Below are 72,089 nucleotides of genomic sequence, written 5' to 3' on the forward strand. Positions count from 1 at the left end.
CTCTCTACCAAGATTAACACAAGAAAAGGGAAAGAATCCACAATTAATAAGTTATTCCAGAATGCAAAAGGAGACTAAAGTTATACAACCAGCAAAAATGAAAAATATAAAAAGTATAAATTTTTGCTACACATTTGGAAATAAAAACATGCCTAGAAGAATATTCTCAAAATACTTATGCGAGCCTTAGTTGTCTTTTTTTTTTTTTTTTAATGAGATGGAGTTTTGCTCTTGTTACCCAGCCTGGAGTGCAGTGGCACGAACTCAATTCACTGCAACCTTCGCCTCCCAGATTCAAGCGATTCTCCTGCCTCAGCCTCCCAAGCGGCTGGGATTACAGGTGCCTGCCAACTCACCTGGCTAATTTTATTTTTTGAATTTTTAGTAGCGACAAAGTTTCACCGCATTGGCCAGGCTGGTCTCGAACTCCTGACCTCAGGCGACCCTCTGCCTTGACCTCCCAAAGTGCTGTGATTAAAGGCGTGAAGCACCGTGCCCAACCTAGTTGTCCTTTTTTTTTTTTTTTTTTTGAGACGGATTCTCGCTCTGTCGTCAGGCTGGAGTGCAGTGGTGTGATCTAGGCTCATTGAAACCTCCACTTCAGGGGTTCAAGAGATTCTCCTGCCTCAGCCTCCTGAGTAGCTGGGATTACAGGGGCACAACACCATGCCCAGCTAATTTTTGTATTTTTAGTAAAGACGGGGTTTCAACATGTTGGCCAGGATGGTCTTGATCTCTTGACCTCGTGATCCGCCTGCCTCAGCCTCCCAAAGTGGTGGGATTACAGGCATGAGCCACCACGCCCAGCCTGATAACTGTTTTATTTATTTATTTTTATTTTTTTGGAGATATGGGGTCTGTGTTGCCCAGACTGATCTTGAACTCCCGGCCTCAAGGAATCCTTCTGACTGAGCTTCCCAATGTGCTGGTATTAAAAGTGTGAGCCACTATGACCAGCCAGAAGAGATAATTTTAACTTTTAAAAATATTTTGTAGTATTGGCCAGGCACAGTGGCTCGCACCTGTAATCCCAGTACTTTGGGAGTATGAGGCATGCAGATCACCTGAGGTCAGGAGTTTGAGACCAGCCTGGCCAACTTGATGAAACCGTCTCTACTAAAAATACAAAAATCAGCCAGGCAAGGTGGAGGCTGCCTGTAATCCCAGCTACTCAGGAGGCTGAGGCAGGAGAACCACTGGAACCCAGGAGGTGGAATTTGCAATAAGTTGAGATCACACCATTGCACTCCAGCCTGGGCAACGAGTGAAATACCAACTCAAAAACAAAGAAACAAGCCAAAAAAATGAAAATATCTTGTAGTATTTTTAAATAGAGATGTGGTCTCGCTATGTTGCCCAGGCTGGTTTGAACTCCTTGGCTCAAGGGATCTTTTTGCCTCAGCCTCCAAAAGTGCTGGGATTACAGGCCTGAGCCACTATTCCCAGCCTAGATGACTCTTATAGATTAAGAATTCAGAAATAGTAGGAACATGCCCCACTACAGTATATGACTGTCATTATATACAAATATCATTAAGGGACAACTTTTTAAAAATCACAATGTTATTCAAACATAGCTCCATAACATATTAGTAAAGGTAATGAAGTATTTTTAAGTGATCCATTATGTCACAGTCGAGCTTATCCAGGAATACAAGGTTGATGTAACATTGGAAAAGCAATAAATACAAATACCACATTTATTTAATTTAATTTATTTATTTTTGACAGAGTCGCACCCTGTCACCCAGCATGGAGTGCAGTGGTATAATCTTGGCTCAGTGCAACCTCCACCTCCCAGGTTCAAGTGATTCTCCTGCTTCAGCCTCCCAAGTAGCTGGGATTACAGGTGCACATCACCACACCCAGCTAATTTTTGTATTGTTAGTAGAGATGGGGTTTCACCATGTTGGCTGGGCTGGTGTCGAACTCTTGACCTCAAATGATCTGCCCACCCCCACCTCCCAAATTGCTGGGATTACAGGCATAAGCCCCCACACCCAGCCTGACCACATTTATTTTAGAAAAGTGCCTTTCCATGCATTCACTTCTTCAAGCTTTTTTTTTTTTTTTTTTTTTTTTGAGATGGGGTCTTGCTATGTTGCCTAAGCTGGTCTAGAACCCCTGGGCTCAGGCCACCCTCCCAAGTAGCTAAAACTATAGGCATGTATCACCACATCATTTCATTGAAGTATTTATTAGGTACCATCATGAGCTAGGTGCAGTTCTAGGTATTGAGTTTTATCAGTAAATAAAGATGATCATCACAGAGGACGTGAAGGAAGCATTTAATAAATTCAAGAGGAATTCAGCCTCATAAATTATGAAATATTGGGAAATAATTCATCATGTAAAAACTGGATATAAAGAAAAAACTTTTCCTGCAGGACATTGTTGCAGGAAGTCAGGGACCCCAAACGGGGGGACTGGCTGAAGCCATGGCAGAAAAACATGGATTGTGAAGGTTTCATGGACATTTATTAGTTCCCCAAATTAATACTTTTATAATTTCTTATGCCTGCCTTTACTGCAATCTCTAAACATAAATTGTAAAGATTTCATGGACACTTATCACTTCCCCAATCAATACGCTTGTGATTTCCTATGCCTGTCTTTACTTTAATCTCTCAATCCTGTCAGCTGAGGAGGATGTATATTACCTCAGGACCCTGTAATAATTGCATTAACTGCACAAATTATACAGCATGTGTGTTTGAGCAATATGAAATCTGGGCACCTTGAAAAAAGAACAGGATAACAGCAATGTTTAGGAAACAAGAGAAATAACCTTAAACTCTGACCGCTGATGAGCCGGGTGGAACAAAGCCACATTTCTCTTCTTTCACAAGCAAATGGGAGAAATATCACTGAATTCTTTTTCTCAGCAAGGAACATCCTTGAGAAAGAGAATGCACACCTGGGAGTGGGCCTCTGAATTGGCCCCCCTGGGCGTAGCCGTCTCTTATGGTCTGCAGGGATGAAATAGACCCCAGTCTCCCATAGCACTCCCAGGCTTATTAGGAAGAGGAAATTCCCACCTAATAAATTTTAGTCAGACCAGTTGATCTAAAAACCATCTCCTGATAAGATGTTATCAATGACAATGGTGCCCGAAACTTCATTAGCAATTTTAATTTCACCTCGGTCCTGTGATCTCGCCCTGCCTCCACTTGCCTTGTGATATTCTATTACCTTGAAAAGTACTTGATGTCTGTGACCCACACCTATTTGCACACTCCCTCCCCTTTTCAAAATCCCTAATAAAAACTTGCTGGTTTTTGTGGCTTGTGGGGCATCACGGAACCTACCGACATGTGATGTCTGCCCCGGACACCCAGCTTTAAAATTTCTCTCTTTTGTACTCTGTCCCTTTATTTCTCAAGTCAGCTGACACTTAGGGAAAATAGAAAAGAACCTATGTGAATATCGGGGCAGGTTCCCCGACAGGACATAACCTCTTCAAAAAATAAAAAAGAAATAAAAACCTACAGCCAAACCAACAAAATAGAGTGCATATCTCACCAGAACTGCAAAGACAAGTATGCTGGTATTACTACTTTTAGTTGGTGTTGTGCAGCGGGTTAAAATCAGTCCAGTAAAGCAAGAAAATATTTAGAGAGAGCTTCATCATCATATGAATTTTGGGGGTCATTGTTCAGTCCAAAGTACTTAGTATGATTCTTTTCTCTTTCCACATAGAGAATCAGATAATCTATAAATAATGACTCTTACTGTTCCACTTTAGGAGTTAGGTGTATATATATATATATGGACACAGTGACCCCCCAAATTTCATATGAAGCTCCAGACCTCAATGTGACTGTATGTGAAAAGAGAAGGGGGCAGGGAGGGGGGAGACCGACTGACCTATTTGTTGGTCTCCATCGTGTGAAGACATGAGGAAGTGGGCACTTACATGCCAGGAAGAGAGCTCTCACTAGAGGTTGACCATGCCAGCACTCTGATCTCAGACTTCCAGCCTCCAGATATGTGAGAATATAAATTTGTGTTTTGGGCCAGATACGGTGGCTCAGGCCTGTAATCCCAGCACTTTGGGAGGCCAAGGCAGGTGGATCACCTGAGGTCAGATCTGACCAACATGGAGATCAGCCTGACCAACGTGGAGAAACCCTGTCTCTACTAAAAATACAAACTTAGCTAAGGTTTGTAGTGCATGCCAATAATCCCAGCTACTGAGGGTGAGGCAGGAGAATCACTGGAACTTGGGAGGCGGAGGTTGCGGTGAGCCAAGATCATGCCATTGCACTCCAGCCTGGGCAACAAGAGCAAAACTCCATCTCAAAAAAATAAATAAATAAACAAAAATTCTGTGTTTTTAACCTCATTGATTTAAAATTAAATTAATTTCTAAGCCAATTGGTCTGCGGTATTCTGTTATGGTTGCCTGAGCTGACTAAGGCAGATATTGGTACTGAGAAGTGAGGTACTGCAATTAAAAACAAACAAAAAAACTAAAACTGTGAAGCAGCTTTGAAACTGACAAATGAGTAGAGGCTGGAAAAATTCTGATGTGCAAGCTGGAAATAAGGTTGGTAAGGGTTATTCTGGTGAGATGTCATTGGGGAATGAGGAACATGCTATTGGGAAATGAAGAAAAGACAACCCTTGATATAAAGTGAAGAACTTGGCAGAACTGTATTCTAGCATTTTATGGAAGGTAGAGCTTGAGAGAGATAAAATGGTATGTATCACTAAGATCTGTAATTAAAGTGTTAAAGGACACAGGAAGCTTCATTATTCCTGACTGCTTACAGGAAAATGTGCTGGGAACAGGCCCCCCAAATCTGGCCATAAACAGGCCATGAGAAACTGGCCATAAACAAAATCTCTGCAGCACTGTGACATGCACATGATGGCTATGATGCCCATGCTGGAGGTTGCTGGTTTACCGGAATGAGGGCAAGCAACACCTGGCCCACCCAGGGCAGAAAACTGGAAAACTGCTCAAGGCATTCCTAAACCACAAACAATAGCATGAGTGATTTGTGCCTTAAGGACATATTCCTGTTGCAGATAACAAGCCAGAGCCTGTCCCTTTCTTTCTCGTAAGGAATACTTTTAGCTGATCTATAATCTATAGAAATAATGCTTATCACAGGCTTACTGTCAATAAATATGTGGGTCAAATTCTGTTCAAGCTCAGCTCTGAAGGCTGTGAGCCCCGATTCCCACTCTGCACTCTATTTCTGTGTCTTTGTCTTAATTCCTCTAGAGCCACTGGGTTAGGGTCTCCACGACCCAGCTGGTCTCGGCAAAAATGCAAAAGGAGACCTGAATTGCAGAAGAAATTGTTAAGGAAAAAGGAACCAGAACTTGGAGATTTGGAAAATTCTCAGCCTATCCATACTGCAAAAATTAGAAAACTTGTACTGAAGAGAATCCTCAAAGTGTGGCTGAACAATCATTTGATAAAGAGATCATGAGTGGGATTCATGGACTATATCAGCCATCTTAACAGAAGTGAGAAGAGAGACTGGATTATACTAGAAGAGACACTGCCACTTACATTGTGCCACCTAAAATGGACAGAGAAAACAGAACAGGCAAGGCTGTCACACTTCTTATTTTACAAGAAGGGGACACAGAAATTATCAGCTGTGAAAGGGCACTGGTAGTTATGGATGGTTTCATTCCTGACATGCTCTGCAGGATCCATGGGAACAGAAGAGAACCTTGGAGGAGCATCTTTTTAACAATCCACCTGTGGGGCCTACATCATCTTGGCTTCTGGTAAATTTTGACATGAATGTGCCACACTGGCAGCCACTAACCAACAGGGGCTGAGATCAATCTGCATGATTTATCTCATACAGAACTTGTTAATGCTATGATCTTAGGAATCTAATCACCAAGGTGAGGCAGCCTACAGTACTGACCTCAGCATCCATGACCCTTCTTCACAGATGCCCAGACTCAGGGAACGATGAAGTTGTATTCAGAACCTGTAGGTTTAATTTCAGACCCTCGGGATGCATCTAAGGCCAATCCGTGAGCCATTACAACCTCCAAAAGGCATTTAGGACTAATCTGATGATCTTTGCATTGCCAACAATTAAAGATGGCAACCAACGGGCTAAATGGTAACAACACTCATATCCTTACATTCATAGGATTTCTCCCCAGTGTGAATTCTTTCATGCATACTTAGGCATGAGGAAAGAGCAAATGCTTTCCCAAATTCTTTACATACAAAAGGTTTCTCTCTGGTAGGAGTTCACAGGTGGGGTGAGGAATACAGAAATTCTTTCCCACATATCTTGCATTTACCTTTCTCCACTGTGAGTTTTCAAATGTTTACTACGATGGGAAGAAGTAATGAAGGTCTTCCCACATTCAACACATTCATAAGGCTTCTCTCCTGTGTGAATTCTTCTATGTTGAGTAAGCGTTGAAGATCTATTGAAGGCTTTCCCACATTCCTTACACTGATAGGGTTTCTCTCCAGTGTGATTTCGTATGTGTATAGCAAGGCCCGTGTACTGAGTGAAGGCTTGGCCACATTCCTTACATTCATAGGGTTTTATTCCAGTGTGAGTTCTTACATGTTGAGTAAGGTGAGTTGACCTAGTGAAGGCTTTCCCACATTCTGTACATTTGTGTGGTTTTATTCCAGTGTGAATTTGAATGTGAACATTAAAGGATGAGGAATTTCTAAAGGATCTTCCACATTCTTTACATTCAAAGGACTTCTCTCCTTTATGAGTTTTTGCATGTGCAGAAAGTTGAGAAAAATTAGTGAAGGATTTCCCACAGTTCTTAGTCTTTTCGGATTTCTTTCCAGTATGAACTGCTACACATTGCTTTAAGTGTGAGGAAGTTGTGATGGCTCTCTCACATTCCTGAAATTCACAGAGTTTCTCTCCAATGTGGATTCCCATGTGATTATCAAGGCTTGCAAAATACTTAAAGCCTTTTCCACATTCCTTACATTTGTAGGGTTGTCTTCCATTGAGAATTTCAAGATGCACAGCAAGGCCTGGAGTTAAGGTGAAGACTTTTCCACATGGATTAAATTTGGAAAGTTCCTGTCCAATAGAGGCTTCCTTGTGCACACTGAGGATGTCTTTTCCATAACAATTACCCTCAAAAGTGTTCCCTCCATTCTGAGCTCTCATGTGTGTCTTAAGGCAAAACTGTTCACTGAAGACCTCACCACAATTCTCACAGAGTTTCCATCCACTGTAGCTTCTTGTCTGCTGATGAGGGGATAAAGGATTTAAAATGTTTTCAGACATATTAAGAGATTTCACTCATCTGAACACAGAAACATTATTTTGATGACAATTATTTTACTTTTTAATGTTTAATTTTTTTTGGGGGGGGGGACAGAGTCTTGTTCTATCTCCCAGTCTACAGTGCAGTGGCACAATCTCTGCTAACTGCAACCTTCACCTCCCAGGCTCAAGTGATTCTCCTGCCTCAGCCTCCCGAGTAGCTGGAAATACAGGTGTGCATTACTGCACTGGGGAGTTTTTCTACTTTTTTTGTAGACACAGGTTTTGCCAAGTTGCCAAGGCTAGTCTCAAACTCCTGAGTTCAGGTGAACTGCCTGTCTTGGCCTCCCAAAGTGGTAAGATTACAGGCGTGACCCACCATGCGCAACATGTTTTACTTTTTTCAGAGCTGGGGTTTTGCTCCATTGCCTGGTCTATAGTGCACTGCAGTGATCATGGCTCACTGTAACCTCAAACGCCTGGCTGGGTTCAAGTGATCATCCTAGCTAAAAGCTGTGTAGCTAGGACTAGAGGCATGCATCATCCAATTTTTTGATTTATTTATTTATTTTATTTTATTTATTTTTGAGATGGAGTCTCACTTTGGCTGGAGTGCAGTGTCACGATTTTGGCTCACTGCAGCCTCCGCCTCCTGGGTTCAAGCGGTTCTTCTGCCTCAGCCTGCCGACTAGCATGTGCAACCAGACCCAGCTAATTTTTGTATTTTTCCTACAGATGGGACTTCATCATGTTAGCCAGGGTGTTCTCAAACTCCTGACCTTCCCATCCGCCCGCCTAGGCCTCCCAAAGTGCTGGAATTACAGGCATGAGGCACTGCACCCGGCCTCAATTTACTTTTATAGAGACAGGGTCTTGGTATGTAGCTTAGGCTGGTCTCAAACTCTTCAAGAAACCCCTGTCTCAGCCTCCCAAACTGCTGGGATTACAGCCATGAGCTACCAAGTCAGCCTACTTTGATAACCATAATTTTTACAATCTTTCTTCCATGGTTTCATTTCCTACCCTCTTGATTTCTTGCCAGAATTCTATGCCACTGGCTCTAATTGTTCAAAAAAAAACTGTCTTTTTTTTTATTGTTGGGGGTGGTTTGAGACAGGGTCTTACTCTGTCACCCAGGCTGGATACCATGGCACAATCACAGCTCACTGCAGCCTTAAACTCCCAGGCTCAAGCCATCATCCTGCCTCAGTCTCCTGAGGAGCCTGGATTACAGGTGCATGCCAACGTGCCCAGCTAATTTTTTATTTTTTTGTAGAGACAGAGTCTCCCTGTTGCCCAGGCTGGTCTTGATCTCCTAGACTCAAGCAATTCTCCTGCCTCAGCTTCCCAAAGTGCTGGGATTGCAGGTGTCAGCCATTGCACCCAGCCAAATTGTGCAGATTTTCATGAAACTTTAAATCCTCAATGTCTAGTTACATATGTGGGAATATGGACTTGTCGGTATTTTTCAGTGACAAGTTATACAGGTATGGAACATCAGAAAATTCATCACGTTCAGACTATCTCTCCAGAGACCCTGCTCCCTCAAGGGTGCAGGCTACTTCTCTCTCAAGTATCTCTCATTTGTGCTGTTTCTTTTTCATGCCAACTCCACCTCCCGTGTTTAAGCAATTCTGCCTCAGCCTCCCGTGTAACTGGGATTACAGGTGCCTGCCACCACACCTGGCTAATTTTGTATTTTTAGTAGAGATAGAGTTTCACCATGTTGGTCAGGCTGGTCTCAAAGTGCTAACCTCAAGTGATCCACACACCTCCACATCCCAAAGTGCTGGGATTACAGGACTCACTTTCTTTTCTTTCTTTCTTTTTTTTTTTTTTTTAGATGGAGTCTCACTTGGTCATCTAAGCTGGAATGCAGTGGTGCAGTGCTGGCTCACTCAGCAACCTCGGCCTCTGGGTAAGCGATTGTCCTGCCTCAGCCTCCCGAGTAACTAGGATAACAGGTGCCCACTACCACACACAGCTGATTTTGTATTTTTAGTAGAGACAGAGTTTTCACCATGTTGGCCAGGCCTGTCTCAAACTCCTGACCTCAAGTGATCCACCTATCTTTGCCTCCTAAAGTGTTGGGATTACAGGCATGAGCCACCACATCCAGCCTCTTTTTAAAATCAGAGATTGTATATTGCTATACTGCCTAGGCTGGTCTTGAATTCCTGGGCTCAAATGATGATCCCACCTCAGCCTCCTAAGTAGCTGGGATTACAGATGTAAACCACACCACTAACTGGGCTGATTTTTTAGAATGGAATTCTCAATCTTTTCTGAGAGAGGAAATTAAGAAATATCCCTCATGGCCTGACACAGTGGCTCAGGCCTGTAATCCCAGCACTTTGGGAGGTCGAGGCAGATGGATCACGAGGTCAGGAGATCAAGACCATCCTGGCTAACATAGTGAAACCCTGTCTCTACTATAAATACAATAAATTAGCCAGGCATGGTGATGGGTGCCTGTAGTCCCAGCTACTCGGGAGGCTGAGGCAAGAGAATCGCTTGAACCTGGGAGTTGGAAGTTGCGGTGAGCTGAGATGGTGCCACTGCACTTCAGCCTGGCAGAGCAAGACTCCATCTCAAAAAACAGAAGAAAAAAATAAATATCCTTCATGAATCTTACCATTTGTATCCCAGTGAATATTTGATTCTTCAAAAAACCCTGCTGAAGTGATGACCGTTTGGTTCTAGGTTGTATTTCCCATTCTGAAGTTAAGCAGAAAAAGAAATCTAAGGGTTTAGAGAAGAAATGTGTTAGTTTAAAATTAGTCATTTGTCCTTGTTTTCAAATTAAACCCAGTATGAAAATAAAAGCCACAGGCCAGGCACGGTGACTCAGGCCTGTAATCCCAGGACTTTGGGAGGCTGAGGTGGGTGGATCACGAGGTCAGGAGATCAAGACCATCCTGACCAAAATGGTGAAACCCTCTCTCTACTAAAATACAAAAAAATATATATATATATTAGCCGGGCGCGTTGGCATGTGCCTGTAGTCCCAGCTACTCAGGAGGCTGAGGCAGGGGAATCACTTGAACCCCAGAGGTGGCGGTTGCAGTAAGCTGAAATCACACCACTGCACTCCAGCCTGGGTGACAGAACGAGACTCCATCTCAAGAAAAAAAAAAAGAAAAAAATAAAACAAGAGAACCTTGAGGATTTTGGTATGTCAAAAATTTGGCTATAAGGATGTGGGGTTTATTACACAACTGATGTGTTTAGATAGTTTATAACAAACTGCTTCTGTGAAAATTACAACTGATGGGGAACAGGAAGAGAAAATTATCAGGAAAGGAAAGCAGGAAAGATCAGGATAAAGAGCATTTATCAAAATGATAAACTTAACAAAAAAACAGAACAGCTTCGGGAAGCTGAGGCAGGAGAATGGCAAGAACCCGGGAGGCAGAGCTTGCAGTGAGCAGAGATCCTGCCACTGCACCCCAGCCTGGGTGACAGAGTGAGACTCCCTCAAAAAAAAAAAAACAAAAACAAAACAAACAAACAAAAAAAAACAGAACTGGTAGTTTTGTTTGACTAGACGGAAAGTAAAAGTCAGAGATATCTGAAATTCTGAGAAAAATAGCTTAAATCTTCTCAGGCAAAGTGGATCTTTAAAAATCTTTTTTTTTTTTTTTTTTTTTGAGTCAAAGTCCCACTCTGTCACCAGGCTGGAGTGCAGTGGCACAATCTTGGCTCACTGCAACCTCCACCTCCTGGATTCAAGCAATTCTACTGCCTCAGCCTCCCGAGTAACTGGGACTACAGGCATGTGCCACCATGCCTGGCTAATTTTTTTGCATTTTTAGTAGAGACAGGGTTTCACCGTGTTAGCCAGGCTGGTCTTGATTTCTTGACCTTGTGATCTGCCTGCCTCAGCCTTCCAAAGTGCTGGGATTACAGGCGTGAACCTCCATGACCGGCCTAGTCTTTATTCTTAGGATTTATTTTTAGAGATGAGGTTTCACAATGTTGCCCATGCTAGTATCAAACTCCCAGGCTCCAGCGATTCTCCCACCTCAGCCTCCCAAGTATCTGGGACTACAGGTGCAGGCCACCATGCCAAGCAAAGTGATGTTACTCTTACCCACAGAGGCCAGGTTCATGTAGTTCTCCAGCATCACATCTCTGTAGAGGTATTTCTGAGTTGTGTCCAGTAAAGCCCACTCCTCTGGGGTGAACTCCACAGCCACATCATCAAACGTCACTGAATCCTAAGTCATCAAACACATGCTGGTTTGAGCCAATGAACACTTCCACCAATATTCACTGGAGAATGAGGAAAGGGGAACCTTATACTCACTTATACGTGGTTCTCAAGTCTCCCATGATCTACTCCAGGGTTTAATGTCTCAGGAGCTCTTGTGTCTAAACAATCAAGGTTGACCTCCTACAGGCATATGCCTTAAACAGCACTTTTTTTCTTTCTTTCTTTCTTTTTTTTTTGTGACAGTTTTTCTCTTTTTGCCCAGGCTGGAGTGCAATGGCACGATCTCGGCTCACTGCAACCTCCACCTCCTAAGTTCAAGTGATTCTCATGCCTCAGCCTCCCAAGTAGATGGGATTACAGGCATGCAACATCACGCCTGGCTAATTTTTGTATTTTTAGTAGAAATGGGGTTTCACCATGTTGGCCAGGATGGTCTCAAAGTTCTGACCTCATGTGATTGGCCCTCCTCAGCCTCCCAAGGTGCTGGGATTATAGGTGTGAGACACCACGCCCATCCGAACAGTACTTTTTAAAAAATTTTTTAAATCTTTTTTGTCTGATCTATTTATTTTTAATTTTTTAATATTTTTTTAATTTTAATTTTTGATTAGAACAGTACTTCCTAAACATTAATTTTTATCTATCTAGCATCTATCTATCTATCCAAACTTTTTATTTATTTATATATAAAGACAGGGTCCCACTGTGTCACCCAGGCACAATCGCTGCTTACTGCAGCTTCAATCTCCTGGGCTGAAGTGCTCCTCCCACCCCAGCCTCCTGAGTAGCTGGAATTACAGGCATGACCCACTGCACACTGCTTACATTATGTCAGCACAAACAGGCTAGGAGCTCTTCCTGTCCCATTGGTCTCTGGGCAACACACTCCTCAGCACACTGCAGATACCTGATAAATGCTGATGAGTGAATAAATTATTTGATAAAAGGACACTTTCATCTGCTTTATCATCTGTCACCGCACCCAGCAATGTAAGAAAGATGCAGTTGGCACCATGAAGGTCAAGCTTAATTAGTAATTACCGAGCTACTGGAATGATCTTCAAGTTAACACTTTATGTATAGAAGACTTCATTCCCTGGGGAAATTCACCCGGGGACTCAGTCCTTGAGTAAGGCTTCATTTGCTCTAAGAAAACTCTGGAGATGAGTCTGTCTAGAAAGAAATGTGTCTACCTATTGGATGTAAGTATGTCATTTTGTACAACGGTACATTTTCTGTTTACCTGGTAAGAATTTGACCGGTGGTCCTCTACCATCGTTCCTATCTTTGTCTTTTCTTCAAAAGGACAGATTGGTTCCCTGGAAAAAAACCCTAGTGGAAAAGTAAGAAGGCATGAGAAGCCAGAGCAGCCCACATTCTCATGCCCAGAAGTCATTCCATCCTAGCTTGAAATTCCCATATGCTCCTGCCACTCGAAAAAACTACACACACACAACACTTCCATGAAATGCCATAGTAGTCCTGTATCACCAAGACCCAGAAAAGCAGATATGGGCTGAGCTGCCTGTTGTGTAAAGGGTAACAGTTTCATTTTTCAAGGAAACTTACACCCTGAAAAATGTGACTATCTGCCCATAATAGTAACACTCATGAAGCTTATGTAGCATTTCCAAAGGCACACAAACCAGGGCTGAATTCTAAAACAGCATTCTGACTGGGCACAGTGGCTCATGCCTGTAATCCCAACATCTTGGGAGGCCAAGGCAGGCAAATCACTCGAGGTCAGGCATTCATGACCAGCCTGGCCAACATGGCAAAACCCCGTCTCTACTAAAAAAAAAAAAAAAAAAAAAAAAAAAAAAAAAAAAATTACAGGAGGCTGAGGCAGAGAATTGCTTGAACCTGGGAAGTGGAGGTTGCAATGAGTCGAGATCATGCAACTGCACTTCAGCCTGGGTGACACAGTGAGACTCCGTCTCAAAAAAAAAGAAAAAAAGAAAAATTAGCCAAACCTGGTGATGCATGCTTGTGATCCCAGCTACTTAAGAAGCTGAGGCAAGAGAATTGCTTGAACCCAGGAGGCAGAGGTTTCAGTGAGCCAAGATTACCCACTGCACTCAGCCTGGGTGACAGAGCAAGATTCAGTCTCAAAAAATAAATAAATAAAAATATGAATAAAATAAAACAGCATTCTGCGTCTTACTTGAATTCCTCCTAAAAGAACTAGCAGCAGCCAGGCACGGTGGCTCATGCCTGTAATTCCAACACTTTGGGAGGCCGAGGCAGGCAAATCACCTGAGGTCGGGAGTTCAAGACCAGCCTGACCAACATGGAGAAACCCATCTCCACTAAAAATACAAAATTAGCCTGTGGTCCCAGTGACTCGGGTGGGTGAGGCAGAAGAATTGTTTGAACCCAGGAGGTGGAGGTTGCGGTGAGCTAAGATCATGCCATCGCACTCCAGCTTGGGCAACAAGAGCAAAACTCCATCTAAAAGGAAAAAAAAAAAAGCAGCATGCCTGTTCAGGCCCAGCTCACTGGACTCTTATGTTGTGGAGGGCGACCTAAAGCTGAATCTCTGAAAAAGAGCATCGACAAGGACTTACCATGGGACATATCAAAGGCTGACATCCTCTGAAGCTGATGGTGAGATGTGCCTCAATGCTGTCTTTCTTGATGCCAAGATCGCCTCAGGGCAGCTTATGAATCTAGGTGGATACAGGCAATCTCCATTCCTCTTTGTACAGGGTTATCTGAGGTCCTGTTCATACCAATCACCAAACAAGCATCAAACATCAGTCATTGAACATTATGCATGAGCTTTCTCTCTGCAGGTGACAGATGTGAAGGCCGCCAAAAACTGTATACTCAGTATCGTCACTCAGTAATGACAGTACTAATAACAGCAACTGACATTTATTGAGGACTAGTATGTCAGAAGTAGCTCTAGTAGCTTTATATATACATGCCCACTTAATTATCATAACCATCCTTCCCAACAGCTATCATTGCCTATATGTATCTATGTATCTATCCATCTATCTATTTATTGAGACAGGGTCTCACTCTGTTGCCCAGGTTTAAGTACAATGACACAACAACAGCTCTCTGTAGCCTAGATTTCCCAGGCTCAAGTGATCCTCCCACCTCAGCTTCCTGAATAGCTGGGACCACAGGTGTGCATCGTCAAGCCTTATTATTATATTATTATATTATAATATTATATTATTATATATAATATAATATAATAATTATATTATATTATTATTATTATTTTGAGACAGAGTCTCACTCTGTTGCCCAGGCTGAAATGCAGTGGCATGATCTTGACTCACTGCAACCTCTGCCTCCCAGGTTCAAGTGATTATCAGGCCTCAGCCTCCCGAGTAGCTGGGATTACAGGTATGCACCACCACGCCTGGCTAATTTTTATATTTTTAGTAAGTATGGGGTTGGTCAGGCACGGTGGCTCATGCCTGTAATCCTAACACTTTGGGAGGCCAAGGCAGGTGGATCACGAGGTCAGGAGTTCCAGACCAGCCTGGCCAACATAGTGAAACCCTGTCTCTACTAAAAATAGAAAAAATTAGCTGGGTGTGGTGGTGGGCACCTGGAATCCCAGCTACTCAGGATGCTGAGGAAGGAGAATCGCTTGACCCCGGGAGGTGGAGGTTGCAGTGAGCTGAGACTGTGCCATCGCACTCCAGCCCAGGTGACAGTGCGAGACTCCATCTCAAACAACAACAACAAAAAAGAAATGTGTAAGGAAGGGGTTTCATCATATTGGCCAGGCTGGTCTCAAACAAGTGATTCTCCCACTTCAGCCCCCAAAGTGGCTGGGACTACAGGTGCACACCACTGGATCTAATTTTTTGCATTTTTTGTAGAAACAAGGTTTCACCAGGTTGCCCAGGCTGGTCTCAAACTCCTGGGCTCAAACAATCCTCCCGCCTTGGCCTCCCAAAGTGCTGGGATAATAAGCATGAGCCACCATGCCTGGCCCATTACCTCTATTAATACTGAAAAAAACCTACATTCAAATAATCCTAGTAATTGGTCTGATATTTGACCCTAGAGCCTGATCTCCTGTATATGCTGTTACCCCCCAGTATGACGAGAAGACAGTCCAGACCTGCACAGAACAACTCAGTAGTCACTAGCCACATGTGTTATTGATAACTTCATTGTGTACCTAAGATGATGAAAAACAGAATTTAAAATATTCAAAAGATGGCCAGGCGCGGTGGCTCACACTTGTAATCTCAGTACTTTGGGAGGCTGAGGCAGGCAGATCACCTGAGGTCAGGAGTTCAAGACCAGCCTGGCCATCATGGCAAAACCCTGTCTCTACTAAAAATACAAAAATTAGCTGGGCGTGGTGGCACATGACTACTCAGGAGGCTGAGGCAGGAGAATTGCTTGATCCCAGGAGGCAGAGGTTGCAGTGAGCCAAGATCATGCCACTGCACTCCAGACTGGGTGACAGAGCGAGACTCCATCTCAAAAAAAAAAAAAAGAGAAAGAAAATATAGACAATAGGCCAGGCACAGTGGCTCATGCCTGTAATCCCAGCACTTTGGGAGCACCAAGGCGGGCAGACCACAAGGTCAGGAGATCGAGACCATCCTGGCTAACACAATGAAACCCCGTCTCTACTAAAATACAAAAAATTAGCCAGGTGTGGTGGTGGGCGGCTGTAGTCCCAGCTACTTGGGAGGCTGAGGCAGGACAATGGCGAGAACTTGAGGTCAGGAGTTCAAGATCAGCCTAGCCCATATGGTGAAACCTCATCTCTACTAAAAATACAAACCTTAGCCACTCATGGTGGCACACGCTGTAGTGCAACCTACTCAGGAGGCTAAGGCAGGAGAATCACTCGAACCCGGGAGGTGCCCACCTTAGCCTCCCAAGGTGCTGGGATTACAGATGTGAGCCACTGCGCCTGGCCAGCTGTTGTTCTTAATGTTGTTCTTTACTGAAAAGAATGAACACAACAGTTGGCACTTGGTACACAACTAATGTAGATAATGGCCTTATCTCTATGCCAATTTGAAAAAACAGCCAGAATTGGCCGGGTGCAGTGGCTCACACCTGTAATCCCAGCACTTTGGGAGGCCGAGGCGGGTGGATCACGAGGTCAGGAGATGGAGACCATCCGGCTAATGCAGTGAAACCTCATCTCTACTAAAAATACAAAAAAAAAAAAAAAAAATTGCCAGGCATGGTGGCAGGCGCCTGTAGTCCCAGATACTCAGGAGGCTGAGGCAGGAGAATGGCATGAACCCAGGAGGTGGAGCTTGCAGTAAGTGAGATTGCGCCACTGCACTCCAGCCTGGGTGACAGAGCGAGACTCCATCTCAAAAAAAAAAAAAAAAAAAAAAGGAAAAAGAAAAGAAACAGCCAGAATCACTCCACACCACTGCCTCCAGACTGCATAAATTTTCCTTCCTGTTCACTTCCAAAATATAGTCCTCAAGGGTCCTGACATTCCAAAAATCATCACACTGGTTGACTGTGTAGATGGTTTTTTTTGTTGTTTTTTTTTTTGAGACGGAGTCTTGCTCTTATCGCCCAGGCTAGACTGCAGTAGCACGATCGCCACCACTGTAGCTATTGTTCTTTTTTTTTCTTTTTCTTTTTTTTTCTGAGACAGAGTATCGTTCTGTCGCCCAGGCTGGAGTGCAGTGGCGCGATCTCGGCTCACTGCAGCCGCCGCCTCCCAGGTTCAAGCGATTTTCCTGCCTCAGCCTCTCGAGTAGCTGGGACTACAGGACTCCAGAGTAGCTGGGACTCCCTAGCTCAAGTGATTCTCCTGCCACAGCTTCCCAAGTAGCTGGGATTACAGGTGCATGCCACCATTCCCAGCTAATTTTTTTTTGTATTTTTAGTAGAGATGGGGTTTCACAATGACAGCCAGGCTGGTCTTGAACTCCTGACCTCAGGTGATCTGCCCGCCTTGGCCTCCCAAAGTGCTGAGATTACAGGTGTGAGCCACCACACCTGGCCTGTGAATTTGTTTTGTTTTGTTTTGTTTTTTAAGACAGAGTTTCACTCTTGTTGTCCAGCCAGGAGTGCAATGGCACGATCTAGGCTCACTGCAACCTCCACCTCTTTGGTTCAAGCTATTCTCCTGCCTCAGCCTCCCGAGTAGCTGGGATTACAGGCATACATCACCACACCTGGCTAATTTTTGTGTTTTTAGTAGAGACTGGGTTTCTCCATGTTGGTCTGGCTGGTCTGGAACTCCTGACCACGAGTGGTCCACCCGCCCCAGCCTCCAAAAGTGCTGGAATTATAGTTCACTTGTTTTAACGTTCCTTAAAGTTTAATTTTCCCCAAGGAGGGGCTGCACATTTTGGGTTGGATTTATTATCAGTACTTACAAAAACTATTATGTTATGGTTAAGTTGTTCCACCACTGGCCAGTGGACTGTCTTCAAGATGGCTCCTTTCCTTTTGACAAGACCCTAACAGTCACTGATTGTTTTCATACAGGGCATGTGTTCCAACATTATCTTGTACATTTCTTGCACGGTTTGGCCTATGGATGTAATCATATATGTGATCTGAGGACTTTTGGGTTTCTGCCGTTTTTGAAAAGTTTCTCAGGGCTGGATGCAGTAGCTCACACCTATAATCCCAGCACTTTGGGAGGCTGATGCAGGTGGATCACCTGAGGGCAGAAGTTAGAGACCAGCTGGGCACGGTGGCTCATGCCTGTAATCCCAGCACTCTGGGAGGCCAAGGCGGGTGGATCACGAGGTACAGCCTGGGCGACAGAGTGAGACTCTGTCTCAAAAAAAAAAAAAGAAAAGAAAAGAAAATATCTCAAATACCACCGTTTATATAACACATTTCTATATATGCACACATGTGCTTTAAAAAACAGGTCTAGGCCAGGCGTAGTGGCTCATGCCTGTAATGCCAGCACTTTGGGAGGCCAAGGCAGGTGGCTCACCTGAGGTCAGGAGTTTGAGACCAGCCTGGCCAACATGGTGAAACCCTGTCTCTACTGAAAATACAAACATTAGCTGGGCGTGGTGGCACACGCCTGAAGTCCCAGCTACTCAGGATACTGAGGTTGCAGAATTGCTTGAACCTGGGAGGCGGAGGTTGCAGTGAGCCAAGATTGTGCCACTGCACTCCAACCTGGGGACAGAGCAAGACTCTGTCTAAAAAAAAAAAAAAGCAGTTTCTGTGGCTACAATGAAGTGAAAAAAACTCCAAGGAGATGGTAAGGGAATCAAATTTCCATATCCACAACACCCTTCTCCTTAATCCAGCACCAAGAATGTGGAAAATTTCTACCAATTCAGTTTCTACACTGGAAAAAACTGAGCTCAAGGTGGACAACCACCTTCTGCACCATCCTGGGTTCCCTGGTAAAAGATCAGTCCCTCCCTGTCTCAACCCACAGGAAGCATCACAAGAGCCTGAAGGGAGAAATACCCTGAGGACATCCAGGGACAAAGAGGGGAGGCAGGACTACCATCCCCAGCCCTGGGAGCAGCATACTGTAGGGGTATGCTACACAGGTCCCCTGGGCAGAACACACAGCCAGCCTTCCCACTTTCCTGGAATATGCCCTTTAGGACTTCCCAATTCTGGATGGGCAGTATTCTTGACTGTTTGCTAGAGCAGAGGCAAACATGGGTTTAAGATTCCATCTAGTGCTGAAAAGGAGGCAGTGACCTAGGGAAATTTTAAAGAAAGGAAATCATTTTGGGAGGCCGACACAGGTGGATGGCTTGAGCTCAGGAGTTCAAGACCTGCCTGGGAAACATGATGAAAACCCATCTCTACTAAAAAGTACAAAAAGTAGCCAGGTGTGATGGCGTGCACCTCACCTACTTAGAAGACTGAGGTGGGAGGATTGCTTCAGCATGGGAGGTAGAGGATGCAGTAAGCCATGATCACACCACTGCACTCCAGGCTAGGTGACAGAGAGAGACCTAGTCTTTAAAAAAAAAAATCAAAAGAATTTAAGAGGCTGGTTGCTATGGCTCATGCCTGTAATCCCAACACTTTGGGAGGCTGAGGTGGGTGGATCATCTGAGGTCAGGAGTTCAAGACCAGCCTGACTAACATGGAGAAACACTGTCTCTACTAAAAATACAAAATTAGCTAGACATGTGGCGCATGCCTGTAATCCCACTACTCGGGAGGCTGAAGCAGGAGAATCGCTTGAATCCAGGAAGCAGAGGTTGTGGTGAGCCGAGATCGCACTATTGCACTCCAGCCTGGGCAACAAGAACAAACCTCCATCTCAAAAAAAAAAAAAAAAAAAAAAAATTACACAATGGAACACTGTTTTGGTTTTTGGTATGTTGACAAACCAAAATCTATGGGATAAAAGCAGTACTAAGGGAGAATTTTACAGCAGTAAACACATACATCAAAAAAGTAGAAAAATTTAAAATAAACCTAATGATACCCCTTAAGATACTAGAAAAGCAAAAACAAACCAGATTCAAAATTAGTAGAACAAAAGAATAAAGACCAGAGCCAAAATAAAATTGAAAATAAAAAATAATACAGAAGATCAATAAAACAAAGTTGATTACTTGAAAAGATAAACAAAATTAACCTTCGGCTAGACTAAGGGAAAAAAATGACCCAAATAAAATAAAAAATGAAAAAGAAAACAGAACAGAAACCACAGAAATACAACCAATCATTAGAAACTATTATGAAAAACTATATGCCAACAAACTGAAAAGCCTGGAAGAAATGGACAAATTCTTGGGTGCATACAACCTACCAAGACTGAACCATGAAGAAACAGAAAACCTCAACACAACAATAACAAGATCAAAGTGATAACAAAATGAATCCCATCAAAGAAAAGCCCAGGACCTGATAACTTCACTGCTGAATCCTACCAAAAACTTAAAGAACTAATACCAATACTACTTGAACTCCTCAAACAAAATTGAAGAGGAGAGAATATTTCCAAACTTAGTCTACAAGGTGAGCATTATTCTCATATCAAAACCAGACAAGAGCACAACAACAACAAAACTACAGGCCAATATCACTGATGAACATACCTGCAAAAATTCTCACCAAAATATCAGCAAACCAAATTCAACACATTAAGAAAATCATTCACCACAATCAAGTGAAATTCATCGTAGAAATACAAGGATGGTTCAACATATGCAAATCAATAAATGTGATGTACCAAATTAACAGAACCAAGAACAAAAACCGTATGAGATTTCCACAGATGCTGAAACACCATTTGATAAAATTCAATATCCCTTTTTGACAAAAGTCCCCAACAAACTGTGTATAGAATGAATATACCTCAAAATAATAAAGGCCATATATGACACACCCACATCCAACATCTTACTGAACAGGGAAAAATTGAAAGTCTTTCCTCTGAGATCTTGAACAGAACAAGGATGTCCACTTTTACCACTTCTATTCAACATAATACTATAAGTTCTGGCCAGAGCAATTAGGCAAGAGAAACAAATAAAGGGCATCTCAACTAAAAAAGAAGTCAAATTAGCCTTGTTTGCCAATGACATGACCTTTTTCTCCTTAGAAACAGGGTCTCCCTCTGTTGCTCAGGCTAGAATGCAGTGGTGATCACAGCTCACTGCAGCCTTGGTCTCCTGAGCTCAAGTGATACTCCTGCCTCAGCCTCCCGAGTAGCTAGAACCACAGGCATGTGTGACAATGCTAACTTTTTTTTTTTTTTAGAGACTGGGGGCAGAGGGGTCCTCAATATATTACCCAGGCTGGCCTTGAACTCGTGATTTCAAGTGATCCTCTTGCTTTGGCCTCCTAAAGTGCTGGGATTACAGGCATGAGCCACCATGCTCAGCTGACATAATCTTATATTTAGAAAAACCTAAAGACTCCACCAAAAACCTGTTAGAACTGATAAATGAATTCAGTAAATGTTCGGGACACAAAATCAACATACAAAAATCAGTTGCATTTATATACGCCAACGGTGAACAATCTGAAAAAGAAATCAAGGAAGTAATCACATTTACAATAGCTGCAAAGACTATAAAATGCCAGCACCAGGCATGATGACTCACAATTGTAATCCCAGAATTTTGGGAGGCTGAGGTGGGAGGATTGCTTAAGCCCAACAGTTCAAGACCAGCCTGGGCAACATGGCACGGCTCAGTCTCTATTAAAAAAAAAAAAAATTAGCCAGGCATGATGGCACACACCTGTAGTCCCAGCTACTCAAAAGAGACTGAGGCAGGAGGATTCCTTGAGCCCAGGAGTTCAAGGCTGCTGCATGAGCTACAACTGCACCACTGTACTCCAGCCTGGGCAACAAAGTGAGACCCCACCTCTGAAAAAAAGAGAAAATAAAAAGTAACCAAAAATGTGAAGGAGCTATACAAGGAAAACTATAAAACACTGATGAAACAAACTGTAGAGAATACAGAAAAAAAATGGAAAGACATTCCATGCTTATGGATTAGAAGAATATTGTTAAAATGACAATACTACCCAAAGCAATTTACAATTAAGAGCAACCGTTATCAAAATAGCAATGACATTCATCATAAAAATAGAAAAAAAATCCTAAAATTTATATGCAACCATAAAAGACTTCAAACAGCCAAAGAAATACTGAACAAAAAGAACAAAGCTGGAATCATCACACTGCCTGACTTCAAAATATACTACAAAGCTATCATAACCAAATCAGCATGGTACTGACATTAAAAAAAAAAAACACATAGATCAATGGAAGAGAACAAAGAACCTAAATACAAATATACACATTTACAGACAGCTCATTTTCAACAAAGGCACCAAAAGCATACAATGGGAAAATAACAGTCTTTTCAATAAATGCTGCTGGGAAAACTGGATAACCATATGCAGAATAAAACTAGATGCCATCTCTCAGCATAAAAAAAATAAAGTCAAAACAGATTAAAGACTTACATCTAACACCTGAAACTATAAAACTAGTAGGGGAAGACCCTTGGGAAACAATCCAGGACATTGGTCTGGGTAAAGATTTCTTGGGAAGATCTCAAAAGCACAGGCAACAAGAGCAAAAACAAACATATGAGATTACATCAAGCTAAAAAGCTTCTCCACAGCAAAAGAAACAATCAACAAAGTGAAGAGACAATCTACAGTATGGGAGAAAATATTTACAAACTATCCACCTGGGATTAATAATCAGAATATATAAGGAACTCAAACTTGATAACAAAAAAAATCCGATAAAAAAAATCAGCAAAAGGTCAGAATAGATGTTTCTCAAAAAAAAGACATACAAACGGCCAACAGGCATACAAAAAAATGCTCAACATCACTAATCATCAGAGAAATACAAATCACACATAACCACAATGAGATATCATCTCACCTCATTTAGAGTGGCTTTTATAAAAAAGACAGGGAATAACAAATGCTGATGAGGATATGGTGAAAAGATAATTCTTGTATGCAGTTGGTGGGAATATAAATTAGTACAGCCACTGTAGAGAACAATATTCAGGTGTGGTGGCTCATGCCTATAATCCCAAAACTTGAGGCTGCGGTGGGAGATCACTTGAGCCCACGAGTTCCAGACCAGGCTGGGCAACACAGCAACACCTGTCTGTACACACATGCACACACAAAACCTGTCTGAACCTGGCAAGACCTGTCTGCGTGCACACGTGCACACACACACACACACACACACACAACCAGTCAGGGACAGTGGCTCATGCCTGTAATCCCAGCTCTTTAGGAGGCCGAGGCAGGCAGATCATTTGAGGTCAGGAGTTTGAGACCAGCCTGGTCAACATGGTGAAACTCTGTCTCTACTGAAAATACAAAAATTAGCTGGGCATGGTGTCGTGCACCTGTAGTCCCAGCTACTCCAGAGGCTGAGGTAGGAGAATTGCTTGAACCCAGGAGGCGGACGTTGCAGTGAACCAAGATCATGCCACTGCACCCCAGCCTGAAAGACAGAGTGAGACTGTCTCTCAAAAAATCAAAGAAACAAACAAAAAAACTTAGCCAGGTGTATTAGTGGAGGCCTGTAGTCCTGGCTACTCAGGAAGCTGAGGTGTGAGGATCACCTGAGCCCAGGAAGTTAAGGCTGCAGTGAGCCATGATTATGCCATGGCACTCTAGCCTGAGTGACACAGCAAGACTATCTCAAAACAAACAAACAAACAAACAAAAACAGTATGGGGGTTTCTCAAAAAATTAAAAATAGAACTACCATATGATCTGGAATCCCATTGGGTATATATCCAAAAGAAAGGAAATCAATATATTTGAAAAGATATATATACATTCCCTTGTTTACTGCAGCACTACTCATAATAGCCAAAATATGGAATCAACCTAAGTGTCTAAAAATGAAAGAATGAATGAAGAAAATACGGTACATATAGACAGCGGATTATTATTCACCCATAATGAAGAATGGAATTCTGTCATTTGCAGCAACTGGATAGAACTGGAGGTCATCATGGAAGTGAAATAAGCCAAGCACAGCAGACAAATACCCCATATTCTCACATGTGAGAGCTAAAAAAAGTGGATCTCATGAGCATAGAGTACAGATTGGTGGTTACTAGAGGCCAGAAGGGTAGGAGGGAGACGGAGATAAAGAGAGGTTGATTAGGCTGAGTGAGGTGGCTCATGCCTGTAATCCCAGCACTTTGGGAGGCCAAGGTGGGCAGATCACCCTGATTATGTGAGATCACGAGTTCGAGACCAACCTGTCCAATATGGTAAAACCCCATCTCTACTAAAACTACAAAAATTAGCCGGGTGTGGTGGTGCACCCCTTAATCCTAGCTACTCGGGAGGCTGAGGCAGGAGAATCACTTGAACCCAGGAGGAGGCAGAGGTTGCAGTGAGCCAAGATCATGCCACTGCATTCCAGCCTGGGTGATGGCGAGACTCCATCTCCCAAAAAAAAAAAAAAGAGGTTGATTCATGGGTAAAATATACAGTTAGAAGAAATAAGAACTGGTATTCAATAGATCAGAAGGGTGACTACACTTAATACGCATCTATCATACATTTCAACACAGCTAAGAGAATAACGATGTTCCTACAATATAGAAAAGATAAATATTTAAGGTGACAGATATGCTACTTACCCTGATTATGTGAATGTATCAAATTATCACATGTACTCTGAAAATATGTTCATCTATTATGAATTGAAAAAATTTTTCTGGATTGTAAAATACGGAGTGGGAGATTCTGGGGCCACCATGTCTGTGGGTAAAGATAGTCCCTTGTCTGGATCATGTAAAGACATCCCTCCAAGATGTCACTCCAAGTTACTGCACCTAATACCACCTACCATTAACAAGGAGCAATGAGCCATGATTATGCCATTGCTCTCCAGCCTGGGTGATCCAGCAAGACTTTGTCTCAAAAAAAGAAAAAAAACCCAGCATGGAGGTTTCTCAAAAACTACCATCCATAGACCTCTTGAATTTTGGAGGCAACACATACATTTGCATGTACTTTAACGCCCCACACAGTTACCTGTAAGGATTCTAGTTTCAACTGTAGACAAGAGCAATTTCAGGCTGCAATGCAAGCTTCCTAAGCACTTGGTCCACCTGATCCAGCAGACCCAGTGATACTCAACGTGTCCATGTTAAATGGCATGTTATTTATTGGAAGCCTCCGGCACACACCAACAGAAGATGTAGAGTACAGCCCTCTGGTATTGCAGAGTCAATCCATGCCCTCTTGTGCAGATTAACTGTTTTTCTTTTGAGAAACAGGTTGTGGTTTGCCACTAGCACATGACAGAGAATGAACAACTAGTCATGGGACATGAAGTAACTAAGGCTGAACTGAGTAATTTGAGACTTTCTGGTCCCCAAAGCATGAAGTACATACTGTCACCCATTATCAAACAACTGTTGTCAGCTTCTCCCCTGGACCCAATTCCAAGTTTGTAGGAAATCGCATGAAATAAAGGAATATTTACACACACCATGAGAATCCAATCAGAAATATCTGATTGTATGACTTTCTAAGAGAATGAGTGTGACTCTCTGAAAGTCAATATAACGGACAGTAATAACTGTTATAGGCAAAAAGACACTGAAGACACTGACAATTGCAATGCAAAAATCTTGAATGGATCTTAGATCCAAAAACACCCAAGAGCATACGTTGAATCAATGAGGAGAATTTTAGTTATTACGGAAAGTAGACGTTAGATGACATTATTATTTTTTGTTTAAGTGAAATACTAGTATTGTGGTTTTAGTATGACAATGCCTTTTTTTAGGAGGTGCATTATGAAGTATTTAAAGGTCAAGCATCATATGTACAATTTATGCTCAATTTACACTCAAATTGTTCACTGTAAGATTTACATGAGGAGAAAGAAATAAAATGCTAAAAAAATTAAGTAAATCTACTAGACTGGGTGTGTTAGATGTTCAAGTTTTCCTTAGGATCAAATTTTTCAGAAAAAAATGTAAAAACTACACTTAGTCCAAACATGCTCTTAATAAATTATACAGATACTAGAGATTTTACTACACTGATACTAGAATACTATTCTGATTATAATAGTAAATAATTCTAGTGTCAGTGTAATAAAGCCTCCATTCTTTCTTCCTGGTTCCTGGAGGCCCCTGTTTTGAAGCACTGTGGGGAAGTACAGACCTAAGAACTTCAGATGAAGAGAATAGTTGAGTATTATTGCCTTTCTTTCTTTCTCTCTTTCTTTTTTTGAGACAGTTTCGCTCTTGTCACCAGGCTGGAGTGCAGTGGCGGGATCTCGGCTCAATGCAACCTCCGCCTCCCGGGTTAAAGTGATTCTCCTGCCTCAGCCTCCGGAGTAGCTGTGTGAGATACAATATATTTCTCTGAATTTCTCTTCAAAAGTTCAGCCTATAAAGTTCCTTGTTCTTTGTTCTCAAACTCAACTTTCCTGTTCTCCATGCCTCCTTGCCTCTAGTTACTGTAAACAACCTTCCCATCAGCTCTAATCAATAACTCACATCTGTTCCCTTGGCTACTCATTCTGCAGCTATTCCACTCTTCGAAACTGCACATCCCACCATCATGACTCACACATCCCCCTACCCTTCCTTATTTGGGGAAAATATTCACAGATAGCCAATAGGGTCAGTTTAGATTGTGCGGTCCGACCCTAACCCATGGGGGAGCGACACAGAAGTAGGGACCCAGCGTTAGAAATAAAAACCCCTTCCCCTCCCTTATCTGGTGTACTCTCGCCATCACTCCATCCGCGAGACTCACCCTTCTATAGAAATAAATTGCGTTGCTGAGAAAACTTTTGCCTGAGTGCTGGTTTCACTTTGCAGCACGGAGCATTTTATTTTTTTATCTCCAACAGCTGGGATTACAGGGGCCCGCCACCAAGCCCGGCTAATTTTTGTATTTTTAGTAGAGACAGGGTTTTACCATGTTGGCTAGGCTAGTCCGGATCTCCTGACCTCAGGTGATCCGCCTGCCTCTGCCTCCCAAAGTGCTGTGATTACAGGTGTGAGCCAGTGCATCTGGCCTGGCTTTGTTAAGTAGAAAGGCTTGCAGCTGGTAACAATTAGAAAAAAAATAACCTGCAAGAAAATAAAAATTAAAAACTAAAGTCTTAGTCTACACGTGTTCATATTTACATACAAAAACGGGCACACCCTAAACAACTGTTTTTTCCATCTGAATGTAATGTGTCAAAAATAAGTGGCGGGTGGATCACTTGAGGTCAGGAGTTCGAGACCAGCCTGGCCAACATGGTGAAACCCCATCTCTACCAAAAATATAAAAAATTAGCCAGGTGTGGTGGTGCACGCCTGGAATCCCAGCTACTCGGGAGGCTGAGGCAGGTGAATCATGTTATAAAGTTTTCATGCCACAAAAAAAAAGCACTCAAATATAACATTTTCTTTTCTCAGCAAGGCAATTTACTTCTATAGAAGGGTGTGCCCTCACAGATGGAGCAATGGCGAGCACACACCAGGACAAGGAAGGGGAAGGGGTTCTTATTCTTGAGGAAAGTGGCCCCTGCCGCTGTGTCCTTCCCCGATGGCTAGGGTTAGACCCCACAGGCTAAACTAATTCCAATTGGTTAATTTAAAGAGAGTGACAGGGTGAGTGGTTTGTTGGGGAAAATGATTATAACAGAGCAGGAAATTGGAATGAGTCAGGGTGGAAAATGAGTCAGAGTGGAGTAGGTAATCGAAATAAGTCTGGATGGAGCAGGTAACCAGAATGAGTCAGGGTGGAGCAGGTGATCGAAAAAGGTTGCTTTACGGAGAAGTTTAAAAGTAGAAGGCAAAGAATTAAACATACTGACATATTGATTTTTTAAAAAGAAATTTAAAACTCATATCTAACAATCACTTGAACCCGGGAGGTGAAAGTTGCAGTGAGCCAACATCGTGCCACTGCACTCCAGCGTGGGTGACAGAGTAAGACTCCAAATCAAAAAAAAAAAAAAGTAAAGGACATCAAGACAACGCCAGATTCTCAGATGAGACAATTTTTAGCAAATAAATGGAAGTCACAGCCCTCTTGAAACCATTTTTCTGCCGGTGCTCACCAGGAACATGCCGGAAGAGATAGGTTCCAGACGCGGGAGAATGCGGGGCCAGAGCCAACCTCACCAGAAGGGCAGAAATCCTTTTCCTTTCGGAAAGAAAAAAACTCCCAAAGGTTGCTTTCCAAGCTTTTCAAGAGAGGAGCACAGCGGATGAAAGTACTCAAGAAAACACCCGGCGGAGGCGGAACAAACACACTTCCCGACGCGGCCAGACGGACTGTGCGGCCTCTCGGAACTGGCCGGAGGCCGCACCAGGAGGACTGACAGCCCCTAGAAAAGCGAGTGAAACCAGGCGGATCTGAGAAGCTCCTGGGCGACCACGCCGAATCCTTCCTTTGCCGCCCCCCTGCTATCTCCCGGCCCCCCAAGCAGGTGGAACTCACCACAGCAGCGGTGGACTCCACCACAATAAAGGTGAAACGGCACTGACCATGCGGAGCCACAGCCGGTAAAGATGGCGGTGGCACACTGACGTCACTTCCGCTCCGAGCCTCCGGCCGGGTGGGGCTCCAGGGCTTGAGTTTCAGGCACGTAGGACAAAGAAATTCTAGTTTCCTCCTGGGTGGGTGCCGGACAGTGCCTGGGGTTGGCTCAGGGAGCCGGATGCAGAAACGGGTTCAGAGAAAAAGATGAGTTTAGAACCGGGCCTCTGGACGGAACCGTGGGCGAGGGGTGGGGCCCATACTTGGGGGCGGTTTAGAGGTGGGACCCGGCCTAGCCCGCGTTTCAGGTGGCCAGAGGGGTTGGAAAGGCGGGGATGGGGGATGGGACGCACCCCAGAGGATGCTCCTCCGAAGCTTATCCCGGGCGGGCTCAGTGGCTCACGCCTGTAATTCCAGCACTTTGGGAGGCTAAGGCAGGTGGATAGCTTGAGTCCAAGAGTTCCAGACCAGCCTGAGTAAAATAGCAAGACCGTGTGTCTTTTTTTCTTTTCTTTTCTTTTTGTTTTTTTTTTTTTTTTTGAGACAGTTTCACTCTTGTTGCCCAGGCCTGTGCCCGGCTCGACCCTGTCTCTATTAAAATATATATATAAGGCCAAGCGCCAGTGGCTCACACCTGTAATCCCTGCACTTTGGGAAGCCAAGGCGGGCGGATCACCTGAGGTCGGGAGTTTGACACCAGCCTGGTCAACATGGTGAAACCCCGTCTCTACTAAAAATACAAAAAAATAGTTGGGTGTGGTGGCAGGCGCTTGTAATCCCAGCTACTCAGGAGGCTGAGGCAGGAGAATCGCTTGAACCCGGGAGGCGGAGGTTGCGGTGAGCCGAGATCGCGCCACTGCACTCCAATCTGGGGAACAAGAGCATACTTCATCTCAAAAAGAAAATATATGTGTGTGTATGTGTGTGTGTGTATGTATCTATATTAAGCTTTTTTGTATGCCGCTCCTCATGTTCCTGGAGCCTTTCCATGATTCTTCCATATTAAACCTGCCAGTGATAGATGGGATGGTCTGTCTCTTCCATTCAGTCATTCTTTCTGTAGGCCTTTATTTTTTCTTTTTCTTTTTTTTTTTTTTTTTTTTTTTGAGACGGAGTCTCTCTCTGTCCCTCAGGCTGGAGTGTAGTGGTGCAATCTCGGCTCACTGCAAGCTCCGCCTCCTGGGTTCACACCATTCTCCTGCCTAGCCTCCTAAGTAGCTGGGACTACAGGCGCCCGCGACCACGACCGGCTAATTTTTTTGTATTCTTAGTAGAGACGGGGTTTCACGGTGTTAGCCAAGATGGTCCCCATCTCCTGACCTCATGATCCACCCGCCTTGGCCTCCCAAAGTGCTGGGATTACAGGCGTGAGCCACCGCGCCCAGCCTATTTTTTCATTCTTTATTTTATAGAACCTGCTGTTTCCATTGCGTTTTCTTTTTACTTTTTTTTTTTTTTTTTGAGACTGGAGTCTCACTCTGTTGCCCGGGCTGGAGTGCAGTGGTGCGATCTCAGCTCACTGCAACCTCCGTCTCCTGGGTGCAAGTGATTCTCCTGCCTCAGCCTCCCGAGTAGCTGGGATTACAGGTGGCTGCCACTATGCCCAGCTAATTTTTTCTATTTTCAGTACAGAGGGCATTTCGCCATGTTGGCCAGGCTGGTCTCAAACTCCTGACCTTGTGATTTGCCCATCTCAGCCTTGCAGAATGCTGGGATTATAGGTGAAGGGGGCCAGCCCCTCCACACCTGTGGGTATTTCTCATCAGGTGGGATGAGAGACTGAGAAAAGAAATAAGACACAGAGACAAAGTATAGAGAAAGAACAGTGGGCCCAGGGGACCGGCGCTCAGCATCCAGAGGACCCACACTGGCACCAGTCTCTGAGTTCCCTCAGTATTTATTGATTACTATTTTCACTATCTCAGCAAGGGGAATGCAGCAGGAGAACAGGGTGATAGTGGGGAGAAGGTCAGCAAGAAAACATATGAGCAAAGAATCTGTGTCACAAATAAGTTCAAGGGAAGGTACTATGCCTGGGTGTGCACGTAGGCCAGATTTATGCTTCTCTCCACCCAAACATCTCAGTGTAGTAAAGAATAGCAGAGCAGCATTGCCACCAGCATGTCTCACCTCCAGCCACAGGGCAGTGTTCTCCTATCTCAGAAGAGAACAATGTACAATCGGGTTTTATACCAAGACATTCCTTTCCCAGGGGCATTCAGGAGACAGAGGCCTTCCTCTTTTACTAATGCTCCTCAGCACAGACCCTTCACGGGTGTCAGGCTGGGGGACGGTCAGGTCTTTCCCATCCCATGAGGCCATATCTCAGGCTGTCTCAGTGGGGAGAAACTTTGGACAATACCCGGCTTTCCTGGGCAGAGGTCCCTGCGGCTTTCTGCAGTGCATTGTGCCCCTGGTTAATTGAGAATGGAGAATGGCAATGACTTTCATCCAGCATACTGCCTGTAAACATATTGTTAACAAGGCACATCCTGCTCAGCCCTAGATCCCTTAAACCTTGATTCCATACAACACGTTTTGTGAGCATAAGGTTGGGGCTAAAGTTACAGACTAACAGCATCTCAAGGCAAAACAATTGTTTAGGGTACAGATCAAAATGGAGTTTCTTATGTCTTCCTTTTCTACATAGGCACAGTAACAGTCTGATCTCTTTCTTTTCCCTACAATAGGCATGAGCAACCACGCACAGCCACATTTTCAATATAATAATACTTTCTATAAATCTTGATTTTTTTTTTTCTTCACTGAGTATGTATTTCTGGCTGGGCACGTTGCCTCATGCCTGTAATCTCAGCACACTTTGAGAGGCCAATATGGGAGGATCGTTTGAGGCCAGGAGTTGGAGACAAGCCTGGGCAACACAGCAAGACCCTGTCTCCTTAAAAAACAATAAAATTTTTTTGAAAATTCCTTTTTTCTTTTTCTTTTATTTTTTGAGATGGAGTCTCGCTCTGTTGCCCAGGCTGGAGTGCATTGGCACTATCTTGGCTCACTGCAACCTCTGCTCCCTGGTTCAAGCGATTCTTCTGTCTCAGCCTCCCGAGTACCTGGGACTACAGGCCTGCACCACCATGTCCAGCTAATTTTTGTATTTTTAGTAGAGACGTTTCACCATATTGGCTTGGCTGGTCTTGAACTCCTGACCTCATGATCCGCCCACTTTGGCCTCCCAACGTGCTGGGATTACAGATGTGAGCCACTAAGCCTGACCAAAAATATGTATTTCTATTGTTATTTTTCTGATCTTACCACATGGGCCAGGACGTTTCCTATGTTGTAAAATAGCAGTAATACCAGACATTCTCCCCAAGTTTATTCAGAAATGTAACATAATCCCAATAAAAATACCAAAATTTTTTCTGGAGTTAGGTACATTGATGCTAAAAGTTTATATGGAAAAAGAAAATCTGATAATAAGCAAGAAAACAAAAACAAGGCCGGGCACTGTGGCTCATGCCTGTTATCCCAGCACTTTGGGAGGCTGAGGCAGGCAGATCACAAGGTCAGGAGATCAAGACCATCCTGGCCAACATGGTGAAACCGTGTCTCTACTAAAAATGCAAAAATTAGCTGGGCATGGTGGCATGTGCTTGTAATCCCAACTACTTGGGAGGCTGAGGCAGGAGAATTGCTTGAACCCAGGAGGCAGAGGTTGCAGTGAGCTGAGATCGCACCATTGCACCCCAGCCTGGGACAGAGGGAGACTGTGTCAAAAAAAAAAAAAAAAAAGGAAAACAAAAACAAAAGCAATGATGAGCAGCAGATATTAAAACATACTATTGACAATTTTCACGCAAGACAAAGAATTATTTTAAAATAAAAATAAGAAAACATTCTATAAAGCCTCTATAATTAAAACTATGTGGTACTAGTGCATGAAGCAGAAACAGACTAATAAAATATCTATAAATAGACCCAAGAACATGTAGAAATTTGGTTCATAAATGTGGTATTTTGCTGGGCGTGGTGGCTCACGCCTGTAATCCTAGCACTTTGGTAGGTCAAGGCAGGAGGATCGCTTGAGGTCAGGAGTTCGAAACCAGCCTGGCCAACATGGTGAAACCCCGTCTCTACTAAAAATACAAAAAATAGGCTCGGCTGGTGGCTCACGCCTGTAATCCCAGTACTTTGAGAGGCCGAGGTGGGTGAATCACTTGAGGTCGGGAGTTCGAGACCAGCCTAACCAACATGGAGAAACCCCCGTCTCTACTAAGAATACAAAAATAGCCGGGTGTGGTGGCAGGTGCCTGTAATCCCAGCTACTCGGGAGGCTGAGGCAGGAGAATCGCTTCAACCCAGGAAGCAGAGGTTGCAGTGAGCCGAGATCGTGCCATTGCACTCTAGCTTGGGCAATAAAAGCAAAACTCCGTGTCAAAAAAAAAAAAAAAGTGGTGTTTCAGATCGATAGGGCAAAAAATGCCATTTGTAATGGAAAGTCTAAGACAGTTGGTTAGCTATCAGAGAAAAGATGAAATTAAATCTATACTTCATATCATATACAATATACTCCAAATGGACTAGTAATCTAAGTGTGAAAAATAAAACCATACACGTATGTAAGGTGTTCAAGTGATTTCTTGGCTGAGTAAGGAAAAAGATATAACTACAAGGCAGCAATAGCATACAAGCTTCATTTGGGATGTGCTTTCACAGGTTAGCAGTTGGGGAGGTAGCAAACAGCAAGAGAGTATCCACAGGCTTCTACCTGTGGGTCACTTCTCAGAAAGGGTGGAAAGGAAGAGAGACTCCCAGAGGAGAAAGGGAATCAAAGAGGCGGCTTATAAATAACTAAATGATGATACTCACCAGACTGGCAGCATATCTTCCAGTTAAAAAGCTCTGAAGGGCCAGGCAAGGAGGCTCATGCCTATAATCCCAGCACTTTGGGAGGCCAGGGGGGGCGGATCACGAGGACAGGTGTTCAAGACCAGCCTGACCAACATGGTGAAACCCCATCTCTACTAAAAATACAAAAATTAGCCAGGCATGGTGGCGTGCACCTGTAATCCCAGCTACTCAGGAGGCTGAGGCAGGAGAAACACTCGAAGCCGGGAGGTGGAAGTTGCAGTGAGCTGAGATCTTGCCACTGTACTCCAGTCTGGACAACAGAGTGAGACTCCATCTCAACAACAAAAAAAAAAGGTTCTGCAGGACAGTAGGGGGATGGGATTTTCATAGCCTCTGGAGTTATCTTATCTATGGCTATCAGATATTGGACATAATTTCAGAGAATACAAAGAAGGCACACTTGAGATGGCTAAAAATAGGCTTGTTCAGGCTATGTTTCAAACAATCAAGTGTGTTAAAATTGCAGTTTGGCAGGGATTGGCTATTGTGAATACTAGTGAGATAAACATTGGTGTACAAATATTTCTTTGAGCACCTGCTCTCAACACTTTTGGATATATATGCCAAAGTGGAATGTCTGGATCATATGGTAATTCTGTTTAATCTTATTTGTTTGTTTGAGATAGGGTCTCACTCTGTTGTCTAGGCTCGAATGCAGTGACGTGATCATGGATCACTGCAGTCCTCAACTTACTGGGCTCAGGTAATCCTCCCACCTCAACCTCCCAGGTAGCAGAGATTACAGGTGCATGCCACCACCATCCTTGGCTGAATTTAAAAAAATTTTTTTTGTAAAGACCATATTTCACCATATGCCCAGGCTGGTCCTGAAGTCCTAATCTCAAGGAATCCCCTGGCCTCAGCCTCCCAAAGTGCTGGGATTACAGGTGTGAGCCATCACATCCAGCATGGTTTTGATTTTCATTTTCATGATGTTTAGTGATGTTGAGCATCTTTTCATGAGCATCTTTTCCTGTGTTTATTGGCCATCTGTGTATCTTCTTTGGTGATATTATTCAAGTCCTTTTTCTGTATTTGAATTGGGTTTTGTTGTTGTTACTCTCAGGTTCTAGAAATTTAAAAAATAAACTCCAGATATTTGTCCCCAGTCGGATACAGGACTTGAAAATATTTTCTCCCATTTGTAGATTGTCTTTTCACTCTCTTGTTATTATGCTTTGATGCACAAAATTTGTATTATTGATTAGGTTCAACTCATAATTTTTCTTGTGTTACCTGTGTGGTTGATGACATAACTAAGAAGTCATTTCCAATTCCAATATCATGAAGCTTTCTCACCTATGTTTTCTTCTAATAGGTTTTCAGCTCTAGCTCTTACGCTACACTTAGGTTTTTGATCCATTTTTTAAAAATCATGCCACATTATTATTATTATTAAGATGGAGGCTTGCTGTCTCCCAGGCTGGAGTGCAGTGGTGTGATCTCAGCTCACTGCAACCTCCACCTCCCAGGTTCAAGTGATTCTCCTGCCATTGCTTCCTGAGTAGCTGGGATTACAGGTGCACGCCACCACGCCCGGCTACTTTTTGTATTTCTTTTTAGTAAACACAGGGCTTCACCATGTTGGTCAAGCTGATCTCGAACACCTGACCTCGTGATCCACCCGCCTCGGCCTTCCAAAGTGCTGGGATTAGAGGCGTGAGCCACTGTGCCCGGCCATGCCACATTATTTTTAATTATGTACAAAGATCTAAAATGTCACTCAGGGGCCATTTCATCCACCACTCTGTTTGGCCACCAGTCTTTTGTCTGTCTCTTCTGCAATAGTGAGGTGGATACCCTTTCCTCGGGGAAGAGAAATCCATGGTCTGTTGCCCTTGCCAATAACAAAAATGTTGGAAAATCTAGTGGCAAATCTGTTGCCACTGGCATCTTTCACGTAAACCACTTTGAAAGATCGAGGGTGCCACTCTCTGTTGATCACACCAATTCTTCCCAGGTTAGCACTTCCAGTCACCATACACAGGTTCCAGTGTCAATCTTGATGAAATCAGTAATCTTGCCAGTCTCCAAATCAATCTGAATGGTATCATTCACCTTGATAAGGGGATCAGGGTAGCAGATGGCGTGAGCATCAAGAGTCACCAGATGAGGGATTCTTTTTGTGCCCACGAAGATTTTTCTCAGTTTGCATAACATGTACTTGGTCTCCTCAGGTGTAGTACGTTGTACAGCAAGGTGACCCTTGTTGTCACAGGTCAGATGGAAATTCTCTCCCATCTTGTCAGTGTTGATGACATCCATGAATCCAGCAGGGTAGTTTATATCAGTTCGGACCTTGCCATCGATCTTAACCGCTAAGGGAAAATCTTTACTTCAACTCCTGTCAGGGCATACTTAAGTCTGTTCCTTAGGAAAATGATGAGGGGTAAACACTCTCTCAACTTGTGGGGACTGGTGGATGGATGAGGAGCAAACACACCAGTCAATTTATCCAACATTCAATGCTTTGGAGCTGCTACCCCCTTCAGATGCTTCTTGGGACCACAAGCCATGGCTGTGTTAGGCAAGGAAAGAGTTCATGATTTTTCATCTGTTTTTTTTTTTTTTTTTTTTTTTGAGACGGAGTTTCACTCTTGTTGCCCAGGCTGGAGTGCAATAGTGTGATCCCAGCTCACTGCAACCTCCGCCTCCACGGTTCAAGCAATTCTCCTGCCTCAGCCTCCTGAGTAGCTGGGATTACAGGAGCCTGCCACCGTGCCCGGCTAATTTTTGTGTTTTTAGTACAGACAGGGTTTCACCATATTGGCCAGGCTGGTCTCGAACTCCTGACCTGAAATGATCTGCCTACCTTAGCTTCCCAGAGTGCTGGGATTACAGGCATGAGCCACCTTGCCCTACCCAACAAACTTCTTTTTCAAGATTGCTTTCATTGTATGGACTCCAGTGAGATTCCGTATGTGTGTGGACTTTTGTAACCCAAACTTCAGCAGTGACTTAACATGATTTTTGCCACATTCTGCTAGTCACAGAGATGAAGCCTGCTACAATGTGAGAGGACTACACAAAGGTATGAGTATTGAGAAGCAGAGATTATTGGGGAACAATTTGGAGGCTGGATACTACAGAGAAGAAATGGGCAATACCCAAAAACACTACCTGTGCAATCTGGAAACAGCTTTCTTTTTCTTTTTTTAATTTTGAGGCAGAGTATCCCTCTGTTGCCCAGGCTGGAGTGCAGTGGCGCGATCTCAACTCACTGCAACCTCCATTTCCTGGGTTCAAGCGATTCTTGTTCCTGTCTCTCTAGTAACTGGGACTACAGGAATGCACCACCACACTTGGCTAATTTTTTTTAATTTTTAGTAAAGACAGGGTTTGGCCATGTTGCCCAGCCTGGTCTCAAACTTCTGAGCTCAGGCAATCCACCCCCTTTCCCTCCCAAAATGTTGTGATTACAAGCATGAGCCACTGTGCCCGGACTTTTTCTTTTCCCTTTTTTTTTTTTTTTTGAGAGAGTTTTGCTGTGTCCCCCAGGCTGGAATGTGCAGTGGTGCAATCTGGGCTACCTGCAGCCTCCACCCCCCAGGTTCAAGCGATGCTCCCACCTCAACCTCCAGAGTAGCTGGGGACTACAGGCATGAGCCACCACACCCAGCTAATTTTTGTATATTTTTTAGAGATGGGCTCACCATGTTACTCAGGCTGGTCTCAAACTAAGGGGCTCAAAGTGCTGGGGTTACAGGCATGGGCCACTGTGCCTGGCCTTGCAATCCTACTTTTTTTTTTTTTTTTTGAGATGGAGTTTCACTGTTGTTGCCCAGGCTGGAGTGCAATGGGATGATCTCGGCTCACCCCAACCTCCACTTCCTGGGTTGAAGTGATTCTCCTGCCTCAGCCTCCTGAGTAGCTGGGATTACAGGCGTGTCGCCACACCCTGCTAATTTTTTGTATTTTTAGTAGAGACGGGGTTTCACCACGTTGGTCATGCTGTTCTGGAACTCCTGACCTCAAGTGATCTACCCGCCTCGGCCTCCCAAAGTATTGGGATTACAGGCATGAGCCACCGTGCCCAGCCACAATCCTACTTTTAAGAATTTTTTTTTATACTAAGTCCAGGATTCAGTCTAAACTTCTAAGAATTTGCCTTAAAGGTAAACCTTTAACAATTCAAATAAGTTCAAGAGTATTAATTGCAGCACTGTTTGTAATTTCAATTTGAATACCTAAATGCTCTCAAGTATTAGAGTATCTGAATATATGGTACATCAACCAATGGAGTATCCTGCAGCTCTAGAAATGAATGAAGATCTCTATGAACTCATATTAAGTGATTTCCAAGATACATGGTTAAGTAAAAACACAAACTCCATCTCAAAAAATAAAATTTTGTGTTTTTAACCTCATTTATTTAAAATTAAATGAATTTGTAAGCCATTTGGTCTGTGGTATTCTGTTATGGTTGCCTGAGCTGATTAAGGCAGATTTTGGCACTGAGAAGTGAGGCACTGCAATTAAAAACAAACAAAAAAACTAAAAATGTGAAGCAGCTTTGAAACTGACAAATGAGTAGAGGCTGGAAAAATTCTGATGTGCAAGCTGGAAATAATAGGGTGATTCTGGTGAGGTGTCATTGGGGAATGAGGAACATGCTATTGGGAGATGAAGAAAAGACAACCCTTTATATGAAGTGGTGAAGAACTTAGCAAAACTGTATTCTAGCATTTTGTGGAAGGTAGAGCTTGAGAGAGATAAAACTGGGTATGTATCACTAAGATCTGTAATTAAAGTGTTAAAGGACACAGGAAGCTTCATTCTTCCTGACTGCTTATAGTATAATGCAAAAGAGGAGACCTGAATTGCAGAAGAAATTGTTAAGGAAAAAGAAACCAGAACCTGGAGATTTGGAAAATTCTCAGCCTATCCATAATGCAAAAATTAGAAAACTTGTACTGAAGAGAATCCTGAATGTGTGGCTGAACAATCATCTGACAAAGAGATCATGAGTGGGATTCATGGACTATATCAGCCATCTTAACAGAAGTGAGCACAAAGACTGGATTATACTAGAAGAGACACTTCCACTTAGGTTGTGCCACCTAAAATGGACAGAGAAGACAGAACAGGTAAGGCTGTCACATATCATAGATTTTACAAGAAGGGACACAGAAATAATCAGCTGTGAAAGTGCACTGGCAGTTAAGGATGGTTTCATACCTGCCATGCTCTGCAGGATCCGTGGGAACAGAAGAGACCCTTAGAGGAGCATCTTTTAACAACCCACCTCTGGGGCCTACATCATCATGGCTTCTGGGAAATTTTGACATGAATGTGCCACACTGGCAGCTACTAACAGGGGCTGGGACCGATCTAGATTACTTATCTCATACAGAAATTCTTAATGCTATGATCTTAGAAATCTAATCACCAAGGTAAGGTAGCCTGTAGTACTGACCTCACCATCCATTACACTTCGTCACAGATGCCCAGACTCAGGCAATCATGAAGTTGTATTCAGAACCTGTAGGTTAATTTCAGACCCTTGGGATGGCATCCAAGGCCAATTCATGAGCCATTACAACCTCCAAAATGCATTTAGGACAAATCTGAATATCTTTAGTATCACTGCCACTAATTAAAGATGGCAACCAATGAGCTAAATGGTAACATTCATACCCTTATATTCATAGCGTTCCTCCCCAGTGTGAATTCTTTCATGTCTACTTAGGTGTGAGGAAACAGCAAAAGCTTTCCCACATTCTTTACATACGAAGGCTTTGTCTCTGGTATGAGTTCGCAGGTGAACATTAAGGGGTGAGGAATATAGAAATGCTTTCCCACATATCTTGCATACAAAGGGCCTTTCTTCATGGTGAGTTTTCAAATGTTTACTACGATCGGAAGAAGGAATGAAGGTCTTCCCACATTCAACACATCCATAAGGCTTCTCTCCTGTGTGAATTCTTTTATGTTGAATAAGGGTTGAGGATCCATTGAAGGCTTTCCCACATTCCTTACACTGATAGGGTTTCTCTCCAGTGTGATTTCGTATGTGTATAGCAAGGCACGTGTACTGAGTGAAGGCTTGGCCACATTCCTTACATTCATAGGGTTTTATTCCAGTGTGAGTTCTTACATGTTGAGTAAGGTGAGTTGACCTAGTGAAGGCTTTCCCACATTCCGTATATTTGTGTGATTTTATTCCAGTGTGAATTTGAATGTGAACATTAAAGGATGAGAAATTTCTAAAGGATCTTCCACATTCTTTACATTCAAAGGACTTCTCTCCTTTATGAATTTTCACATGTGCAGAAAGTTTAGAAAAATTAGTGAAGGATTTCCCATGTTTCTTAGTCTTTTTAGATTTCTTTTCAGTATGAACTGTTACACACTGCTTTAGGTGTGAGGAATGAGTGATGGCTCTCCTACATTCCTGAAATTCACAGAGTTTCTCTCCAATGTGGATTCCCATGTGATTATCAAGGCTTGCAAAATACTTAAAGCCTTTTTTACATTCCTTACATTTGTAGGGTTGTCTTGCATTGAGAATTCCAAGATGTGCAGCAAGATCTGGAGTTAAGGTGAAGACTTTTCCACATGGATTAAATTTGGAAAGTTCCTGTGCAATAGAGGCTTCCTTGTGCACACTGAGGATGTCTTTTCCATAACAATTACCCTCAAAAATGTTCCCTCCATTCTGAGCTCTCATGTGTGTCTTAAGGCAAAACCATTCACTGAAGACCTCTCCACAATTCTCACAGAGTTTCCATCCACTGTAGCTTCATGTCTGCTGATGAAGGGATAAAGGATTTAAAATGTTTTCAGACATATTAAGAGATTTCACCCATCTGAACACAGAAACATTATTTTGGTGACAATTATCATTTTACTTTTTAATGTTTAATTTTTTTTCATTTCCTACCCTCTTGATTTCTTCCAGATTGAATGATGGGATCTTTTGCTAGAATTTTATGCCACTGGCTGTAATTACTCAAAAAAAAAAAAACTTTTTAATTGTCAGGGGTGGTTTGAGACAGGGTCTCACTCTGTCACCCAGGCTGGTACCATGGCAGAATCACAGCTCACTGCGGCCTTAATCTCCCAGGTTCAAGTCATCATCCTGCCTCAGTGCCCCAAGGAGCTTCGACTACAGTTGCATGGCAACACACCCAGCTAATTTTTTATTTTTTGTAGAGACAGGGTCTCCCTGTTGCCCAGGCTGGTCTTGAACTCCTAGACTCAAGTGGTTCTCCTGCCTCAGCTTCCCAAGCTGCTGGGATTACAGGCATCAGCCATTGTACCCAGCAAAATAGTGTAGATTTTCATGAAACTGTTCCAATCCTCAATGTCTAGTTACATATGTGGGAATATGTACTTGTCGGTATTTTGCAGTGACAAGTTATATAGGTATGGAACATCACAAAATTCATCACATTCAGACTATCTCTCCAGAGACTTTGCTCCCTCGATGGTGCAGGCTACTTCTCTAATTCTCTTAAGTATCTCTCATTTGTGCTGTTTCTTTTTCATTGCACACTCCACCTCCCAGGTTTAAGCAATTCTGCCTCAGCCTCCCAAGTAACTGGGATTACAGGTGCCCACCACCATGCCTGGCTAATTTTGTATTTTTAGTAGAGACAGAGGCTAGTCTCAAAGTGCTAACCTCAAGTGATCCACCCACCTTGGCATCCCAAAGTGCTGGGATTACAGACTCAGTTTATTTTCCTTCTTTCTTTCTTTCTTTTTTTTGTGAGATGAAGTCTCACTCCATCGCCCAGGCTGGAATGAAGTGGTGCAATCTTGGCTCACTCAGTAACCTCCACCTCTGGGTTCAAGTGATTTTCCTGCCACAGCCTCCCAAGTAACTGGTATGACAGGTGCCCACCACCACACTCGGCTAATTTTGTATTTTTAGTACAGATGGAGTTTCACCATGTTGGCCAGGCTAGTTTTAAACCCCTGACCTAAAGTGACCACCTACCTCAACCTCCCATAGTGTTGGGATTACAGGCATGAACCACCACATCCAGCCTCTTTTTAAAATCAGAGATGGGATCTTCCTATATTGTCTAGGCTGGTCTTAAACTACTGGGCTTAAATGATCCTCCCACCTCAGCCTCCCTAGTAGCTGGGATTACAGAAGTAAACCATAGCTCTGACCGTGCTGATTTCCTAGAATGGAATTCTCAATATTTTCTGAGAGGAAACTAAGAAATATCACTCATCCTACCATTTGTATCCCATTGAATATTGGATTCCTCAAAAAACCCTGCTGAAGTGATGACCATTTGGTTCTAGGTTGTATTTCCCATTCTGAAGTTAAGCAGAAAAAGAAATGTAAGGATTTATAGAAGAAATGTTTAAAACAATGAGTCATTTGTACTTGTTTTCTAATTAAACACAGTAATAAAAGATAGGCCAGAGAACTTTGAGGATTTTGATATGTCAAAAATTTGGCTATAAGGACGTGGGGTTTATTACACAATTGATGTGTTTAGATAGTTTATTACAAACTGCTTCTGTGAAAAATAAAACAATAGGGAAGAGGAAGAGAAGATTATCAGGAAAGGAAAGTAGGAAAGATTGGGATAAACAGCATGTATCAAAATGATAAAGTTAACAAAAAAAGAACAGGTAGTTTTGTTAGGTCATAGGAATGTTTGACTAGATGGAAAATAAAAGTCAGAGATATCTGAAATTCTGAGAAAAATAGCTTAAATCTTCTGAGGTAAAGTGGACCTTAAAAAAAATTTTTTTTTTTTTTGAGATGGAGTCTCACTCTGTCACCCAGGCTGGAGTGCAGTGATGCAGTCTTGGCTCACTGCAACCTCTGCCTCCCAGGTTCAAGTGATTCTACTGTCTCAGCCTCCTGAGTGGCTGGGACTACAGGGATGTGCCACCATACCCAGCAAATTTTCTGCATTTTTAGTAGAGATGGGGTTTCACTGTGTTAGCCAGTCTGGTCTTGATTTCCTGACCTCATGATCTGCCCACCTTGGCATCCCAAAGTGCTGGGATTAAAGGCGTGAGCCACCAAGCCCGGCCTAGTCTTTATTTTTATGATTTTTTTTTGAGAGATGCGGTCTCACAATATTGTCCATGCTAATATCAAACTCCTACACTCAAGCACTTCTCCCACCTCAGCCTCCCAAGTATCTGGGACTACAGGTGCAGGGCACCATGCCAAGCAAAATGATGTTACTCTTACCCACAGAGGCCAGGTTCACATAGTTCTCCAACATCACATCTCTGTAGAGGCATTTCTCAGTTGTGTCCAGTAAAGCCCACTCCTCTGGGGTGAACTCCACAGCCACATCATCAAACGTCACTGAATCCTAAGTCATCACACACATGCTGGTTTGAGCCAATGAACACTGCCACGAATGTTCACTGGAGAATGAGGAAGGGGAAACTTATACTCACTTATATGTGGTTCTGAGATCTCCCAAGATCTACTCCAGGGTTTAATGTCTCAGGAGCTCTTGTGTCTAAGCAATCAAGGTGAACCTACTAGAGGCATATGCCTTGAACAGCACTTTAAAAATTTTTTTAATTCTTTTTTTGTTTGATCTATTTTTAATTTTTAAATACTTTTATTTTTAAATTTTAAATTTTTATTTTGATGAGAACAGTACTTCCTAAGCATGAATTTTTATCTATCTCTCTATCTATCTATCTAATCTGTTTATTTATTTCTATATAAAGACAGGGTCCCACTGTGTCACACAGGCACAATCGCTGCCGACTGCAACTTCGATCTCCTGGGCTGAAGTTCTCCTCCCACCCCAGCCTCCTGAGTAGCTGGAATTACAGGCATGAGCCACTGCTCACTGCTTACACTTTATCTCAGCACAACCAGGTTAGGAGCTCTTCCTGTCCCATTGGTGTCTATGCAGCACACTCCTCAGCACACTGCAGATGCCTGATAAATGCTGATAAGTGAATAATTTGATAAAAGGACACTTTCATTGGCTTTATCATCTGTCACTGCACCCAGCAATGTAAGAAAGATGCAGTTGGCACCATGAAGGTCAAGCTTAAGTAGTAATTACTGAGCTACCGGACTGATTTTCAAGTTAACACTTTATGTATAGGAAACTTCATTCCCTGGGGAAATTCATCTGGGGACTCAGTCCTTGAGTAAGGCTTCATTTGCTCTAAGAAAGCTCTGGAGATGAGTCTGTCTAGAAGGAAATGTGTCTACCTATTGGATGTAAGCATGTCATTTTGTACAATGGCACATTTTCTTTTTACCTGATAAGAATTTGCCAGGTAGTCCTCCACCATCGTTCCTATCTTTGTCTTTTCTTCAAAATGGCAGATTGGTTCCCTGGAAAAAAACCCTAGTGGAAAAGTAAGAAGGCATGAGAAGCCAGAGCAGCCCACATTCTCATGCCCAGAAGTCATTCCATCCTAGCTTGAAATTCCCATATGCTCCTGCACACTCGAGAAAACTACACACACACAACACTTTCATGAAATGCCATAGTAGTCCTGTGTCACCTAGACTCAGAAAAGCAGACATGGGCCAAACTGCCTGTTGGGTAAAGGGATATAGTTTCATTTTTCAAGGAAACTTACACCCTGAAAAATGTGACTCTCTATCTGCCCATAGTAGTAACACTCATGAAGCTTATGTAGCATTTCCTAAGGCGCACAAACCAGGGCTGAATTCTAAAACAGCATTCTGACTGGGCACAGTGGCTCATGCCTGTAATCCCAACATTTTGGGAGGTGAAGGTGGGCAAATCGCTTGAGGTCAGGTGTTGAAAACCAGCCTGACCAACATGGCAAAACCTCGTCTCTACTAAAAAAAAAAAAAAAAAAAAAAAAAAATTACAGGAGACTGAGGTAAAGAATTGCTTGAACCAGGGAAGCAGAGGTTGCAGTGAGTCAAGACTGTGCCACTGCACTACAGCCTGGGTAATAGAGTGAGGCTCCATTTAACAAACAAACAATATTAGCCAAGCCTGGTGATATGTGCTTGTGGTCCCATCTGCATGGGGGACTGAGGCAAGATAATCACTTTAACCCAAAAGGTGGAGGTTGCAGTGAACTGAGATTGCACCACTGCACTCCAGCCTGGGTGAGAGAGCAAGATTCTGTCTACAATAAATAAATAAAACAAAACAAAACAAAACAAAATAGTATTCTACATCTTCAATTCCTCCTAAAAGAACCAGTGGTGGCTCACGCCTGTAATCCCAACACTTTGGCAGGCCAAGGCAAGCAAATCACTTGTGGTCAGGAGTTCAAGATCAGCCTGACCAACACTGAGAAACCCGTCTCTACTAAAAATACAAAATTAGCCTGTAATCCCAGCGACTCGGGAGGCTGAGGCAGGAGAATTGTTTGAACCCAGGAGGCAGAGGTTGCGGTGAGCCGAGATTGCACCATTGCTCTCTAGCCTGGGCAACAAGAGTGAAACTCCATCTTGAGAAAACAACAGAACAAAAGAAAAGAAAAAAACAGTGGCATGCCTGCTCAGGCCCAGCGCACTGGACTCTTATGTTGTGGAGGACGACCTAAATCAGAATCTCTGAAAAAGAGCATCAACAAGGACTTACCATGGGACAAATCAATGACTGCCATGCTCTGAAGCCATGGTCAGTTGTGCCTCAATGCTCTCTTCCTTGATGCCAAGATTACCTCAGGGCAACTTATGAATCTAGGTGAATAGAGGCAATCTCCATTCCTCTTTGTACAGGGTTATTTGAAGTCCTGTTTGTATCACGCATCAAACATCAGTCATCGAACATTATGCATGAGCTTTCTCGCTGCAGGTGACAAATGTGAAGGCCACCAAAAACTGTACACTCAGTATCGTCACTCAGTAATGATAGTATTAATAACAGCAACTGACATTTACTGAGGACTAGTATGTCAGAAGTAGCTCTACTAGCTATATACCTGCTCACTTAATTATCATAACCATCCTTCCCAATAGCTATCATTACCTCTATCTGTCTATCTATCTATGTATCTATCTATCTATCCATCCATCCAGACAGGGTCTCACTCTGTTGCCCAGGTTGAAGTGCAATGGCACTAACACAGCCCTCTGTAGCCTAGACCTCCCAGGCTCAAGTGATCCTCCCACCTCAGTCTCCTGAATAGGTGGGCCCACAGGTGTGCATCACCACACCTTATTATCATTATATTACTATTATTATTATGAGACAGAGTCTCACTCTCCCACCCAGGCTGGAGTGCAGTGGCACGATCTCGACTCTGTAACCTCTGCCTCCCAGGTTCAAGTGATTATCAGGCCTCAGCCTCCTGAGTAGCTGGGATTACAGGTATGCAGTATGCCTGGCTAATATTTGTATTTTTACTAGAGATGGTGTTTCGCCATATCGGCCAGGTTGGTCTCAAACTCCTGGCCTCAAGTGATTCTCCCACTTCAGCCCCCAAAGCGGCTAGGAATACAGGTGCACACCACTGTGTGGGGAAAAGAAAGAGAGACCAGATTTTTACTGTGTCTATGTAGAAAAGGAAGACATAAGAAACTCCATTTTGATCTGTACTAAGAAATATTGTTTCTGATTTGAGATGCTGTTAACCTGTAACTTTAGCCCCAACCCTGTGCTCACAGAAACATGTGTGGTAATGAATCAAAGTTTAATTGATTTAGGGCTGTGCAGGATGTGCCTTGTTAACAATATGTTTGCAGGCAGTATGCTTGGTAAAACTCATCACCATTCTCCATTCTTGATTAACCAGGGACAAAATGCACTGCAGAAAGCTGCAAGGACCTCTGTCCATGAAAGCCTGGGTATTGTCCAAGGTTTCCCCCACTGAAACAGCCTGAGATATGGCCTCATGGGAAAGGAAAGACCTTACCATCTCCCAGCCCAACACCCATAAAGGGTGTTGCGGGAAGTCAAGGACCCCAAACGGAGGGACTGGCTGAAGCCATGACAGAAGAACGTGGATTGTGAAGATTTTATGGACATTTATTAGTTCTCCAAATTAATACTTTTGTAATTTCTTATGCCTGTCTTTACTGCAATCTCTAAACATAAATTGTAAAGATTTCATGGACACTTATCACTTCCCCAATCAGTACCCCTGTGATTTCCTATGCCTGTCTTTACTTTAGTCTCTTAATCTTGTCAGTTGAGGAGGATGTATATCATTCCAGGACCCTGCAATAATTGTGTTAACTACCAAAATTGTACAGCATATGTGTTTGAGCAATATGAAATGTGGGCACGCTGAAAAAAGAACAGGATAAGAGCAATTGTTCAGGGAATAAGAGAGATAACCTTAAACTCTGACCGCTGGTGAGCCAGGCAGAACAGAGCCCTATTTCTCTTCTTTCAAAAGCAAACAGGAGAAATATCACTGAATTCCTTTTCTCAGCATGGAACATCCCTGAGAAAGAGAATGCACACCTAGGGGTAGGTCTCTGAACTGGCCCCAACCCCTCCCCCGGGGCATACCTGTCTCTTATGGTCGAGATTGCAGAGGTGAAATAAACTCCAGTCTCCCATAGCGCTCCCAGGCTTATTAGGAAGAGGAAATTCCCACCTAATAAACTTTGGTCAGACCGGTTGATCTCAAAACCCTGCCTCCTGATAAGATGTTATCAATGACAGTGGTGCCCGAAACTTCATTAGCAATTTTAATTTCACCTCGGTCCAGTGATCTCGCCCTGCCTCCACTTGCCTTGTGATATTCTATTACCCTGTTAAATACTTGATGTCTGTCACCCACACCTATTCGCACACTCCCTCCCCTTTTGAAAATCCCTAATAAAAACTTGCTGGTTTTTGTGGCTTGTGGGGCATCATGGATCCTACCAACGTGTGATGTCTCCCCCGACACCCAGCTTTAAAATTTCTCTCTTTTGTACTCTGTCCCTTTATTTCTCAAGCCAGCCGACGCTTAGGAAAATAGAAAAGAACCTACGTGATTATTGGGGCAGGTCCCCCAATAAAAGGGTCTGTGCTGAGGAGTAGTGAAAGAGGGAGGCCTCTTTGCAGTTAAGAGGAAGGCTTCTGTCTCCTGCCCATCCCTGGGAATGGAATGTCTCAGTGTAAAGCTGACCATTCCCATTCATTCTATTCTGATAGGAGAAAACCACCCTGCAGCTGGAGGTGAGATATGCTGGCAGCAATACTGCTCTGTTACTCTTTGCTACACTGGGATGTCTGGGTAAAGAGAAACATAAATCTAGCCTATGTGCACATCCAGGCACAGTACCTTTCCTTGAACTTATTCATGATACAGATTCCTTTGCTCACTTATTTCCCTGCTGACCTTCTCCCCACCTGTTGCCCTGCTACACTTCCCTTGCTAAGATAGTAAAAATAATAATCAATAAATACTGAGGGAACTCAGAGGCCGGCGCCTGTGCAGGTCCTCCTTATGCTGAGCACCAGTCCCCTGGGCCAACTGTTCTTTCTCCATACTTTGTCTCTGTGTGTTATTTCTTTTCTCAGTCTCTCATCCCACCTGATGAGAAATACCCATAGGTGTGGAGGGGCTGGCCCCCTTCACCACTGGGTCTAATTTTTTGTATTTTCAGTAGAGACAAGGTTTCACCAGGTTGCCCAGGCTGGTCTCAAACTCTGGGCTCAAACAATCCTCCTGCCTTGACCTCCCAAAGTGCTGGGATAATAAGCATGAGCCACCGTGCCTGGCTCATTACCTCTATTTAATACTGAAAAAATCCTACATTCAAATAACCCTAATAATTAGTCTGATATTTGTCCTTAGAGCCTGATCTCCTGTGGATGCTGTTACCCCCTAATATGACCAGGAGGCAGTCCAGACCTGCACAGAACTATTAAGTATTCACCAGCCACGTGTGTTATTGCTAACTTCACTATGTACCTAAGATGACTGAAGAACAGAATTTAAAATATTCAAAAGATGGCCAGGCGCGGTGGCTCACACCTGTAATCCCTGCACTTTGGGAGGCTGAGGCAGGCAGATCACCTGAGGTCAGGAGCTCGAGACCAGCCTTGGCAAACATGGCAAAATGCCATCTCTATGGCAAAACGCCATCTCTATGGCAAAACCCTGTTTCACCATGTTGGCGAGGCTGGTCTCAAACTCCTGACCTCAGGTGATCCACCTGCCTCGGCCTCCCAAAGTGTTGGGATTACAGATGTGAGCCAGGGTGTCTTGCATGCCTTTCTTAAGTAGAAAGGCTTGTAGCTGGTAACAACTAGAAAACAAATAACGTCCAAGAAAATAAAAATTTAAAAAAACGAAAGGCCTACAGTCTACACGTGTTCATATTTACATACAGAAATAGACACACCCTAAACAACTATGTTTTTTCCATCCAAATGTAATGTGTCAAAAATAAGCAAAGGACACCAAGGCAATGCCAGATTCTCAGATGAGACATTTTTTAGCAAATTAATGGAAGTCAGAGCCCTCTTGAAACCAATTTAACGCCGGTGCTCACCAAGAACACGCCAGAATCGCCAGGTTCCTGACGTGGGAGGATGCGGGGCCAGAGCCAACCTTACCGGAATGGCAGAAATCCTTTTCCTTTCGGAAAGAAAAAAATTCACCAAGGTTGCTTTAGAAGCTTTTGAAGAGGGGAGCACAGTGGATGAAAGCACTCCAGAAAACATCCCACGGACGCGGGACAAACACACTTCCTGACGCGGCTCCTGACATGGACCGACTGAACCTGCAGCTGGGAACTGGCCACGCTGGGAGGACCAAGAACCCCTGGAGAAGCTAGTGAAATGAGCAGGATCCGAGAGGCTCCTGGGCGACCGAGCCCAATCCTTCCTTTGCCGTCCCCCCGCTGTCTCCAGGACCCCCAAGCAGGAGCGGAACTCACAGCCGGGGTCAACTCCACCAGGATAAAGGTGAAACAGCACTGATCGTGGGCAACCAGCGCGGGAAAAGATAGTGGCGGCGGGCTGACGTCACTTCCGCTACGAGCCTCGGGAAGGACTGGGCTTCTGGGATCCAGTTTCAGCCACGTAGGACCAGGTTATTAGAAATGCTTGTTCCCCGGTGCGTAAAGAAATAGCACTTGAACATAAATTTAATTTCCTCAGTAAGCCCATTTTACTTTCGGCAGAACAGGTACACTAGCCAGCAGTTTTGCCACTAGAGTACACTAAACAAAGGAAACAGGGTCATTTATAACCTGACGTGTCCACCCTACTGCAGCGTCCGGTTTCCATTGGCTGGAATGCAACATCACATTCTGTATTTGACCCGGTTGGCTACGAAGTCAGAACTTTTTAAAAGAGGCAAAGGCAGAGGAGAACAAAGGAAGGAGGAAATAACTTGTGGAATGCTGAGAAAGCTAAAAACACCTTCAAATAAGGAAGAGGAACAGGCTATGACCTAATGCTTGCTTGGACCAGTATAAGCATGCCAGGGCAAATATTTAGGCTAAATTGTGAGAGCTAAGAACATAAAGTACATTGATTTCTTTATTAGAGCTCACAGATACTTAAGAATGTTAGCATAGGTCTTTGAATGCATTTCGCTCCTAAGAGAAGTTACTATTTATTTCTAATTAGATAATTAGATGGAGAGTAAAGTCTCTTTAAAGAGGAACCTCTACTTTTCAGGGTCGAACACAGAAATTCTAGTTTCCTCCTGGGTGGGTGCGGACAGGGCCTGGGTAGGCTCAGAGAGTGGGATGCAGAAACAGGTTCAGAGAAAAGGTGAGGTTACAACCACGCCTCTGGATGGAACTGTGGGTAGAGGGTTGGGGCCCGTACTTGGAGGCGGCTTAGAGGTTGGACCCGGCCTAGCCCCTGCTACAGGTGGACAGATGGGCTGGAAAGGCTGGGATAGGGGATGGGACACACCCCAGGGATTGCTCCTCCAAAGCTTTTCCCCAGTGGGCGCAGTTTCGTTCTTGTTGCCCAGGCCGGCACCTGGCACGACCCCGTCTCTATTAAAATATATATATACATATATATATATACGTATATATGTATACATACATATATACGTATATATATATATGTGTATATATATAGCCGGGCATGGTGGCTCATGCCTGTAAAAAATTAAATAAAATATATATATGTGTGTGTGTATCTACATAAAACTTTTTTGTTTGCCTCTCCTCATGTTCCTAGAGCCTTTCCATGATTCTCCCACATTGATAAAGATGCCAGTGAATGACATGGTCTATCTTTTCCATTCAGTCAGGCTTTCTGTAGGCCTTTGTTTCTTCATTCTTTATTTCTTAGAACCTGCTGATTCCATTGCGTTTTCCTTTTTTTTTTGAGAAAGAGTCTCACTCTGTCACTTAGAGAAGAGAGACAGACCCTCTCATATTGTTTTATATTGTTTTATACTCAGAAAAAGAAAGAAAAGCAAAACTAAAGGCAGGTAGCCCAGCACCTAGGAACCAGATCTGAAACCAGGCCTGGGCCTGCCTGACCTAAGCCTGGTAGTTAAAGATCGACCCCTGACCTAACCGGTTATGTTATCTATAGATTCCACACATTGTATGGAAAGGCATTGTAAAACTTCCCGGTCTGTTCTGTTTCACTCTGACCACGGGTGCATACAACCCCTATCACATACCTGCTCCTTGCTCAATCAGTCATGACCCTCTCACGTGGACCCCCTTAGAGTTGTGAGCCCTTAAAAGAGACAGGAATTGCTCACTCAGGGAGCTTGACTCTTGAGACAGGAGTCCTGCCAATGCTCCCGGCTGAATAAACCTCTTCCTTCTTTAACCCGGTGTCTGAAGAGTTTTGTCTGCACCTTGTCCTGCTACATTTCTTGGTTCCCTGACTGGAAGTGAGGTGATTGGTGGATGGTTGAGGCAGCTCCTTAGGTGGCTTAAGCCTGCCCTGTGAAACATCCCTGAGGGGGACCACGACGAGCCCGAGCAATGCAGATCCTGAGAGTACTCCCAGGTAGGTATTTGCCCTGGTGGGACACCTCGCCAGAGCAGTGTGTGGCAGGCCCCCATGGAGGATCAATGCAGTGGCTGAGCACCTGGAAGGAACGGGCACCTAGAGTCTTGACATCTAAAACTTGTTAAGACTAGTCTTTGGAACTTCCCACTCCGTTTTAGTGGAAGTGTGGCCTGATCACCCACGGTGTGCCTTTATCAGCACTTTGGTTTTGGTTTTGGTTTTGGTTTTGACTTGGTTTGAATTGCTTGACAGGACCAGTCTTGGGAACATGCCCACTCCATTTGAGTGGAAGCATGGCCTGATCACCCATAGCGTGCCTTTATTGGCACTTTAGTTTTGGTTTTGACTTGGTTTGAATTGCTTGACAGGACTGGTCTTGGGAACTTGCCTACTCCATTTGAGTGGAAGCATGGCCTGATCACCCACGGTGTGCCTGTACTGGCACTTTGGTTTTTGTTTTTGACTTGGATTGCTTGATACTTTGGTTTTGGTTTTGACCTGGCTTGGATTTCTGGATACTCTGACTTTGGTTTTGATTTTGGTTTACTGTAAACTACAAAGGTGTGTGTGTGTGCCCTTTTAACCCGTTCTTTGTTTTGTGGTGTGCATGTGGTGTAAGCTTGGTGTTTTGTCTCGAGGAAACATGGGTGAGGCAAAAGTAAGCCCACCTCACTAGGAACTATGATGAAAAATTAAAAAAAAAAAAAACAGGAGATTTAAAGGAGACTATGGAGTACTATGACACCAGGAAAACTTAGAACTTTGTGTAAGATAGACTGGCCAGCATTAGAAGTAGGTTGACCATTAGAAGGAAGCCTGGACAGGTCCCTTGTTTCAAAGGTATGGCACAAGGTAACCTGTAAGCCAGGGCACAAGACCAGCTCCCGTACATAGACACTTGGTTACAGCTGGTTTTAGAGCCCCTTCCCCCAACACACAGTGGTTGAGAGAAAAGCAGCATAGGCGGCTATCAGAGGCAAGGAAAGACCAGCAGAGAGATAGAAAGGAAAGAGACAGAGAGGAAAAGAGGCAAAGACAGAGAGAAAGAGACAGAGAGGAAGAGACAGACAAAGAGGGAGTCAAGGAGAGAGAGAGAGAGAAAGAGAGAGGCAGAGAGAGAGAGAGGAAGAGACAGAGGCAAAAGGAAAGTCAAAGAGAGAGAGACAAAATCAAAGACAGAAAAAAGAGAGAAAGAGATAGACAAGTAGTTAAGAAAAAAAAGCCGTCTATACAAATTCTAAGTTAATTTGGACAAAACAAGGTCTTATTAATAGCAAAGGATAATTAAAATCCCAAACTTACAAGGTTTTCAACAAAAGTTTGCTAAAAGTTAACAGCGTAACATGTATTATAGTAACTTCTATTCTTGTGGCCTTAGACAGTCTAGTCCACAGACATAAAAAAAAAGTTCGCTTTGGAAGAGAATGGTTATCATCTTCAAAAAAAAGAGTTATAAAAAAAGTGTGTTAAAAAAGAATTTATGCAAGAAATGTTGTATAATTTAAAAGTAATTTGTCCTCCTAAATGTAAAACTATTGAAGAGACAGTTTATGTGCAAGGTGTATAACGAAAGTAAAGTATATCTTTGGTAAAAGGATTATAAAGAGGCATAAGAATGTGGATTTTTACCTACATTAAAAGGTTAAAAATATGTATATTTTGTTTTAAAGGTTTAAGCAAGTTTTGAAGGGGTAATTGGGTGTAAATTCTGTGGGTAAATATATTAGCTAAAATTAAAGGGGTATCATCCAGTTTTTCTGTATACTGGATATTAAAATAAAAGCATAACAGGTTTTTCTTAAAGCACCAACCTGGTCTTTAGCAAAAATTTTAAAAGGTTAAAAAGAGTCTATAAAATCTTACCTTATGGTCAAACATTAAAAATTAGATAAATATGTCTACAAGTTTTTATTAAGTTTAACATTAATAACACACTAATATAAAGATAAAATTTAGCTTATCTTGTATAAAAATAATACAAGAAGCATTATTAAATATAAAATGGTGTTTAGCTTCCTTTGGTCTAAAAACTAATAAAAATAGGTGCTAAAGGAAATTTCTCAGTAAAAAGGCACTAAGGACTATAAAGTCCACTGCCAATGTCCCCACATTTAAAACAAAAGGTCAATTTCTTAGAAATTATATACTTGATTTATCTACCACTTTCCTTTCCCTCAAAACTAAAAGTCTTTTAGCACATGTACCACCCCTAGAATTTCCAGTCAAGCAGCACCAGGCTGAAGATCATGTTCTCATTGAAAGGTGGAAAGAAGAAAACCTCGAGCCAGCCTGGGAAGGACCCTACCTTGTGCTGCTAACCACCAAGACTGCTGTTTGTACCGCAAAAAAGGATGGACTCATCACACCCGAGTCAAGAAAGCGCCACCCTCTCCAGAGTCATGGGCCATAATCCCAGAGGAAAACCCTACCAAACTAAAGCTAAGAAAAATTTAAATGTTTTTCATCTATTCTATTACTCTTTCTTCTTTCCGCACTCTATTGCTGACCATCTAGTTATTAACATAACCAAGTCAATTTCACCTCAAATTATTGCATTTAATGCTTGCCTTGTTATACCCTGTGGGGACTTGCCAAGTCAAAGACAGCTCTCTACTTCAGAAAAGTACTTCTGTCCCTCCTGACTCTCCTCAGACTGGGCATTAGTAAACTAGGACCATTTAATCTGGGGAGATTTCGATAAAGACCTCAGTGACAACCAAGAGTCTTGCCCCTGCAATGTAGAGCTTTCATGCCATAGTTGGTCCAACGTTCTGTGGACCACTAAAGAGCAAGGATGGACTGTCCCAACCGGCTTTTGTAATTTCCTAAAACCATACATTCATTTTACTAGAGGATCATAGAAGTTAAAGACTTAAAACAAATTTTAGCAATTAAGACAGGATACCAAGATGTAAATGCCTGGTTAAAATGGATCAAATATTCCATCTGCATGTTAAACAAAAGCAATTGTTATGCTTGTGCACATGGCAGGCCAGAGGCCCAGATTGTCCCTCTTTCACTAAGGTGGTCCTCCAGTCGACCAGGCATAGGCTGCATGGTAGCTCTTTTCCAGGATTCTACAGCCTGGAGTAATAAGTCATACCAAGCTCTCTCTGCTATATTCCAAAGTCTGGTACCCTGTGGGTCAGCCCCCGAGAGACATCCAGCTTCCATCTCCCAACACAAAGGTCACTTCATGTCTCTCACAACAGGGAGGAAATCTAGCATTCCTTAGAGACCTGAAGGGATGGGATGAGCTTAAGAATTTTCAAGAGCTTATCAATCAATCAGCCCTTGTTCATCCCTGAGCGGATGTGTGGTGGTATTGTGGTGGACCTATACTGGGCAATCTGCCGAATAACTAGAGTGGCACTTATGCTTTAGTCCATTTGGCTATCGCTTTCACCCTGGCATTTCATCAACTAGAGGGAGAAAAATAAGACATCCTAAATTGAGAGAAGCCCCTTATGGGTCTTTCAACTATCACATCTATTTAGATGCAATTGGAGGCCCTCAAGGAATACCAGATCAATTTAAAGCTTGAAATCAAATAGCTAGAGGATTTAAGTCAATATTTTAGTGGGTGACAGTTAATAAAAATGTAGATTAAATAAACTACATCTATTACAACCAACAGCAACGAGCTTTTCATGAGTTAAAAGAAAAACTCAGGTCGGCCCCAGCCCTGGGGTTACCTGACCTGACAAAAGTTTTTACACAGTATGAGTCAAAAAATAATAATAATGGCAGTTGGAGTTTTAAACCAGACTGTGGGGCCCTGGCCAATGCCAGTGGCCTATCTCTCAAAACAAGTAGAGAGGGTTTCCAAAGCCTGGCCCCTATGTCTAAAAGCCCTGGCAGCAATGGCCCTGTTAGCACAAGAAGCAGATAAGCTAACTCTTAGGCAAAACCTAAACATAAAATCCCCCCATGCTGTGGTGACTTTAACGAATACCAAACGACATCATTAGCTAACAAATGCTAGACTAACTAGATACCAAAGCTTGCTCTGTGAAAATCCCCGCATAACCATTGAAGTTTACAACACCCTAAACCCTGCCACCTTGCTCTTGGTATCAGAGAGCCCAGTTGAACATAACTGTGTAGAGGTATTGGACTCAGTTTATTCTAGTGGGCCCAAGCTCCGAGACCATCCTTAAACATCAGTAGACTGGGAGCTGTACGTGGACTGGAGCAGATTCGCCAACCCTTGCAAAGTGACTCTGAAGAAGACGACAAGTGTTGCTCCAGTCACACCCGGAAGCTGACTGGTCCACGCACAGCTGAAGCATGAGAAAACTCATCATGGGACTCATTTTCCTTAAATTTTGGACTTGTACAGTAAAGATTTCAACTGACCTTCCTCAGACTGAGGGCTATTCCCAGTGTATACATCAAGTCACTAAAGTAGGACAAAAGGTTGCTACGTTCCTATTATTTTACGGTTATTCTAAGCGTACTGAAACTCTAAAAAAGAACTTGTTTGTATAATGTTATTCAATTCAAGGTATGTAGCCCAGGAAATGACCAACCTGATGTGTGTTATGACCCATCTGAGCCTCCCATGACCACAGTTTTTAAAATAAGATTAAGAACTGAGGACTGGTGGGTGCTCATAAATGATACGAGTAAAATGTTAGCCACAAAAAAAAAGAGGTACCTGAACGAATCACCTTGAAATTCGATGCCTGTGCTGTCATTAATAGAAATAAGTTAAAAATAGGATGTGGTTCTCTTAATTAAGAGGCTATATGACAGAAAATAAGTACATTTATCATAAATTAAGACTGTGTAAAAATAAATGTAGATACTGGTCTTGTGTCATTTAGGCTACTTGGATACAAAAACGAAAAAATCCAGTCCACCTTCACCAAGGGAAAAGTGGCCATTCCTGTATCAGTGGTCCGTGTAACCCCTTAGAACTAGTAATAACCAACCCCCTTAATCCTCGCTAGAAAAAAGGGGAATGTGTAACCCTAGAAATTGATGGAGCTGGACTGGATCTTCAAGTAAATATTGTGGTTTGAGGAAAAGTTTATAAACCCTCTCCTGAGCCAGTATTTCAAACCTTCTATGATGAACTGAATGTGCCGGTACCAGAAATTCCAGGAAAAACAAGAAATTTGTTTTTGCAATTGGCGACCATATAGCCCAGTCTCTCAATGTCCCTTCATGTTATGTATCAGCACAAGTGTACTGTATGAATCATTATCAATCTATTGCACAGGAAGACATAAGTAGCAAAAATAAGAGTGAGAACTCCCACTAATAAAAAGTGAGAGTCTCAAAGCCGGGAAATGAGAGAAGAGATAGACCCTCTCATATTGTTTTATGTTGTTTATACTCAGAAAAAGAAAGAAAAGCAAAACTAAAGGCAGGTAGCCCAGTGCCTAGGAACCAGACCCAAAACCAGGCCTAAGCCTGGTAGTTAAAGATCGACCCTTGACCTAACCAGTTATGTTATCTATAGATTCCAGACATTGTATGGAATGGCATTGTAAAACTTCCCGGTCTGTTCTGTTTCACTCTGACCACCGGTGCATGCAGCCCCTGTCATGTACCCCCTGCTTGCTCAATCAATCACGACCTTCTCACGTGGACCCCCTTAGAGTTGTGAGCCCTTAAAAGGGACAGGAATTGCTCACTCGGGGAGCTCGGCTCTTGAGACAGGAGTCCTGCTGATGCTCCTGGCTGAATAAACCTCTTCCTTCTTTAGCTCCGTGTCTGCGGAGTTTTGTCTGTGGCTTGTCCTGCTACATCACCAACGCTAGAGTGCAGTGGAGCGATCTCAGCTCGCTGCAACTTCCACCTCTCGGGTGCAAGCGATTCTCCTGCTTCAGCCTCCCAAGTAGCTGGGATTATAGGTGGCCACCACTAAGCCCAGCTAATTTTTTGTATTTTTAGTAGAGATGGGGTTTCACCATGTTGGCCAGGCTGGTCTCAAACTCCTGACCTTGTGATTTGCCCATCTCGGCCTTCCAAAGTGCTGGGACTATATATATTCCTGTAGGAGATAGAAGCTTCAAAAAATAAAAACCTACAGCCAAGCCAATAAAATGGAGCACATATCTCACCACAACTGCAAAGACAACTATGCTGGCATTACTACTTTTAGTTGGTGTTGTGCTGGAGGTTAAAATCAATTCAGTAAAGCAAGAAAATATATATTTATATAACCTAATGACTGAAGGGGAAGAATAAGTCATTACTTACAGATTATCTCACTGCCTATGTGGAAAGGGAAAAGAATCACATTAAGTACTTTGGACTGAACAATGACCCCAAAATTCATTTGTTGAAGCCCCAAACCCCAATGTGAGTGTATGTGAAAATAGGATCTTTAGGGAGTATCATTAAATGAAGTCGAGGGACACAAGGGGCTGTGGGTAGGGAGAGGGAGAGTGAGAGCACGACCCGTTTCTTGGTCTCCATCATGTGAAGACATGAGGAATTAGGCATTTACATGCCAGGAAGAGAGCTCTCACCAGAAGTGGGCCATGCTGGCACTCTGATCTCAGATTTTCAGCCTCCAGAAACATGCAAATATAAATGTTAAAAACAAGTAGTTTAGATAGTTCCTCTTCAAAGGGTTTCATTTTGTTACAAAGTGTTTCTTTGCAAGAGATCTTTACTTCCTTGTACTGTCTGTCCTGAAGTCTTATTTCCCTGTTGTTTAAATTAACCTTGCCCACCAGTCTATCAGCCCCTCCCATCCTGCTGTGCTCAGGCATGCCCACCAAGAAGTCACCCCCTCCCTGCTGTAACAGCCTTCCCTGCCACAACTGTTCTTCCCTGTGCTCTTCAAATTAGCTAACTGCATTCAGTTTAGACTGTGTGGTTCAACCCCAACCAATAGGGGAATGACACATCAACTAAGGCCAAGTGCATTAGGGATTAAAAACCCCTGCTGTCTTTTGTCTGATGTGCTCTTGCCATTGCTCCATCCACGAGACGCATGCTTCTCTAGAAGTAAATTTGACTTTCTGAGAAAATTTATGTTCGACTGCTATTTCTTTTGCAGCACAAATAATATGTTTCTAACAATTTGGTGGCCTGTACAAGGACCCCATTCTCCTCCCAGAGGGTTTCCAGTCCTCTCCTGTGAGGACACATGCCACACTGCCTCATTGCAGTAGCCTCAGGGGTAAGGAATGGAGACCCACCTAGTGTGATGAATAAACCCGGACTCTCAGAAACATGGGAAGAAAAGACCTACAAATACCGTGGTGACCAGATAACTCTGTCCACAGACCAAGGTAAGAAACGCTGCAAGAGCTGGCAAAGTATTTCCTAGGTGGTCATGACCAAGCTAAGAAAAGCCACAGGGGCAGTGAAATATTCCTTGGTCAGGACATACCAAGGCATGAAAAACTGCGGGGGTGGTGAACTATTCCTTGGAAGGGGTATCTTGGAAGTTAAAAGAGTATGAATAAGATGCACAATTGCATGTGAAATGAGTGTTAAGTCTAGACCTGCAGTTCTATGGTCATCTCATATGGCTTAGGGTGACCCACCTGTAAAGGAGTCCAGGATGGGGGTTTATACCAACCCACCAATGCTAAGAGGGACCTAACATGGCTAGAGAAGGATGAAGTGAAAGAAGAGGCAAAAAATTCCCAGTAGGGGGGATTGAGCCTCACAGGAACCTCCAGCAGTAAGGAAGGCAAAAAATTTCCATTAGGGGAAACTGAGCCTCACCCCAAATTGCAAGAAATTTCCAGTAGGGGAAATTGAGACTTACCCCAAAAGGCAAGAAATCTCCAGTAGGGGAGATTGAGCCTCACCGTAAAACCATCAAGATGGGAAATACCCCAAGCAAGGCAAGAAAAAGGATAAAGCTAGCAACAATAATATTCCCCTGATAGACCCCTAGGCCTAATGTTAAAATATTAGAAGAATAATGAAAAGACCTTAGAGAAGTGATAATTAAAAGAATTAGAGAATCTGTACCCTGTATCCAAAACATTACAAAAGCTTTCAATACACAACAAGAAAAAAATAAATGACCTATAAAATTCCGAAAAAAACTCAAAGAGCAAATGGAGAAATATGCAAGTCTAGAATAGAAGACCCCCTCAGATGAGGGATGTTAAAGCTTCATTTTGTAACTAATAGTTGGCCACATATTAACAACATATTACAAAAAATAGAGAACCAGAAATATAGACCTATAGAAGAGCTTCTTTAAAAAGCCCAAAAAACACCAGTGCAGTGGCTCATGCCTGAAATCTCAGCACTTTGGGAGGCCAAGGCAGGCAGATCACCTGAAGTCAGGAGTTCAAGACCAGCCTAACCAAACTGGAGAAACCCCATCTCTACTAAAGATACAAAATTACCCAGGCATGGTGGCACTTGCTTGTAATCCCAGCTGCTTGGGAGGCTGAGGCAGGAGAATCACTTGAACCCAGGAGGCAGAAGTTGCAGTGAGCTGAGATCACACCACTGCCCTCCAGCCCAGGCAATGAGTGAAACTCTGTCTCAAAAAAAAAAAAAAAAATCCCAAACAGTATATGTAAGAAGAGAAAAAGAAAAACAAAAGCAAAAGGCAAAAATCTTGCTGTCCACCATACAACAAAGTACCAAGGGAGCCAGACATACAAAGAACCTAGACCACCACTGTCCAGGTGATATAAAATGTATGAAAGAGTAAAGCCAGGAGACTCACAGGAAGAAAAAAAAAGACAGAAAAATTGTTTCAAATGTGAAAAATTAGGTCACTTTAAAAGACAATGTCCCAAGTGAGAAAGAGGAAGAGACTGAGTGTAAGGGAGAGAATGCTGAGACCAGCTCGGTCAGGGAGACCCTAACCCAGTAGCGCTAGAAGAACTGAAGACACACACACAGAAATATAGAGGTGTGAATTGGGAAATCAGGGGTCTCACAGCCTTCAGAGCTGAGAGCCCCAAACAGAGATTTACCCAAGTATTTATTAACAGCAAACCAGTCATTAGCATTGTTTCTATAGATGTTAAATTAACTAAAAGTATCCCTTATGGGAAATGAAGGGATGGGCCAAATTAAAGGAATAGGTTGGGCAAGTTAACTGCAGCAGAGGCATGTCCTTAAGGCACAGATCACTCATGATATTGTTTGTGGCTTAAGAATGCCTTTAAGCAGTTTTCCACCCTGGGAGGGTCAGGTGTTCCTTGCCCTCATTCCGGTAAACCCCCAACCTTCCAGCGTGGGCTTTGGGGCCATTATGAACATGTTACAGTGCTGCAGAGATTTTGTTTATAGCCAGTTTTGGAGCCAGTTTACGGCTAGATTTTGGGAGGCCTGCTCCCAACATGTCCCCCTTCTTAGATTTGCAGATCGATAAAAGCAAAGAGCTTTGTCACAGTGAGCTACTTCTCATAGGAGTCAGGATCTGCATCTGCAGACTACACAAAGATAAATAACATGGATTAAAAGCACAATTATCATTGAAATTACAGAGCTTCCAAGTGTTTTTATCCATTTTAATGGGTTACTAGCTGCTAATTTGTCTGCAGCTCCTTTAAGCACCCCAGTTCCTGGCATTAAGGTCAGGTGTGCCTGGGATGTTTTAAAATTTGTTCTTTCAATTTTGCAATATCCAAAAACAAGTTTGTAGAGTGTCCTTTGAGATACTTTTTTATTCTTTCCAAAATTGTGATCTTATTAAGAGCTATTAATAGTTTCCACAAATCCTTAATGTTTAGCTCCCACAACTAGCCATATCATTTCAGGTTGAGGTGCCAGTATACCGCTATGGTTCCAGATAATAGGAACTCTTGTTGTACTTCTTATCATTTCTACCATCTGACCATTTTGTTCGACCAGGTGAACATAGTGTGGCTGGGGCATGCAGACTGAGAGGTGCAATTCAAGCTAAACATCCCCTTAGGGGACCAATCAATAATGATTCCATAGGAATCATTGTGTAGCACCTCTGCCTGTTCTGCAATGCAATTTTCCTAAACAAGCACATTCATTTTTTCTAACTGGGTCCAATTCTGTTTACAAATAGGTTTTTGAGGGCGGTATGCCTCAATTATAGGAGCAGATTTATTATGGTAAATACTGAGATCAGAAAGCATGTGTAACTGGGTCATAGAGTGATTGCATCCAGGCATTATTGCCAGCCAAGATTGATCAATATGTCCAATAAGTATGATTGTTCTCTGTGTCAGCTCTTATTGAAGGAATACTCACAGCAGTGGTGATAACCACTATCATAGCTACCATTAAATTATTCATTGTGACTGGTTGTCCCACTTTCCTCAGGTTTTCTTCCACCATCTGTGACAGCTTCTTGATCTGTCCCCAGGTGGGTGGCTGTGTTCAATGCGTGTTACTCATGACAGTTGGGGTCCTCCTCAGCATCAGTCTTGACATGGCTGCAACTGGGGGGTCCTTGGGATCCTCCCGGAGTCTCTTCCTTGGCATTTGGCTCATGATAAGGTTTCAGGTGTCTTGAAGGTATCCAAATTGGCTGTTGATTTTGGCCTGGAGAAATGCAAGCATAACCTCTACCCTAAGTTATTATTTTACCTATTTCCCATCTTTTTATTATTGGATCTCTCCACCAAATCAGCTGTTCTGTTTCTGTCTTTGCATCTGGTTTCTGTAGATGCTATTCAGCTGCTGATAACATCTGGCCTTTGGGCAGTTTCAAACAATTTAATGTTAATAATGTTAGATTCAGTTGTATCTGTGTGGTTCCATATTCTCTGTCTCCCCTTTTCTGCTTTTGCAACTGCTGTTTTAGGGAGAGATTCATTCTTTCCACTATGGCTTGTCCTTGAGAATTGTATGGGATACCAGTAAAGTGTTTAATACTCCACATAGAGAAAAATGTAGCTAGAGATTGGCTAGTATAGCCTGGGGCATTATCTGTTTTAATAGAAGCTGGAATGCCCATCACCACAAAACACTACAAAAGATGATGTTTCAGACAGGCCAAAGACTCTCCTGATTGGCACGTAGCCCATATAAAGAGAGAAAAGGTGTCCACACATACACATATATAAGCTAGTCTCCCTAACGAAGGAACATGTGTGACATCCATTTGCCAAAAAGAGTTAGGTTCCAATCCTCAAGGATTAACTCCTCCTGTAAAAGATGAGGAATGTACCATTTGGCAAGTTGGGCATCACTGGATAATATTTTTAGCTTCTTTCCAGGTAATTCTGTATCTGCGTTTGAGACCAGAGGCATTAACATGGGTTAAATTGTGAAAATGTCTAACATTAGATATTGCATTAGTATCTAGGCAATCAGCCATTTGATTCCCTTCAGTCAAAGGTCCTGGAAGAGGTGTATGAGCCCCAATGTGACTGATGTAAAAAGGGTGCATTCTACTTCTAACTGCTGTTTGCAAATGGGTAAATAAAGTCATCAGTTGTTCATCTGTATGAAATAATAACGGAGCATTTTCAATTAACTGTCTGCAATGAACCACTATGAAGAATCAGAAATCATATTAATAGGCATATCAAAAGCAGTCAATACCTCAATTACTGCTAGAAGCTCCGCTTTTTGAGCTGAAGTATAGGGCGTCTGGAAAACTTTACTTTTTGAGACAAAATAAGAAGCTTTACCATTACTAGACCCATCTGTAATAACATTCTCAGCACCTTCAATTGGTTTAAATTTAGTTATTTTGGGGAGAATCCAATTAGTTAATTTCAAAAACTGAAACAGCTTTGTTTTAGGAAAATGATTATCAAGAATACCCACAAAGTCAGCTAAATGGGTTTGACAAGTAAGACTATTTATAAAAGCTTGCTGTATTTGTGCCTTCGTGAGAGGGACAATAATTTTTCCAGGATCATATCCATGTAATTTAACAATCCAAGTTCTCCCAATCCCTATCATAATAGCAATTTGATCTAAATAAGGAGTTAGAGTCCATGAATTAGTATGCAGAAGAAAAACCCACTCTACTAAGTCCTGTTCTTGGACAATAACACCAGTAGGTGAATGCTGAGTTGAAAAAATTAGCAAATCTAGAGTCTTCTCTGGATCTATTCTATTTATTTGAGCTTTATGGACTTGCTTCTCAATCAGTTGTAACTGCCTCAGCCTCCTTTGTTAAATGCCGAGGGCTAGTGAGACTAGGATTTCCTCTAAGGATAGAAAACAGATTACTCACGGCATAGGTAGGAATGCCTAGAGCAGGTCGTATCCAATTAATTTCCCCTAGTAATTTTCAAAAGTCATTTAATGTTTTTAATTGATCCCTACATATGGTTACTTTCTGTGGCACAATGATAGTGTCATTTACTAAGGTCCCCAAGTAGGAGTAAGGAGTAGTAGTAGTCTGAATTTTCTTGGGAGCTATAATTAAACCAGTACAAGAATCTAATTTTGCAAGTGATCATAACATTGGAGTAATATTTCTCAAATGGGGGCAGCACAAACTATATCATCCATATAATGAATAAAGTAACACCAAAAATTTTTTACAAGTAGGTTCAATTGCTTGCACCACGTACGTCTGGCAAATTGTTGGACTGTTTAACATGCCCTGTGGCAACACTTTCCAATGATAATGCTTAGCAGGCTACAGGTTGTTTACTGCAGGAATTGTAAATGCAAAACTGTTCACAGTCTTGCTCAGCTAAAGGGACAGTAAAGAAACAGTCTTTTAAATCTATGACTATTAAAGTCCAATTTTTTGGAATTATAGCAGAAGAAGGCAATCCTGGCTGTAATGCTCGCACAGGTTGTATAACTGAATTGATAGTTCTTAAGTCAGTTAACATTCTCCATTTACCTAATTTTTTCTTAATTAAGAAAACTGGAGCGTTCCAAGGGGAAAATGTTGGAGCTATGTGCCCATTTTCTAATTGTTCAGTAACTATTTTCTCTAAAGCCTCCAGTTTCTCTTTACTTAGCGGCCATTGTTCTATCCAAATTGGCTTATCTGTTAACCATTTTAAAGGTATAGGTTCTGGAGGTTTAACAGTGGCTGCCATCAAAAATGATATCCTAATCTTTGGCAGGAACTTTGTCTTTCCACTTGAAGTGGTTTTTTCAAACCTTGCAAATTTTTTTCTAGTCCCATACCAGGGACATACCCCATTTCATGCATCATATGTTGATTTTGAGGGCTATATAATCGTTCTGGAATTAGAACTTGTGCTCTCCATTATTGTAATAAATCTCTTCCCCATAAATTTATAGGTACATAAGTTATAATTGGTTGAATAGTCCCAGGTTGTCCATTGGGCCCTTCACAATGCAAAATATAACTACTTTGATATACTTCAGGGGCATTACCAACTCCAACTATGTTAAATTGAGCAGGTTGAATTGGCCATGTGGATGGCCAGTGCTGGAGAGAAATGATTGAAATGTCATCTCCTGTGGGTACCAAACCTTTAAATTTCTTTCCCTGAATAGTTATTTCACAGGCAGGACATTTATCAGTAATTTGATTTACCCAATAAGCTGCTTTGCCTTGTTTATTTGTGCTTCCAAATCCTCCTGTTCACTTAACTTCACTTTTCCCCATTCCCACATGTGGCACAATCAGGGGCTGTGCTATGCACTCTCCTGGCTCTGCTTTCCAGGGAACAGAAGTAGATATAACAATTTGAATTTCCCCAATGTAATCTGAATCAATGACTCCTGTACGTATTTGTATGCCTTTTAAACTTAAACTAGGCCTTCCTAAAAGTAATCCTATTGTCCCTTCTGGCAAGGGTCCACAGACTCCTGTTGGGACCTTTTGCAAGGCTTCCCCAGGCAGAAGGCTTACAGCTTTTGTGCAGCATAAATCTACTGCAGCACTACCAGCTGTGGCAGGGGACAGATATTGTACAGGGGTGAGGGAATGGCCTGAGTTGGAAATGCCCCACTTTAGAATGGGGCCCAGGACGGGCCCCTCATGGTGTTTCCTGAAATCGGGTTCCCATCTTTATCAAAGTTAGGGTGACACTGATTAGCCCAATGTTTTCCTTTTTTATATTTTGGACATATTTCAGGATCAGCAGTTTTCTTTCTTCCCCTATCTGGCAGGCTGACTCGCTGATTTTTTCTACATTCTTTTTTAGTATGACCATGCTTCCCACAGTTAAAACAAGCTCCAGGAAATGTAATATTTCCTTTATCCACTCTCAGTCCTGCCATTGCCTGTGCCAACAAAGTAGCTTTATGCAGATTACCTCCAATACCATCACAGTTCTTGATATAATCAACTAAATGTGCTTTCCTGAATTTAAAAGGAAAAGGCTCAAATGTAGCTATAATATTTCCCTGTTGATCTAGGGGGTGTATTCTAACAGGGAACTGCCAAGCCTCTAAATCACCCCTCGTCTAGCTTGCTGAATTCCTGCCTGAGCTCAAACAGTCACTGGGGCAACTACTTTTCACCCAGTGTCCTCCGGAAAAGAAAGATCTGGAGGGTCTTTTTCTTCAAAATAATAATGAGGGGGTGCAGAAGGGTAGAGATGAACCTCTCCCTCCTTTGCTGCTTTAGCTTTAGCTGGCAAATAAACCTGCTCTATAACCTCTTCTGTTACTTTGTTATACTCTAGTTCCTCGTCATCATCAGCATGAAAAAGCTCCAAGGTGAAACGAACCAGACCCCACACCTGTCCCATTGTTACCCTGATGCTTCCAAGCTCCCCTTCTTACTCACCATGGGGATTGCTTTAAGAGTGCTCGGGTGTCCTCCAGCTAGTTTTCCATTCCAACCATCACTCTGGTGACACTTCAACCTGGGTTCAAACCCCCACGATGGACACCACTTACCCAAACCAGCCCAGTCAGGAAGACCCTAACCCAGTGGTGCTAGAGGAATTAAAGACACACACACAGAAATATAGAGGTGTGAAGTGGGAAATCAGGGGTCTCACAGCCTTCAGAGCTGAGAGCCCCGAACAGAGATTTACCCACGTATTTATTAACAGCAAATCAGTCATTAGCATTATCTCTATACACGTTAAACTAACTAAAAGTATCCCTTATGGGAAATGAAGGGATGGGCTGAATTAAAGGAATAGGTTGGGCTAGTTAACTGCAGCAGAAGCATGTCCTTAAGGCACAGATCGCTCATGCTTTTGTTTGAGGCTTAAGAATGCCTTTAAGCCATTTTCCGCCCTGAGCAGGCCAGGTGTTCCTTGTCCTCATTCCGGTAAACCCACAACCTTCCAGCGTGGGCATTAGGGCCATTATGAACATGTTACAGTGCTGCAGAGGTTTTCTTTATGGCCAGTTTTAGGGCCAGTTTATGGCCACATTTTGAGGGGCCTGCTCCCAACAGAGAAGAAACAGGAGATGACAGAGAGAGAGAAAAAAAGAGAGAGTGCAAATGAGATAGAGACTTAAAAAAAACCCCTATGAGTCTAAAAATAAAAAATGTAGAGAGAAACAAAAAAATTAGAGACAGACATAGAAGGAGAGAATGAGTGAGAAAGAGACTAAACGACACAGAGATCAGAGAGGGACACAGAAAGTGAGACTAAGGAGAGAAATAGTGTAGAAGAGAAAGGAGGCCAGGAGCAGTGGCTCACACCTGTAATCCCAGCACTTTGGGAGGCTGAGGCAGGTGGATCACGAGGTCAAGAGATTGAGACTATCCTGGCCAACAGGGTGAAACCCTGTCTCTACTAAAAATACAAAAAATTATCTGGGCATGGTGGCAAGCGCCTATAATCCCAGCTACCTGGGAGGCTGAGGCAGGAGAATCGCTTGAACCCAGGAGGCAGAGGTTGCAGTGAGCTGAGATCACACCATTACACTCCAGCCTGGGCAAAAAGAGCGAAATTCCATCTCAAAAAAAAAAAAATTGCAAAAAAAAAAAAGAGGAAAAGACAGGAGACAAAGAGACAAAAAGTGAGTGAGCAGGTGAGGAGAGAGATTGAGAACTATGAGAGACAGCAACTAGTAGAAAAAGGAGGCAGGAGACTGCTTGGGTGCCACGGCACCCGCACCATCCTCTTGCCCCTGTCATTTGGATCCAATAGCTGACCCTTGATAGAGGAGAGCAGATCTCGCAGCAGCCTGAGCCTGGGCAGCCGTGCCTCCACCATCTCCCTACTCAGCAGCCTAAGTCCCAAGCTATATGTGATGCAACTCTCAGAGTCTATGGATGTGTAAAAATGTATACTCTGGCAAACAAGTTACAGATAGTTGCCTAATATATACATACATACATACATACATATATGTGTGTGTGTGTGTGTATATATATATATATATATATATATATATACACACACTAATAAGCAAACTCTAAGAAAGTCACCCCTTGGAGGAAGGGAGCCAGGATTAAGGCCATTCTAAAGTGTCCAAATTGATTACACAAAAATGGCCCCAAATTGGTTGCCTAAAGTACCTACTAGTAATGTAAATCACCTTACTCACTAGGTAGAGGCTATTCTCTTTTCAAGTGCAACAGCCAGTAATGTGGTTAAAGCATTAATTGAAAACATTATACCCAAGTTTAGATTAATAGAAAATATTGATTCAGATAATAAGACATTTCACTGCACATGCCGTTAAAAAATTAGCCCAAGTACTAAACATAACATAAAAATACCATACCCCCGGCACCCACCTTCATCAGGAAGAATATAAAAAAAACAAACTCTAAGAATTCACCTAACAGAATTAGTTTTAGAGATTCGGTTACCATAGACTAAATGCCTCCCCATTGCCTTGTTAAGAGTCAGGAATGCCCCTCGGAAAGATGTTGGCTTATCCCCTTATGAAATGGTATATGGGTTGCCTTATTTACACTCCACTGCTGACATTCCCACATTCAAAACAAACAAATAAAAAATCAGTTTTGCAAAAACTGTATACTTAGTCTACCTTCCACTTTCTCTTCCCTCAGAACTAAAGGCCTTTTAGCACAGGCACCACCCCTGGATTTCCCAGCACACCTGCATCAACCTGGAGATCATGTTTTCATTAAGAGCTAGAGGGAAGCAAAACTCGAACCAGCTTTGGGAAGGACCCTTCCTAGTGCTTCTAACCACCAAGACCACAGTTGAAACAGCAAAGAGGATGGACCCATCACACCCGGGTCAAAAAAGCACCACCCCCTCCAGAATCGTGGACAGTTATTCCAGGGCCAACTCCAAACAAGCTAAAGCTAAAACGGGTTTAATCCTCTTATGTTGCAACTCTTTCTTTTCCCCTTCTATTACTAGTACTCTCATCATTAATGTAACTAAGTCAAGTTCACCCCAAACTATTACTTTTAATGCTTGCCTTTTGATGCTCTGTGGAGATTTACCAAGCCAGAGGCAACACTCCACTTCAGAAAAGTATCTTTGTCCTTCCTAGCTCTCCTCAGACTAAAAATCTGTTAACTAGGATAAGTTAGTTTAAAAATAGTTTGACAAAGATTCCAGTATAAACTGGAATCTTGTCCTCCTAGGGCAGAGCTTCTCTGCCAAAGTTGGTTCAATGCTCTATAAAATACTAAAGAACAAGGATAGATTGCCCTAACTAGTACTTGCAGTTTCTTAAAACCATATATTTATTTTACTAAGGCACTTACCCCTCCCAATTGTCAGCTGAACCAACATAATCGAGTACAGATTACCATCTCTGCTCCCCAGAGTTCTTCCCCTTCATTAAGCTATGTCTATAGTATAAGAGCAGAAGTATCAGGGAAGGACGCTTTAGGATCCTTTAAAATGCACTTCATTGTTTCCCCACCTCCTGCACCCCCTCTCCAAAGTTCTCTGCTAATCAAATCTTTTCTCATTATATACCCAATGATAAAACCAAAGTAGCTGTTACAGAGGTTAAAAATTTAAAACAAACTGTAGCAATTAAACAGGGTATCAAGACACAAATGCTTGGCTGGAATGGATTAAATATTCTGTTCACATGCTAAACAAAAGCGACTGTTACGCTTGTGTGACAGGCAAGCCAGAGACCCAAATTGTCCCCTTTCCACTTGGGTGGTGCTCTCATGGACTGGGCATAAGCTGTATGGTAGCTGGGCATAAACAGTATGGTAGCTGTATGCTAGCCCCCTTCCAAAACCCCACAGCCTGGGGCGATGAGTCATGCCAAACTCTTTCACTGCTGTTCCCTGAGGTCAAGAGCCCTAAGGGTCAGCCCATGAGGGCCATCTGGCCTCCAGTCCCTAATATTAACTTCACCTCGTGCCTTTCACTGCAGGGGGAAAAGTTAGCATTCCTTGGAGACTTAACAGGGTGCAGTGAAACCAAGCCTTTTCAAGAGCTTACCAATCAGTCTGCCTTTGTTCATCCCCAAGCAGCTGTGTAGTGGTATTGCGAGGGACTATTGCTGGGTACTCTGCCAAGCCATTAGGGTGGCACCTATGCTCTAGGCTTTTTCCCCCTCTCATTTCATCAACCAAGAAACATAATGGCAAAACACCACAAAAACAAAAAATGCCCTTCGTGAGTCCTTTAATCCTCATGTTTATATAAATACTATGGAAGTTCCACAAAGAGTACCAAATAAATTTAAGGCCCATAATCAAATAGCTGCAGGATTTGAGCCTATATTGTTCTGGTAGTTGACTATAAATAAAAATGTAAGTTAAATGAATTACATCTATTACAACCAGCAACAATTTAATTATACCAAAAATGCTATTAAAAAAATAGGTCAACAATTAAGGCTCATCAGTCAAATGACTTAAGAAAATAAAATAGCATTAAATATAATACTAGCAAAAAAAAGAGGTAGAATTTGTGTCATAATTAAAACTCAATGTTGTACTTTTATCCCTAATAGCACTGCCACCAAGGAATCATAACAAAAGCACTACAAGACCTTACTACTTTGTCCAATAAGCTAGCTAAAATTTCTAAAATAAATAATCCCTTCACTAATTTATTGAAAAATGGTTTAGCAAGTTAAAAGGACTTATGTCCTAAATCCTCACTTCCCTTGCTATTATACTAAATGTGATCATTCTTGTTGAGTGTTGTATTATCCCTTGCACCCATAAGCTAATTCAGAGGCTTATAAAAACAGCTCTCATTAAAACCTTCCCCAATTCTCCCCCACCCTATTCAGACAAACTTTTCCTTCTAGATAATAATTTTTTAAAAATTTGACAAATTCAAACCACGTTAAATAAATTTAAACAAGGAAGTGTATAAATTCAAGAGGGGTCAAATTGTTAAAAACAAGTATTTCAAACAGTTCCTCTTCAAAGAGTTTCACTTTGTTACAAACAAGGTATTCTTCTCCATGAGGTCTTCACTTCCTTGTACTGTCTCTCCTGAAGTCTTATTTCCCTGGTCTAAATAATTCTTGCCTGCCAATCTATCAACCCCTCCTGCCCTGCTGTGCTCAGACATGCCCGCCAGGAAATCACCCCCTCCCTGCTGTAACAGCTTTACCTGCAGAAACCGTTCTTCCCTGCGCTCTTCTAATTAGCTAATTACATTTAGCTTAGACTGTGCGGCCGACGCCAACCAATAGAGGAATGAAACAGCAACTAAGGCCAACAGGGTTAGGGATTAAAAACCCTCTCCATTAAAAATGCTCTCCATTGTGTGATGTGCTCTCGCCATTGCTCCATCCACAAGATACACCCTTCTATAGAAGTCAATTTGCCTAGCTGAGAAAACTTATATTCAAATGCTATTTCTTTTATGGCACTAAAAATTTGCTCCAACAATAGATTTATGTGGTTTTAACCTCATTTATTTAAAATTAAATGGATTTGTAGGCCATTTGGTCTGTGGTATTTTGTTATGGTGGCCTGAGCTAAGGCAGATTTTGTACTGAGAAGTAGAGGTACTGCAATTAAAAACAAACAAAAAACTAAAAACGTGAAGCAGCTTTGAAACTGACAAATGAGTAGAAGCTCAAAAAGTTCTGATGTGAAAACTGGAAATAAGGTTGATAAGGGTGATTCTGGTGAGGTGTCACTGGGGAATGAGGAACATGCTATTGGAAAATGAAGAAAAGACAACCCTTGATATAAAGTGGTGAAGAACTTGGCAGAACTGTATTCTAGCATTTTGTGGAAGGTAGAGCTTCAGAGAGATAAAATTGAGTATTTATCACTAAGATCTGTAATTAAAGTGTTAAAGGACACAGGAAGCTTCATTCTTCCTGACTGCTTACAGGAAAATGCAAAAGAAAAGACTTGAATTGCAGAATAAATTGTTAAGGAAAAAGAAACCAGAACTTGGAGATTTGGAAAATTCTCAGCCTATTCATACTGCAAAAATTGGAAAACTTGTACTGAAGAGAATCCTCAAAGTGTGGCTGAACAATCATCTCATAAAGAGATCATGAGTGGGATTCATGGACTATATCAGCCATCTTAAGAGAAATGAGGAGAGAGACTGGATTATACTGGAAGAGACACTGCCACGTACATTGTGCCACCTAAAATGGACAGAGAGGGCAGAACAGAACAGGCAAGGCTGTCACACTTCTTAGATTTTACAAGAAGGGGTCACAGAAATAATCAGCTGTGAAAGTGCACTGGCAGTAAAAGATGGTTTCATTCCTGCCATGATCTGCAGGATCCCTGGGAACAGAGAAGACTCTTGGAGGAGCATCTTTTAACAACCCAACTCTGGGGCCTACATTATCTTGGCTTCTGGTAAATTTTGACATGAACGTGCCACTGGCAGCCACTAACCAACAGGGGCTGGGGTCAATCTGCATGATTTATCTCATACAGAACTTGTTAACGCTATGATCTTAGGAATCTAATCAGCAAGGTGAGGCAGCCTGCAGTACTGACCTCACCATCCATGATCCTTCTTCACAGATACCAAGACTCAGGCAACCATGAAGTTGTATTCAGAAGCTGTAGGTTTAATTTCAGACTCTTGGGATGGCATCTAAGGCCAGTCCATCAGCCATTACAACCCTCACAAGCATTTAGGACAAATCTGATAATCTTTTGGTGTCACTGCCAATAATTAAAGATGGCAACCGATGAGCTAAATGGTAACACTCATACCCTTATTTTCATAGGGTTTCTCCCCAGTGTGAATTCTTTTTTTTTGAAATGAAGTCTCACTCTGTTGTCCAGACTGGAGTGCAGTGGCTCAATCGATCTCGGCTCACTGC

General features: G+C 42.7%; 3 protein-coding genes and 1 pseudogene across 11 annotated transcripts in view; all 4 read right to left on the reverse strand.

Annotated features, from left to right (window-relative positions):
• Window positions 1–1,699: 1,699 nt before the first annotated feature.
• On the reverse strand, window positions 1,700–28,657 carry LOC109024811 (zinc finger protein 562). Of its 9 annotated transcripts, none has more exons than XM_063700978.1 (7): window positions 28,342–28,597; window positions 26,059–26,237; window positions 14,019–14,173; window positions 12,695–12,783; window positions 11,329–11,455; window positions 9,871–9,977; window positions 1,700–7,214 (listed from the first exon to the last, which is right to left on the reverse strand). In XM_063700978.1, the coding sequence occupies exons 3-7, from the start codon at window positions 14,041–14,043 to the stop codon at window positions 6,285–6,287; spliced, it is 1,278 nt and encodes a 425-aa protein (XP_063557048.1). In that variant the 5' UTR covers window positions 14,044–14,173; window positions 26,059–26,237; window positions 28,342–28,597; the 3' UTR covers window positions 1,700–6,284. The 9 variants fall into 9 exon arrangements, with proteins under 9 accessions (XP_063557048.1, XP_063557046.1, XP_063557047.1 ...); XM_063700976.1 differs by having other exon boundaries at window positions 1,700–7,217; window positions 28,342–28,595; XM_063700977.1 differs by having other exon boundaries at window positions 1,700–7,217; window positions 27,959–28,595.
• Window positions 28,658–34,791: 6,134 nt separating this feature from the next.
• On the reverse strand, window positions 34,792–35,765 carry LOC115931615 (small ribosomal subunit protein eS4, X isoform-like; annotated as a pseudogene).
• A 3,101-nt stretch (window positions 35,766–38,866) lies between these two features.
• Window positions 38,867–43,497, reverse strand: LOC115931626 (putative zinc finger protein 812). Its single transcript, XM_063701870.1, is given in 4 exon segments — window positions 38,867–40,000; window positions 41,441–41,541; window positions 42,419–42,545; window positions 43,465–43,497. Coding segments are annotated over 4 exon segments (1,395 nt in total).
• A 28,462-nt stretch (window positions 43,498–71,959) lies between these two features.
• LOC101129788 (putative zinc finger protein 812) overlaps window positions 71,960–72,089 on the reverse strand; it is a 5,121-nt gene continuing 4,991 nt past the window's right edge. Inside the window, 1 exon segment of the mRNA XM_055370923.1 lies at window positions 71,960–72,019. Within this exon segment, the coding sequence (XP_055226898.1) occupies window positions 71,960–72,019 (60 nt within the window).

The sequence above is a fragment of the Gorilla gorilla genome, chromosome 20 (genome assembly GCF_029281585.2).
Source record: "Gorilla gorilla gorilla isolate KB3781 chromosome 20, NHGRI_mGorGor1-v2.1_pri, whole genome shotgun sequence".
In the NCBI taxonomy this organism is placed as follows: domain Eukaryota; kingdom Metazoa; phylum Chordata; class Mammalia; order Primates; family Hominidae; genus Gorilla; species Gorilla gorilla.

Bases quoted from the DNA above. Each gene is read 5' to 3' on its own strand.
- LOC109024811 (XM_031004289.3), bottom strand. From the start codon at position 14,043: ATGTCAGCCTTTGATATGTCCCATG. The intron at 12,784-14,018 runs GTAAGTCCTTGT...CTTTTCCACTAG, and splicing joins AGCCTTTGATATGTCCCATG to GGTTTTTTTCCAGGGAACCA. The intron at 9,978-11,328 runs GTAAGAGTAACA...CTAAACCCTTAG, and splicing joins CATGAACCTGGCCTCTGTGG to ATTTCTTTTTCTGCTTAACT.